The 54,049-nt window shown below is 57.4% G+C and overlaps 2 protein-coding genes across 6 annotated transcripts; both read left to right on the forward strand.

Annotated features, from left to right (window-relative positions):
- The first annotated feature begins 1,523 nt into the window (after positions 1-1,523).
- Positions 1,524-31,448, forward strand: NRBP2 (nuclear receptor binding protein 2). 2 transcript variants are annotated; one of them, XM_061479150.1, is made up of 18 exons: positions 1,524-1,734; positions 14,988-15,110; positions 15,358-15,459; positions 15,623-15,712; positions 16,492-16,532; positions 16,615-16,709; positions 16,958-16,981; positions 17,717-17,800; positions 18,411-18,466; positions 19,492-19,587; positions 22,446-22,578; positions 22,660-22,762; positions 22,905-22,955; positions 23,302-23,437; positions 27,697-27,750; positions 28,180-28,243; positions 29,076-29,131; positions 31,062-31,448. In XM_061479150.1, exons 1-18 carry the CDS (start codon positions 1,618-1,620, stop codon positions 31,128-31,130), a joined length of 1,494 nt encoding a protein of 497 aa, XP_061335134.1. In that variant the 5' UTR covers positions 1,524-1,617; the 3' UTR covers positions 31,131-31,448. The 2 variants fall into 2 exon arrangements, with proteins under 2 accessions (XP_061335134.1, XP_061335135.1); XM_061479151.1 differs by lacking the exons at positions 28,180-28,243; positions 29,076-29,131.
- Positions 31,449-34,373: 2,925 nt separating this feature from the next.
- Positions 34,374-53,687, forward strand: PUF60 (poly(U) binding splicing factor 60). Of its 4 annotated transcripts, XM_061479145.1 has the most exons (11): positions 34,374-34,507; positions 37,884-37,979; positions 40,071-40,160; positions 41,107-41,157; positions 44,838-44,999; positions 45,402-45,494; positions 46,915-47,128; positions 47,888-48,078; positions 51,161-51,296; positions 51,717-51,952; positions 53,259-53,687. In XM_061479145.1, the coding sequence occupies exons 1-11, from the start codon at positions 34,481-34,483 to the stop codon at positions 53,556-53,558; spliced, it is 1,596 nt and encodes a 531-aa protein (XP_061335129.1). In that variant the 5' UTR covers positions 34,374-34,480; the 3' UTR covers positions 53,559-53,687. The 4 variants fall into 4 exon arrangements, with proteins under 4 accessions (XP_061335129.1, XP_061335130.1, XP_061335132.1 ...); XM_061479146.1 differs by lacking the exon at positions 41,107-41,157; XM_061479148.1 differs by lacking the exons at positions 40,071-40,160; positions 41,107-41,157.
- The last annotated feature ends 362 nt before the right edge of the window (positions 53,688-54,049 follow it).

Here is a 54,049-nt window from a genome sequence, read left to right on the forward strand (position 1 = left end):
TGTGTCACCTCATCTTGAGGCAATTTCCCTGCCTGTCATCTCGCAAGGGAGGGCTTCCTGCAGAGCAAATGTCACAGCAGAGAATGAGCTGTGGGGTTTTTGTGTGTCTCACAGAATCCAAGACCGGTTCATGTTGGAAGGGACCTTAAAGGTCCTCCAGCAACCTGCTGTAGTGGAAGATGTCCCTGTCCATGGCAGGGGGTTGGAACTGAATGAGCTTTAAGGTCTCTTCCAACCCAAACCATTCCATGTTTCCTTGATTCCCAGCCAAACCTTTGCCTTTCACTTTGATAAGAACCAGTACTTTCCTACAGGTCCTGTCTGGCAGGCCCAGCACAAGGTCACTGTGGGGTACCTGGCTTATGGGCTGGCAGCAGGGGGGTACAGTGGGGGGTGCTGGAGGTGGCTGTTGCCTCCAGGGAGTACCCAGTGGTGGCACACATGAGGAAATGGCTCCTGACCTTTATTCTGTGTTTTAGGGAGCAGGACACAGTGTGTGATCCCTCCATCGGTGCCTCCTCATCCAGCAGCCACCGCACCATGGTCCATCCTGGTTAACCACAGGCTAAAAGCAGTAACAGGCTTGGAGGGAAAGAACATGTCCCAGAACAGCCGTCAGGCACCGGCGCGTCACGGAGGCGCTGGAACAAGTAACGAACGTGCTAAAAGCAGCCGGAGCTGGCCAGGGAGAGGAGGAAAAACATCAGATGAGCCAGAGAGCTGCGGGAGGAACACAAATATCGGCGAGGCTCCTTGCTGGGAGCTGCTGGGGCTGTTTCGGGGTGCACTGGCTGGGCAGGGGAGCTCTGTGAGTTGCTCCTGCCTGGGGGGCAGCACCAGCACCAACACCAGCAGAGCACCAACACCAACACCAGCACCAACACCAGCACCAGCACCAACACCAACACCAGCACCAACACCAGCACCAACACCAGCACCAACACCAACACCAGCACCAACACCAGCACCAGCACCAACACCAACACCAGCACCAACACCAGCACCAGCACCAACACCAACACCAGCACCAACACCAACACCAGCACCAGCACCAACACCAACACCAGCACCAGCACCAGCACCAACACCAACACCAGCACCAACACCAGCACCAGCACCAACACCAACACCAGCACCAACACCAGCACCAACACCAACACCAGCACCAACACCAGCACCAACACCAACACCAGCACCAACACCAGCACCAGCACCAACACCAGCACCAACACCAACACCAACACCAACACCAGCACCAGCACCAGCACCAACACCAGCACCAGCACCAGCACCAACACCAACACCAGCAGCAGCAGCAGCAGCAGCACCAGCACCGACACTAGGGCTTCAGCGCTGCAGGACAAGCCCCATTTCCCTCCACCGCTGGCCAGACCCGTGCGGGGGAGCGTCCCTATCGCTGCCCCTCCACCTTTCCCCGTCCCCTGCCCCTGTCCCGGCCCCGGGGCTCCTCCCGGCGGGTCGGGGCGGGGTGTCCCGGTACCGGGGCGGGGCGTGCGCGGCCGCACGTCCGGAGCGGGGCGGGACGGGGCCAGGAGCGGGAGCGGCGCTGTCAGACCGTGGCTCGGAGCGGTGCGGAGCGGCTCGGTTCGGCTCGGGATGGCGGTGGCGGATCCGGAGGCGCGTCTGTCGCAGGAGAAGGAGGAGGAGAGCGAGGAGGAGAGCGAGGTGCTGGAGGAGAGTCCCTGCGGCCGCTGGCACAAGCGCCGCGAGCAGGTTCGACCCGACGTGCCGCTGCTGCCGGGGCCTGCGGGGCACCGAGCGCTGCCCCTCGCCGGGGACGGAGCCGGGGTTGGGGCTGGGACCGGGGCCGGGGCAATGGCCGCGGCCGGAGGCCGGTGCGGAGCTGCTGCTGCTGCTGGAAGGGGTGGGGAGAGCCTCCGGGGGCGGTGTGACCGGTGCGGGAGCCTCGGTGCGGGGAACCGGGACTGATCATGCTCCGGTGAGGGAAGCCTGGTGCGGGGAGCCCGGTGCGGGAGCCTCGGTGCGGGGAACCGGGACTGAGCGTGCTCCGGTGAGGGAAGCCTGGTGCGGGGAACCGGGACTGATCGTGCCCCGGTGCAGGGAGAGCCGGTCCGGTCCCCGAGGAGTGGGACAGTCCCGGGCGTGCAGAGGCCCCGGTACCCGCGGGACCAGCCGGTGCGCTGCCGGAGCCAGCGTGGAGCTGAATCCTGGAAGCTCCCGCGGGCCCGGCCCTGGTGCTGTGCAGGGCTCCGGGGCTGCAGAACTCGGTTCCTCTGCTCCAGACACGGCGTTTGGACCCTTTCAGTTTATCTTCCCAGTCCAGGGGCTCCAGCAGCCTGTCCAGAAGGGTTTTGCAGCATCCCACTATTGTCACCCCCTGACCTCCCTCCTCCAGACACGTACCCTGTATCAGTGCAATGTCCCTCACCCCCAAAAACGGGACCAGTCTTCCCATCCCCGCCAGGGCACCCAGGAACAGGTATCAGTCAGCGGGTGAATCCTGACTGCAGACGGGTGGGACAGTGCTGACAGGCGCTGTCATCACGCAGACATCACAGGCGCTGTCAGCTCCTGAGAGGCAAAGGGGTCCATCCAAGGGCCCTTTATCTCCCACTGTCCCCTGTTAATGACCAGAGTTCTCAGGTCTGGCTGGAGGCTGCCCATGATTGAGGCTGTTTGTGCAGTCTGGCCTTTGCTGAGATCCCAATAACCTGTTTCAGAATTACAGAAGCTGCTCTCAGCTCTCCCCTTCAGGAGCCTTCTGTTCTCCAGGCTGCCCCAGCCCAGCTCTCCCAGCCTGGCTCCAGAGCAGAGCTGCTCCAGCCCTTGCAGCAGCTCCGTGGCCTCCTCTGGACTTGCTGCAGCAGCGCCGCGTCCCTCTTGTGCTCTTGCCCCAGAGCTGGACGCAGGAGAGGGGTTCTCCAGGGTGCAGCAGAGGGGCAGGATCCCCTCCGTGTGCTGCAGCTCACGCTCTGGAGGTGCAGCCCAGCACAGGGCGGGGAGTTCTGAGCTCAAGCACTCACTAAAGGTGGGTCACGGGGAGCTTCTTCTCACCCAACACCCCAAGTCCTGCTCCTCAGGCTCCAGACCCTCTCCCCCAGCCTGGGTTTGTCCTGGGGTTGCCCCGACCCAGGGGCAGGACCTTGCCCTTGGCCTGGTTGAACTCCAGGAGGTTCACACCTCTCCAGCCTGTGTGGGTCCCTTTCATGGCTCAGGATCTGTAATGCTGCTGTGATAAAATGCACGTGAGCTTGAACAAGGAAGTGGCAGTGCTGCCTGAGTTGCAAAGTGAGGGAAGTTTTGTGTAAGAGGTTTATTTGTTACAAATTCATCGATGCTTATGTACCAGGAAGGAAAACACCATTTGCTGTCTGTGAGCTGTCGATAGGGACCTTGTCACACAGGGACTGAGTCTTTGTTTTCACATGACCCCACTGTGCATTACTACAGGTACAGACCCAGCAGCTAAATGGCGCTGTGATCTTAATGCTGGGCTGTGTCTGGTGGTGCCCAGCAGAGAAGAAAACATCTCCCTCCACAGACTCCTTTGCCTGTTTATGATGCCCAAATTCATTGTGGATAATGGAGTTATCCATGCCATGAGCAGTTCAGGAAATCACTGAATCCCAGACTGCTTTGGGTTGGAGGGACCTTAAAGCTCCTCCAGCTCCAACCCCTGCCAGGGGCAGGGACCCCTTCCACTGGAGCAGGGTGCTCCAAGCCCCTGTGTCCAACCTGGCCTTGAGCACTGCCAGGGATGGGGCAGCCACAGCTTCTCTGGGCACCCTGTGCCAGCACCTCAGCACCCTTACAGGGAAGAGCTTCTGCCTAAGAGCTCAGCTCAGTCTTCCCTCTGGCAGGTTAAAGCCATTCCCCTTGGCCTGTCCCTACAGACCCTTGTCCCAAGCCCCTCTCCAGGTTTCCTGGAGCCCCTTTAGGCACTGGGGCTGCTCCAGCGGCTCCGCTTAAGGAGCCTTCTCTTCTGCAGGCTGAAGCAGCCCTGCTCTCTCAGCCTGGCTCCAGCCTTCAGAGCATAAAGCACTTACAGCATCTCCACAGCACATGTGGAGAAACAGCCACGTGAATCCTTTAGAGACCTTGTGTTTGGTGTCAGCACATACCCTCTTCTGCCTCTTCCATTCCTGTCCCTGCCATTAGTGTGGAAGTGGAGCAAAGGAATGCTGCTGCTGTCAACTTTTCCATGTAGGAAGATATGTGTTTTACAGCGTGGGTTTGATGACTTCATTTATTTTTTCTACCCACCCTGTGGAGTACGAGTAGTAAGGAAGGAGAAACCTGGTTTACTGCTTGTGTTCAAGGTTTTACAACTTTCCTTATGGAATACAGGCTCCTGAATGAACCCCAGCCCCTCGCTACTGAGGTCAGACTGGTTCTATCCACGCTGCTTTGCTTTAGCAAACCCTTTATTAGGTAAAGGGACTGTTATTACTGGTAGATACTTGATCCAGACTGCCTTTGGCATTCCCCAGGGGCATTTCCTGTAGGATCAGAGCCTGTACTTGCCCTGGCTCTCAGGATTGAAGTTTACAGTTGGTTTTCACTGGTATTAGTTCACTGCTCCCCTTTTGGTCACCTGCTTTGGTGAAAGGGTGAATGCCTGAGTGTGTACTGATGCAGAGCCCTTGAACAGAGCTTCAGCTTCTAAACCCAGCAGGATGAAAGAAGGTGAAAAGAGAAACTGTAACAGAAATACTGAAGAAGAATGTAATTAAAGATCTTAATTAAAGAACCTGCAAGGGGGGGAGGGGGCCGGATTTGGAAGTGCTGCTACAGGTTCCCACTGGTCAGAACAAGACACCAAGAATCTGAGCATCTGGCTGTGGGAGGTGCAGGGTCCCTGGATTAGGTGCTGGCTGTGTTCAGGCTGCGTTCAGTGCACGGTGGGGCTGGGCAGCTCGGGCTGGAGTCTCTGGAAAGCGGCCCGCTGTTTCATATTTGCACCAGGGTTATTTTTAAAGGCTGCTTTGTTACCAGCCCTCCCGGGAGAGCGGCTCCGGGCGCTGTGCTGAGGAGCTGTGCTGAGGAGCCTTCCCAGCGCACACAGGATCCGTGGAAGGGCTCGGCTCTTTCCCTTCGCTGAATCTGCTTTCCTCTGCCCCTTCCTGGTTTCTGTCTTGGGTTTGCTGCTGTTTCAGTGCCCGGGATGCTGCTGTTTATCAACCTGCTGAGCAGACAGGTTCCTATGGAGAGGTTTCACTCCATGCTCCAAAGGGGCTGTGAGGCCTCTCACATGGTTCTAATGGAGGTTTTAGTTGCGAGAGCAGGATGAAATGCTCTCAAGTAAAGGGGCAAAACTCCCCAAGGAGAAACGTTGCTGGAGGCAGGTAGCCAAGACCTTCTCAGGGTGTATGCTGTGGGTCTGGCACCAAATAGGGCTTTGCATGTTGGGTTTAGTGTCCTCCCCATTAACCTTCCTGTTCATGTGGGCTATGAGCAGGGTTCGCTTTCTCTGTGTTGTGTTCTCTGTTTCAAGGATCCTTTAATCCTTTATGATCTTAACGGGTCACAACAATCCTCTGCCTTGTTCTGGCTGCTGGGGAGGGAGGAGCTGCGAGCCCAGAGGAAAGGTTAGTGCAGAAATGTGCCCTTTTTCAGGCACTGACACGCTCTTTTATTCCATTCATATTCTTCACAAGAATGCCTTGCTGTTCCCAGCTTCTGTGCTTCTTAGTGAGCTCCTAAGGTGCTGTAAGAAGCTCCAGCTTCTCCACGTGTCCCAAATCCATGCAGCTCAGCAGCTCCCAGGCTGCTCCTTCTGTGCTCCTTCCAAAATAGACTTGACAGAGAAGCATTGCAGTTGCCAGTATTTTCCATGATTTCTTCCCTTTCCTGTTTTTAACCATGATTTTGTTGCCCTTTCACTGGTTTTCCCATGCAGGCATTTTGGTTCACAGTGGCCAGATCTTGTCTGTGAGTCTTGCAGGTTTTTGCACCTTTTGCGTCCCATCTCATAGAATCCCAGATTGGTTTGTGTTGGAAGGGACCTTAAAGCTCCTTAAAAGCTCTCAGCTCTCCCCTTCCTGCAGCAGAGGGGGCAGGATCCCCTCCCTGAGCTGCTGCTCACTCTCTGGGGTGCACCCAGCACATGGGGGGGTTCTGGGCTCAAGCACTCACTGAAGCTGGGTCCTGGGGAGCTTCTCCTCCCCCAGCACCCCAAGTCCTGCTCCTCAGGCTGCTTCCAGCTCTTCTCCCCAGCCAGGGTTTGTGCCTCAGCAATGCTCCAGTGCATCTCCGAGGTGCGTCATGCTGGGGCTGGCCTGTGCTCAGCTCTTGGGCTCATGTGTCCTCCTTGGGCTGGGCAGTGCCTGGGGGTAAAGCAAACACCTCCCTGGGTCCGGCATGTTGCCAGCCCAGGTGTGTGTGATGTACCCAGGACACACCACCCCTTGCATTGCCTGCGGGACACACCACCCCTTGCATTGCCTGCGGGACCCACCACCCCTTGCATTGCCTGCTTGACCCACCACCCCTTGCATTGCCTGCGGGACACACCACCCCTTGCATTGCCTGCGGGACACACCACCCCTTGCATTGCCTGCGGGACCCACCACCCCTTGCATTGCCTGCTTGACCCACCACCCCTTGCATTGCCTGCGGGACCCACCACCCCTTGCATTGCCTGCGGGACACACCACCCCTTGCATTGCCTGCGGGACACACCACCCCTTGCATTGCCTGCGGGACACACCACCCCTTGCATTGCCTGCGGGACCCACCACCCCTTGCATTGCCTGCGGGACACACCACCCCTTGCATTGCCCGCGGGACACACCACCCCTTGCATTGCCCGCGGGACATACCACCCCTTGCATTGCCTGCGGGACACACCACCCCTTGCATTGCCTGCGGGACACACCACCCCTTGCATTGCCTGCGGCGCACAGGGTCGCTCCTGGCTCTTATCTGGGCAGTGGAAAAATACTGTGGTGTCCCTTGTTCTCAGCAGGGGTAGGAGAACAGGGACCGCAGTGTTTGCTCTGGCAGCTGCCAGGAGAAAGGGAAGGGCAGCCCTGGGTATGGAATGGAAGGGGAGGATTCCAGCCCTGCCTCTCCTGGGCAGAGGGGACATGCTGGCTGGTGGATGTGCATCCGAGGAGGCCTGTCCAGGTCCTGTCCTGTCTCCAGGTATTAGTGACCTCCCTGTTGCTGCTGACAGGCAGGATCTGCTGAGGACGGATAGAGGGAGTTCATGGAAGGGGGCTGGATGAAGTGGGTGCTGGGCTGGGAGATCTCCTGCGATGCAAACGCATCACCTCAACCTGCCTCACTCAATGTCAGAGTGCAGCAGAGCCCGTGCCATCCCCTCCTGCCTCCACACCACTGCCTGGAGCTGTCCCGCTCTGGACGAGCGATGAGAAGCTGGTTTTGTGCAGCGGGGTCAAACGCTTCACTGGAATCAAAACATTTTCTGTCTCACGCGTTGCCTTCACCTGCCCGTTGTGTAACAGCACCCCGTGGAGGGAGCACGTCTATCTGGCACCACGGATGCCTCCGCCACGCTCACAGGTGCTGTAGGGTCGAGCTGGTGCTGTGGGCTATGGACAGCAGGATGGGGGGGCTCCCCTAGCTGCTGCCAGAGCCCTGCTGTACCTGCCGTGAGCTGCAGCCCGGCCAGGCGCAGGCGCAGGTTGCTCAGGAACCCTCAGGGCTGCTGCTGGCCGGGGACAAGGGGGCTCTGCCTGGGCTGTCCCTGTCCCTTGGCAGGCCGAAGGAGGCACTTTGCTCTTTCCTTCTACATGTCGTGAAAAGTTGTTTCTGTGTTGCAGCAGCCACCCCTGTCCTGGCAGGAGAGAGCTGGGGTGGTTCAGCTGGTGAGGAGAGATGTTAGCGCAGCTCCAGTGCCTAAAGGGGCTGCAGGGAACCTGGAGAGGGGCTTGGGACAAGGGCCTGTAGGGACAGGCCAAGGGGAATGGCTTGAACCTGCCAGAGGGGAGACTGAGATGAGCTCTTAGGCAGAAGTTCTTCCCTATGAGGGTGCTGAGGCGCAGGCACAGGGTGCCCAGAGAAGCTGTGGCTGCCCCATCCCTGGCAGTGCTCAAGGCCAGGATGGACACAGGGGCTTGGAGCACCCTGCTCCAATGGAAGGGGTCCCTGCCCGTGGCAGGGGTTGGAGCTGGAGAAGCTTTGAGGTCCTTCCAGCCCAAACCCCTCCATGGTTCTGTGTTAGCACAGGGTGGTGTCGAGAGGAGGACAGCCTCCTTCAGGGCAGGGACACGTGGTTTGGAGCAGGCAAAGGGGATCCTGGCTTCGGGCAGTGCGTGGAAGTGGAGTCCCTGCAGAGACACCGTGCTCTGTCTCTGCTGCCTGCACACGATGCTCTGAGAGGACAGTCTCTGCTGCTCAAGGCACGTCCTGTGCAGCACCTCGGGGCAGTCTGTAACCTGAACGCAAGCCCTGGAGAAGCCCAGACACAGCCTTTACTGTCACCCAACTCATGAGACACCGGAGCAGAGTCGGGATTTACTCTGTGAAATGCTCTCCCAGGCACAACGTGTTCCCTGCTCAGGCTTGTGACCCCACAAATCCTGCCAGTGCCCAGTGCCAAAGGGATAATGTCCCGGTGTCATGAGGAGTCAGGTGAACCGCGCACAGTGAGCATCGCTGTGTGGCACATTCACAGTGTGCCAAACACCCCTGTGTGCTGGGCTGCGTCCCCCCAGCGTGAGCTGCAGCTCAGGGAGGGGATTCTCCCCCTCTGCTCTGGTGAGGCTCCCCTGCGCTCCTTGCTGGGCTCCCCGTCAGGTGTCTCTGGCTTTGCCGCATGTCCTGAAGCAGCGCCGGTTCTTCTGTCCTGATCCTGTGTCCCCAGGGCTGTGCACAGCACCCGGTGCGGTGACCAGGGATGAATGCACAGCCTGAGCAGGCTGCGGGCGCTAAGGGCTTTCTGCAGCCTGTGGTGTGAAGGGAAGGGTGCGCTGCATGGGCTGCGTGTCCCCTGTGCCCCCCTGCGCTGGTGGAAGCTGGGCAGTGGCTCAGGAACCGAACCCCCCTGTGCTCCCTTGTGGACAGGACACGTGCACAGTGCTGACAGCTCCTTTGCTCCTGTGCCCGGTCATGTGCCTATGGTTCTCAAAACTTCATCTTTCCCTTGGTCCCTGCCTCAGCACCAGTCCAGAAGATCCCTGATGAGGTTTGGATCTCTTCCTTCCAGCCTCTGGATGCGTGGAGCTCTGGGTGAGCTCGTGTGTACTCCACCCTGGTCAGGAGTCTCCTGGTGGCCCTTCTGTGGTTTGGCAATACAGTCTTTTAGGCATGGTTATTATGGAGTCAGCTCATAGAGGGCAGAAGAAGTTGGATGTGGCCACTGTCCAGACCAAGAGATCATGGAACCATGGAGGGGTTTGGGTGGGAGGGGACCTTAAAGCTTCTCCAGCTCGAGCCCCTGCCACAGGCAGGGACCCCTTCCACTGGAGCAGGGTGCTCTGAGCCCCTGTGTCCAACCTGGCCTTGAGCACTGCCAGGGATGGGGCAGCCACAGCTTCTCTGGGCACCCTGTGCCAGCGCCTCAGCACCCTCACAGGGAAGAGCTTCTGCCTAAGAGCTCATCTCAGTCTCCCCTCTGGCAGGTTCAAGCCATTCCCCTTGGCCTGTCCCTACAGGCCCTTGTCCCAAGCCCCTGGGCTCAGGGTGTGAGAAGGAAACTCACCGTTTCCCCCTCTTTGCATCTCACAGCCCTGTGTAGGCAAAGAGGCCCTGCAGGAATGGGGTCTGAGGGTCGGTGTCCCCCTGCTCAGCTCCTGCCTGCCCTTTGCGCTGCCCTCCAGCCCCTGCCAAGAGGCAGAGGAGCTTTCTCGGTGCCTTTCCCTCCTTTTTGGGTGACCTCCAGCTCCGCCATGCTCTGTGCACCACGGGGCCCGACCCGAACCCGGGGCTCCAGGCAGGGTCTGTGTTTGCTCAGTGGGGTCCCAGGGAGCCAGGGCTGGGGCCGTGGCCCTGCGGCTGCTCAGCGTTGCCGGGGAAGGGCTGAGGCTCTGCCTGCTGGGCTGCCCTGGGGAGCACGCGGTGAACTTCAGCCAAGCCTTAGGAGCCGTTTGGGTCAAGAACCTGCAGGCAGGAACCGGCCTCCTCACAGGGGCTGGAGCCGCACTGCTGCTTCTCCTCTGAGAGGAGAGAACGCATCCCTGCTGGGGATGAGGATGTGAGGTGGCTGCTTGGGCATGGGAGGGTGCATGGCTGCGGTGCTTGGTCCCATGGGTGGCTGGGGGTCCGGATGGATTGGAGAGTGCTATGGAACAGGCAGGAGGGCAGCGGGATGGGAGATGGTGCCAGACGTGCTTGTCCTGGGTCCAGGGAGAAGAGAGGACCGAGGCACCGTGGCCTTGCCTCCTTCCAGACTCCCAGAGTGACCGGAGGAGGGTGACAACCACCTTGTCCTTATTTTCTCCTCCAGATCGGGAATAAATGCTGGCGGCAGCACAAATGCCTGCCCAGTGCTGTCCATCCCATGCCTGCCTTGTCTGACAGCAGCTCTCCCCAGGCCCCAGAACAACACCATTAAGCCTTTTTCTGTGGAGTGTTTCAGTCCTGGTCGATGGGAGCGGTTCAAAAGGGAGCAATTGATTGTAAGCTGCAATCTGATCTTCTGTAAACCTTCTCCTCGTGTCCCCAGCGATCCCTCCAGGCTGCCTCCGCGCCTGCCAAGGGCTTTCTGGAAGCGAGGAGCTCTGGAGCTTTGCCTGTTCCACGTGGGGCCACCATTAGCAGCACACGGAGCTGCCGGGAACCCCTGAAAGGCCTGAGAGGACCAAGATGACCTGTGGCCAGTTCCTTTTGTCCCCAGTCACCTCTGGGATTTTAATGCAGCATTTATTTATGCAGCCGCAGAGGTCGGTGTCACTTTTCTGGTCAGTGCAGCACAAGTCCGAGCACGTTCGTGTCTGCATGAGCAGGGAACGTTTCCTCCCCTGCAGCCTGCCTGATGCTCCTCAACACACGGCAGAGCCTCCCGGATCCCAGCAGATCACTGTCTGCAGCTGTAAGCACCAGGGTGCGGCTTCAGGGTCAGAGAGGAGATGGTTCAGAAGTAGGAGGCTGTGGCAGGACAGCCTTGGCCTGTGCTGTGGGTCACGGGTAGGGGGATGGTCCCTCTCGACGTGGCTGTTGGTGCAGTGAGCACCCAGGAGTGGGGATGGGAGCACAGGGTGCAGCGGTCCCGCAGGCTGGGTCCTGCTGCGGGTCGTGCGCAGGAGCACTGCAGCCCCGCGAGGAGGCAGGGGAGGAGCTGGCACCGGAGGTGTTGAGGCCAACTATGCCTGCACCAGGCACCAGTGACCTCTGTGCTGAGCTCCGGCTCCAGGGTGGCCTTGTGGCAACCCAGAGGTTCTTTGGGTCTGAGCTCTGCATTTGACTCCTTGGAACAGGGTGCCCAGAGAAGCTGTGGCTGCCCCATCCCTGGCAGTGCTCAAGGCCAGGCTGGACATGAGCACCCTGCTCCAGTGGAAGGGGTCCCTGCCCGTGGCAGGGGTTGGAACTGGGTCAGCTTTAAGGTCCCTTCCAACACAAACCCGTCTGCAGTTCTGTGGTTCTCAACCCTGGGGCCAACCACTGCTTTCAGGACCGGGTGTTTCTCCCGGCCATGAGCTGATTTTCCAAGGGTGTTCTGGGGAGAAGGGGGACAGCAGCTCCACAGAGAGCTCTGGGACCAGCAGAGCCCCTTAGGGCAGCAGCGCTTGCTCCTCCTGCACAGCCTGCACCAGGACAATGCCTCAACCCGGCCCAGCTGCCGAGAGCTCCTGCTGCCCCTGGCCCAGAGTCAGAGCCAGAGAGCCAGGGAATCACAGAATCAGGGAGGTTGTTAACCTCATCCAGTCCAACTGTTCCCACCCCTGCCAAGGCCACCACTGCCCCATGGCACTGAGGCCTCGTCTCCACAGTGTATGAACACTTGCAGGGATGGTGCCTGCAGCCCTGCCCCGGGCAGCCTGTTCCAATGCCTGAGCACCCTCTGGGGCAGGAATTGCTCCTCAGCTCCATCTAAACCTGCCCTGGTGCAGCTTGAGGCTGGTTCCTCTCGTCCCATCCCTTGTTCCTTGGGAGCAGAGCCCAGCCCCTCCTGGCTCCATCCTCCTGGCAGGCACTTGGAGGGAGCCATCAGGTCCCCCCTGAGCCTTCCCTTCCCCATCTGAACCCCCCAGGTCCCTCAGCCCTTCCCCATCACCCCTGTGCTCCAGGCCCTGCTCCAGCTCCATTCCCTTCTCCGGCCCCACTCCAGCCCCTCAAGGTCTCTCTTGCAGTGAGGGGCCCGGAGCTGAACACAGGATTCGAGGTGCGGCCTCCCCGGTGCCCAGTGCAGGGGCTCAATCCCTGCCCTGGCCCTGCTGCCGCACTGGTGCTGGTCCAGCCCGGATGTGGTGGCTTCTTGCCTGCCAGGGCACAGGCTGGGTCATGTCCATCAGTCAGCACCCCCAGCTCCCTTTCCATGGGGCACTTTCCAGCCCCCCCTGCCACAGCCCCCCCCACCTCCACCAGCAGCACCAGCGCCTCGGGCATGCCCATGGGTTTCACTGCGGCCGAGCAGGGGCCGGATGCTCCTGTGCTGTCCGCACTTGCGCTGGGTGCTGGCGCATCGCTGCCGGCCGTGCCGGGCTCCATGCACTGCACGTGGACCTGTGAGCGCAGAGCGCAAGTGACAGAGGAGCTCTCTGTCCTGCAGCAGGGCCTGGCCGGCCTCGTCCCACAGGTGCTGGGGACCTGCCCCAGCACGGGCAGAACCATCCCAGCTGGGGAAAGGGGCTGGAAACGTCTGCCCAGGCTGCCACTGGGGGGACAGCCTCAGCCTGTCCCCGTCCCTGCGCCTGGAGGAGCAGGGGGGTTGCAGTCACAGAACCCTGGAACCGCCAGGGCTGGGAGCAGCCTCTCAAGCTCCTCCATCCCCCCCCCGCCCAGGCAGGGCTACCCAGAGCAGGGCACATCGAAGCGAGTCCAGTGTGGCTCTGGGATGGCGTCAGACCCCACCTCCAACCTCTGGGCAGGCTGTCCCAGGGCTCAGCCACCATCAACCTCAACCAGTTCTTGCTCATAGAATCATGGAATGGTTTGGGTTGGAAAGGACCTGAAGATCATCCAGTTCCAACCCCCCTGCCATGAGCAGGGACACCTCACCCTAAACCATGTCACACAAGGCTCTGTCCAACCTGGCCTTGAACACTGCCAGGGATGGAGCATTCACAGCTTCCTTGAGCAAACCATTCCAGTGCTTCAGCACCCTTACAGTACAGAACTTCTTCCTTATATCCAGTCTAAACTTCCCCTGTTTCAGTTTTAACCCATTACCCCTTTAACCCCAGTCCTGTCACTGCAGTCCCTAATGAAGAGTCCCTCCCCAGCATCCCTATAGACCCCTTCAGATACTGGAAGCTGCTATGAGGTGTCCACGCAGCCTTCTCTTCTCCAGGCTGAACAGCCCCAACTTCCTCAGCCTGTCTTCATACAGGAGGTGCTCCAGTCCCCTGGTCATCCTCGTGGCCTCCTCTTGACTTGTTCCAACAGCTCCATGTCCTTTTTATGTTGAGGACACCAGAACTGCACACAATACTCCAAGTGAGGTCTCACGAGAGCAGAGTAGAGGGGCGGGATCACCTCCTTGGACCTGCTGGTCACGCTCCTTCTGATGCAGCCCAGGATACGGTTGCTTTCTGGGCTGCAAGCGCACACTGAAGCTGGCTCATGTTCATTTTCTCATCAACCAGCACCCCCAAGTCCTTCTCCGCAGGGCTGCTCTGAATCTCTTCTCTGCCCAACCTGTAGCTGTGCCTGGGATTGCTCCTACCCAGGTGTAGGACCTTGCACTTGGCATGGTTAAACTTCATGAGGTTGGCATCAGCCCACCTCACAAGCGTGTCAGGGTCCCTCTGGATGGCATTCCTTCCCTCCAGGGTATCAACCGAACCACACAGCTTGGTGTCATCGGCAAACTTGCTGAGGGCGCACTCAATCCCACTGTCCATGTCAGCGACGAAGACGTTGAACAAGACCGGTCCCAACACCGATCCCTGAGGGACACCACTCGTTACTGGTCTCCAGCCGGACATTGAGCCATTGACCACAACACTTTGTGTGTGGCCATCCAGCCAGTTCTTTATCCACTGAGTGGTCCATCCATCAAATCGATGTCTCTCAGATTTAGAGACAAGGATGTCGTGTGGGACAGTGTCGAATGCTTTACACAAGTCCAGGTAGATGACATCAACTGCTCTACCCCTGTCATGTTGAGGTGAAGTTTCTCATGGGTCAGTTTCTGGCCATTGGTCCTCATCCTGTTGCTGGCACTACTGAGAAGAGTCTGGATGCAGCAGGCACCACTCCTGGAGTGCAGGACCCCTGGTCCTGGAGTGTCTCTGTGGTGCTGAGCTCCTGTCAGAAGCCTTTATAAAAGGTTTGACCTAGGCTGGAGCTGGGACTGAGTGGTCCTGGATGGACCCAGCATAGGAACAGGGCAGCTGCTGCTGCTGTGTTTGTGCTGGATGTGGCCTGTGGAGGTGATGGCCATGGAGCTGCTCTCCTCAGGATCCTGGGACAGACAGAGCCCAGGGCACGGGCACTGCTCCCTGTCTCCTCAGGATGTTTAAAGAGATGATGTTATGGCTTTGGATCATCTGGAGCTTCTACTTTGCTCCGTCCAACATGAGTGTGAGCACCAGCCATGGGTGTGGGTTGCCCCATCACGGCTGCTGGGAAGTGGGGTCCATGTGGGGTCCCCAGGAGTGGGGCCAGCAGGTCACTGCCACCGCTGGCTTCTCCCTGGGCTACACGAGTGGAGAGGGCTGGAATGGGAGGTGCTCCACAATGCTGGCTGTCTCCAGTGCCCTGGAGACAGGGGGTCTGAGCTCCCCAAGGCAGGTTCCCAGGGCAGGGAAGGAGGCAGCTCCTCCCCATCTCCTGGCCAGGTCCTGCCATGGGCTCAAGTCCTCACCCGTGCCCATGCAGCACATTCCCCGGGGGGGCCGGGAGCTGCGGGCAGTCTCCCACCTCCCTGTGCCCCGCAGGTGAACCAGGGAAACATGCCTGGCATCCAGAGCACCTTCCTGGCCATGGACACGGAGGAGGGCGTGGAGGTGGTGTGGAACGAGCTGCTCTTCACTGACAAGAAGGCCTTCAAAGCACACGAGGTGAGACATCCACCCCCAGCAGGGCCTGCGCTCACCTCCCCACTCCCAGCGCTCGGAACCTGCCTGGGGGCAGTGCCAGGCACCGTGCTCCTGCCTTCCCTGGGCTTCCCTCACAGAGCAGCTCCATGTGTCCTCTGTACCCCAAAGCCATGGCACAGCCTCCTCTCCAGCCCAGGCTCCCTTGCTCTTGGAGGTGTCCTGCATATCCCAGGACCTGCCACCTCCCTTGTCCCCTCCCTGTCCGCAGGAGAAGATCAAGACCATGTTTGAGCAGCTGGTGCTCGTGGATCACCCCAACATTGTGAAGCTTCACAAGTACTGGCTGGATGTGAAAGACTCGAAGGCTCGGGTAGGGAGGTCTGGGGGGGGTTCCCCAGGCTGGAGGGGGGATGTCAGCAGGTGGGGATGGGGATCCCGGCTCTGCTCCTCACCCCACTCCACAGGACTCCCATCCTCTGGGACGCTGCTGCTGGGCAGCAGGCTGGGAAGCTGATGCCGCTCTTCCCTGCCAGGTCATCTTCATCACAGAATACGTGTCCTCAGGGAGCCTGAAGCAGTTCCTGAAGAAAACCAAGAAGAACCACAAGGCCATGAATGCCAGGGTGAGTTCCTGGGAGCACACACGGGGTGTCCCAGGGGAGTGGGCAGCTCTGTAGCTGCAGGCAGAGGTTCTGTCATGTCTTGTAAGGCAGAACAAGTGTAAATGGTGCTTCCTGAGTTACTCAGGCACTCTGCTGGAGCGAGGTGGCTTCTTGGTGAGAGCTGGAGCAAGAGCAGAACTTCCCCAGGGCAGCCCAGAAGTGGATCCTGCTGCTGCAGTGATGCTTATGCTCCTGGGGCTGCATCATTCTTTGGGGGACCAGCATCTCCAGCACCCTCAGTGAAGGACAGTGGGTGTGTGGCTGGGTTACTGCTTGGGTTGAAGGGACCGGTTTCACCAGCAAACCCGCCCAGTGTGAGTCTGACAGTGGGTTCAAGCAGGTCTCAGCTCAGGAGCTGCATGACTGTTTGGGGGGCCCTTGCAAGCCCTGCCATGAAGTTTGGGCTCGGTGTCACGCCAGGGCAGTCAGGCACCACCGCCACTGCGTGCATGGACCTCACAACCACAACGGGCTTTGCCTCCTGTGTCAGTGCTCCCGCTGGAGTCTGGCAGTTCAGGGGAGCTCTGTGCTGGGGATGGGCTCTCAGCTTTGACGGTGCTCTTTGAGCAGGGGTTGGGAAGGAGACTGTTGTCATGTGCCTCATCTTTGGTACCAGTCTCCTCAGGGCTGGTGTGGGGCACATCTCCCCAGCCTCTAGTAGGCAGGTGGGAATGTCCTGCTCTGGCTCCTGCACTCTGATGAGCATCTGGTCTGATGGAGGGCTCTGATCTCTGCTCTAGGCCTGGAAGCGCTGGTGCACCCAGATCCTGTCTGCTCTCAGGTAAGCTTTGGCATTGCCGTTGTCCTGCTTCCCATGGGGCTGGGCACCGGCCATGTCCTGAGGGCAGCTCTGTGCTTCTCAGCTTCCTGCACTCCTGTGAGCCACCCATCATCCACGGCAACCTCACCAGCGATACCATCTTCATCCAGCACAACGGCCTCATAAAGATCGGCTCAGGTGAGACATTCCCGCGGCTCCAGGTGCTGAGGAGGGGTAGAGTCAGCAGGAGGAAGCTGTGAGATGCGGGAGGTGGGATTCAGGGAGACATGTGGGAATGTGCTGGGGGGGTTCTGGGAGGGCAGAGGAGGTGAGCGCTGCAGGGCTTCTTGGAGCATCACGAAGCTTGGAGTTATCTTCTCTTCTCTTTGTGTGCTCTGCTCTGTGCCTCATCCACTCATCTGCTTCGGAATCGGCACGGACCCCAGTCTGGCACAGGGTGTTTGCCAATGGTGAGTGTCCCTCTGTCACCTCCCCGGCACATTGGTCCCATCCCTGGGTCCATCTTCCTGCCGTGGGCTCTGCAGGTGTGGGGGGGGAATGTTTGTTCCTTGGGGAATTGTCCTGGGAGCAGAGGGGTCTCCTGGGGGAGCGAGTGTCCCAGCGTGGTCTGCATGGGCAGCAGCAGTGGCCACTTCTGGGCTCCTCAGCACAAGAAAGACAAGAAACTGCTGGCTACTGTCCAGTGCAGGGCCACAAGGATGCTCAGGGCTCTGGAGAATCTCTTTGGTGAGAAGAGCCTGTGGGAGCTGGGCCTGTTGAGCCTGGAGCAGAGCAGCCTGGGAGGGATCCATCAGCGCAGAGCAGGGTCTCCAAGGCGGGTGGGATGGGGCCAGGGACAGGATGAGGAGCAATGGGCAGAAACTGACCCCGAGGGGCTTCACCTCCACACGAGCAAGAGCTGGGTGAGGTCCAGGGTGGCCGAGCCCTGGGGGAAGGGGCGGGGGGGGGGGGGGCTGGAGTCATCCCAGAGCCACCATGGACCCGCTCCTGTGTGCCCTGCTCTGGGTGGCCCTGCCGGGGTGGGGGGATGGAGGAGCTCCAGAGGCCCCTTCCAGCCCTGATGATTCGGGAATTCCGGGAGCACAACCGGACTCTATCCCTGGTGCCCCGAGCACCCCCGCGCCCGCAGCCCTGCGGAGCCCCCGCAGCACGGGGCTTGCTCAGGGTTTCTCCTCCCTGAGCAGCTCTCCCGGATGACCTGCGGAGCCCCATCAGGATCGAGAGGGAGGAGCTGCGCAACCTCCACTTCTTCCCACCCGAATACGGCCGTGAGTGCGGCTCTGGGTGTGGGTGCAGGGGCTGGGTACAGGGCTGGGTGCGGGCTCTGGGTGCAGGCTCTGGTGCGGGCTCTGGGTTCAGGCTCTGGTGAGGGCTCTGGGTGCAGGTCTGGGTCTGGGTGCGGGTTGTGGTGCAGGGTCTGGGTGCGGGTGCGGGTCTGGGTGCGGGTTGTGGTGCAGGGTCTGGGTGCGGGTTTGGGTCTGGGTGCGGGTTGTGGTGCAGGGTCTGGGTGCAGGTGCGGGTCTGGGTGCAGGTGCGGGTCTGGGTGCGGGTGCGGGTCTGGGTGCGGGTTGTGGTGCAGGATCTGGGTGCGGGTGCGGGTCTGGGTGAGGGTTGTGGTGCAGGGTCTGGGTGCGGGTTTGGGTCTGGGTGCGGGTTGTGGTGCAGGGTCTGGGTGCGGGTGCGGGTCTGGGTGCGGGTTGTGGTGCAGGGTCTGGGTGCGGGTTTGGGTCTGGGTGAGGGTTGTGGTGCAGGGTCTGGGTGCGGGTTTGGGTCTGGGTGCATGTTGTGGTGCAGGGTCTGGGTGCGGGTGCGGGTCTGGGTGCAGGGTCTGGGTGTCCCAAAGATGTGGCCTGATGTGGTTCTGCCTTGGTTCTGCAGAAAAGACAGACGGGACGGCCGTGGACATCTTCTCCTTTGGGATGTGCGCACTGGAGGTACGGAGCAGGAACTGCTCTGCCTAGTTTATAGGGTAGGACTGAGGGGGCCTGCATCTTCCCAAGGACTCTCAAACCTCCGTGTGAGCTGGGGACTCATGGCAGCTGTGGAGACATCACTGCTGGGGTCAGCAGAACATGTTCTGTGGCTGTGGCCCCCCCTGCCCCGGGTGCAGCATGGGCTGAGCTCTGCTGGGCTCAGCTGGTCCCTCCTCTTCCTCCTCAGGCTGTGACAGCCCTGGGAAGGGGCAGGGGCAGGCTGTGCAGCTCCATAGAACCATGGAATGGTTTGGGTTGGAAGGGACTTAAAGCTTCTCCAGCTCCAACTCCGGCCAGGGCAGGGACTCCTTCCACTGGAGCAGGGTGCTCCAAGCCCCCTGTGTCCAACCTGGCCTTGAGCACTGCCAGGGATGGGGCAGCCACCCTGTGCCAGCGCCTCAGCACCCTCACAGGGAAGAGCTTCTGCCTAAGAGCTCAGCTCAGTCTCCCCTCGGGCAGGTTCAAGCCATTCCCCTTGGCCTGTCCCTACAGGCCCTTGTCCCAAGCCCCTCTCCAGGTTCCCTGCAGCCCCTTCAGGCACTGGAGCTGCTCTCAGCTCTCCCCTTCAGGAGCCTTCTCTTCCCCAGGCTGCCCCAGCCCAGTTCTCCCAGCCTGGCTCCAGAGCAGAGCTGCTCCAGCCCTCGCAGCAGCTCCGTGGCCTCCTCTGGGCTCGCTCCAGCAGCTCCGTGTCCTTCTGGTGCTGGGATCCCCGGGGCTGCCTGCAGGACATCACCAGGGCAGGCTGTGGGCTGTTGGTGCCATCTGCATTGTCCCCACTCTGCCCTGTGCCAGGGAGGAACGTGTGAGCAGGGACGCAGTGTCCGGGGTGCGCTGGGGAGCCCAGCAGGTCCAGAGCCCGACCGGGCTGTGTCCTGTGAGGAGCTCCAGAGACGGCACCAGCTGGGGGATGTCCCTTTGGGAAGCTGTTCAGGGCCGTCCCAGGGCTTGGCCAGGGGCAGACGCAGCTGCACTTGCTCCCTCCCCAGATGGCCGTGCTGGAGATCCAGACCAACGGGGACACACGGGTCTCGGAGGAGGCCATCATGCGGGCCCGGCATTCCTTGGATGATCCCAACATGCGGGTGAGTGCAGAGGCTGAGCCTCAGGGACCTGCCCGGGGATCAGGGATCCCTCCTGCAGGTGAATGGCCCCTCGGCTGGTATCTGCAACGTTGGGCACTGAATGTGTGTGTGTCAGGCTGTGTGCGGGAGTCAGGCTGTGTGCATGTGTGTGTCAGGCTGTGTGCATGTGTGTCAGGCTGTGTGTGGGAGTCAGGCTGTGTGCATGTGTGTGTCAGGCTGTGTGCATGTGTGTCAGGCTGTGTGTGGGAGTCAGGCTGTGTGCATGTGTGTGTCAGGCTGTGTGCGTGTGTGTGTCAGGCTGTGTGCATGTGTGTGTCAGGCTGTGTGCGTGTGTGTGTCAGGCTGTGTGTGTGTGTGTGTCAGGCTGTGTGCATGTGTGTGTGTCAGGCTGTGTGCGTGTGTGTGTCAGGCTGTGTGCATGTGTGTCAGGCTGTGTGTGGGAGTCAGGCTGTGTGCATGTGTGTGTCAGGCTGTGTGAGTGTGTGTGTCAGGCTGTGTGCGTGTGTGTGTCAGGCTGTGTGCATGTGTGTCAGGCTGTGTGTGGGAGTCAGGCTGTGTGCATGTGTGTGTCAGGCTGTGTGCATGTGTGTGTCAGGCTGTGTGCGTGTGTGTGTCAGGCTGTGTGCATGTGTGTGTCAGGCTGTGTGCGGGAGTCAGGCTGTGTGCATGTGTGTGTCAGGCTGTGTGCATGTGTGTGTCAGGCTGTGTGCGGGAGTCAGGCTGTGTGCATGTGTGTGTCAGGCTGTGTGCATGTGTGTCAGGCTGTGTGTGTGTGTGTGTCAGGCTGTGTGCGTGTGTGTGTCAGGCTGTGTGCATGTGTGTGTCAGGCTGTGTGCGTGTGTGTGTCAGGCTGTGTGTGTGTGTGTCAGGCTGTGTGCGTGTGTGTGTCAGGCTGTGTGCATGTGTGTGTGTCTGGCTGTGTGCGTGTGTGTGTCAGGCTGTGTGCATGTGTGTCAGGCTGTGTGTGGGAGTCAGGCTATGTGCATGTGTGTGTCAGGCTGTGTGCGTGTGTGTGTCAGGCTGTGTGCATGTGTGTGTCAGGCTGTGTGCGGGAGTCAGGCTGTGTGCATGTGTGTGTCAGGCTGTGTGCATGTGTGTGTCAGGCTGTGTGCGTGTGTGTGTCAGGCTGTGTGAGTGTGTGTGTCAGGCTGTGTGCGTGTGTGTGTCAGGCTGTGTGTGTGTGTGTGTCAGGCTGTGTGCGGGAGTCAGGCTGTGTGCATGTGTGTGTCAGGCTGTGTGCATGTGTGTGTCAGGCTGTGTGCGGGAGTCAGGCTGTGTGCATGTGTGTGTCAGGCTGTGTGCATGTGTGTGTCAGGCTGTGTGCGTGTGTGTGTCAGGCTGTGTGCATGTGTGTGTCAGGCTGTGTGCGTGTGTGTGTCAGGCTGTGTGTGTGTGTGTGTCAGGCTGTGTGCGGGAGTCAGGCTGTGTGCATGTGTGTGTCAGGCTGTGTGCATGTGTGTGTCAGGCTGTGTGCGGGAGTCAGGCTGTGTGCATGTGTGTGTCAGGCTGTGTGCATGTGTGTGTCAGGCTGTGTGCATGTGTGTCAGGCCGTGTGCGTGTGTGTCAGGCTGTGTGCATGTGTGTGTCAGGCTGTGTGCGGGAGTCAGGCTGTGTGCATGTGTGTGTCAGGCTGTGTGCATGTGTGTGTCAGGCTGTGTGTGCATGTGTGTGTCAGGCTGTGTGTGGGAGTCAGGCTGTGTGCGTGTGTGTGTCAGGCTGTGTGCATGTGTGTGTCAGGCTGTGTGTGCATGTGTGTGTCAGGCTGTGTGCATGTGTGTGTCAGGCTGTGTGCGTGTGTGTGTCAGGCTGTGTGCATGTGTGTGTCAGGCTGTGTGCATGTGTGTGTCAGGCTGTGTTCGTGTGTGTGTCAGGGTGTGTGTGTGTGTGTCAGGGTGTGTGTGGGGGTCAGGCTTTGTGTGTGTGTGTCAGGCTTTGTGAGAGTGTGTGGGTCAGGCTCTGTGTGTGTGGTCAGGATGTATGTGTGGGTCAGGCTTTGTGTGTGTGTGGTCAGTATGTATGTGTGGTCAGGCTTTGTGTGTGGGTCAGTCTGTGTGTGTGTGTGTCAGTCTGTGTGTGTGTGTGGTCAGGCTGTATGTGTGTGTGTGGTCAGGCTGTATGTGTGTGTGTGGTCAGGCTGTATGTGTGGGTCAGGCTGTGTGTGTGTGGTCAGGCTGTATGTGTGTGTGGTCAGGCTGTATGTGTGTGTGTGGTCAGGCTGTATGTGTGTGTGTGGTCAGGCTGTATGTGTGTGTGTGTGTCAGGCTGTGTGTGTGGTCAGGCTGTATGTGTGTGTGGTCAGGCTGTATGTGTGTGTGTGGTCAGGCTGTATGTGTGGGTCAGGCTGTGTGTGTGTGGTCAGGCTGTATGTGTGTGTGGTCAGGCTGTATGTGTGTGTGTGGTCAGGCTGTATGTGTGTGTGTGGTCAGGCTGTATGTGTGTGTGTGGTCAGGCTGTATGTGTGTGTGGTCAGGCTGTATGTGTGTGTGTGGTCAGGCTGTATGTGTGTGTGTGGTCAGGCTGTATGTGTGTGTCAGGCTGTGTGTGTGTGGTCAGGCTGTATGTGTGGGTCAGGCTGTGTGTGTGGGGGGGTCAGGCTGTATGTGTGGGTCAGGATTTGGGGGGAGGGGGTGTCAGGTTATGTTTGTTCCCATCCTGTCATCCTTCTTCTGGCCTTTCCTTGCTCTCCGTCTCTCCTGAGTAGCCGTGGCCAGCTGAGGGGCCCCAGCCTGGAGCTCGCAGGAGGGGCAGGATTTGCTCCATTCTGCTTCCCAGGGAACCTGAGCGTGAGCTGGCGCTGGCGCTGCCAGCAGGGGGAATGTCCTGATTGCCTCAGTTTATGCCTTTGCTGTGACCTGCAGGAGTTCATCCTGTCATGCTTGACTCTCAACCCAGACAAGCGACCAACCGCAAATAACCTGCTCTTCCACCGGGTGCTCTTTGAGGTCCATTCCCTCAAGCTGCTGGCAGCTCATTGCTTCATCAACAACCAGTGTGAGTGAGCAGGGGCCCTCCCTGCCCCACAGAGCAGGCCTGGGACCCCCATCTGACAGCCCCTCGCTGCCTTTGCCCTAGACCTGATGCCAGAGAATGTGGTGGAGGAGAAGATAAAGGACCTGGACCTGAATATGGTGATGGCAGAGATCCGGAGAGAGGGTCGGCCCGGAGCACAGTGGAGGTGAGGAAGGGGAAGTCAGAGCAGCCGTGGCGTGAGCCCAGGACTGATGGTGCTGGTGGTGGTGGTGTGATGGCACAGGAACCCTTCCCACTGCTCTTTTCTCCTGCCTCCCCCATCACCTCCCGTCCTCTTTCCCTCCCAGGTACTCCGAGGTTTCCTTCCTTGAACTCGACAAGTTCCTAGAGGATGTCAGGTGGGTTGAAGGTGCTGCTGGGCCCCCGGGCCTGTGTCTGCCCACCTCTGATCCCCAGCAGCTCCCTGCCCGCAGCTCCCTGCCCACAGCTCCCTGGGCAGCACAGAGCCAGGGTCCAGGTCTGTGCCATCGGCCCAGCAGTGCTTGGTCATGGTGATCCCCTCCGCACTTCCCCTGGGACTGAGCAGACTTGGGCTGCAGTGCAGGGTGAGGGGAGCTCTGTGCCCTGCTCCCTGCCAGCTCTGCCACTCCGTGGGTGCAGATCCCTGCTCTGGGCCGTGGCATTCCACAGCTCAGCTCACCTTTGAGAGGGCTCAGCTCTGTCCTCCCTCTGTGTCTGCACCAGGAATGGGATTTACCCCCTGATGAACTTCGCTGTTTCCAGACCCCATGCCCTCCCGCGTGCCCTCTCCCAGCCCCAGGAGGACCCTCAGAAAGCCAAGACTCCCACCCCAGAGCCCTTTGATGTGGAGACCAGGAAGGTAAGGCCAGATCCAGCTGGGGCTGGATTCTCCACTGGGACGATGTGGACCAGCTCCACTCCTGAGCTTAGGGCAGGAATATCTCCCTTTAGCCACACACTGAACTCCAGTTGGGTGGGAGCTGTTCTTGTGCTGGCTGCCCAGGACTGTGACATCCCTTTGGCTGGAGCCAGCGAAGTCCATTTTACCTAAGCCCTTCTGGAGCAGCCCCATTGCCTCCAGTTCTTTGCTCTGCCTTTCCTCCTCCCCAGGAGCCCCATGGCACAGGGTACTATGTGCTTTGGTCACTGCAAGTGGGGTTTTGCCCCCCGAGGGGAGCAGGGGGGAGCGTGGCAGGGAAGGACCAGCACAACATGTCCTGGTTTAAGCAAGGCGGTGGCTGGGCCCAGGCAGCTGCTCCCTCACCCCACACTGGAACTGGGGAAGAGAACTGGAAAAGTGGGACTGGGATCAGGACTGTTCAATGGGCAGAGCAGGAGCTGCTGCTCGAGCAAAGGGAAACAAGGAATTCATTCAGCCCTTCCCATTGCAGCAGTTCAGCCACCCGAGGGCAGCTGGGCTCCACCACGCGTCACAGCGACACAAACACCATCACCCCAAACACCCCCTTCCTTCTCCCAGGCTTCCATGCTGAGCATGATGTCCCATGGTCTGGGATATCCCTGAGGTCAGTTTGGGTCAGCTGTATCCCCTCCAGCTCCTTGTGCACCCCCAGCCTGCTCACTGGGGGTTGAGAGGCAGAAAAGGCCTTGGCTCTGTGCAAGCTCTGCTCAGCAATAAGGAAAACATCTCTGTGTCCAGCACAGTTCCAAAACACAGCCCCATCCTAGCTATTATGAAGAGAATGAGCTCCATCCCAGCCCAAACCTGTGAGGGTGCCGAGCAGGAGCGAGGCCATCCATCACCACGGTGTAAGCCAGCACTGAGCAGTTCAGCGCTGCAGTGTAACCCCTCGTGGGTATGAGCACGCTGCTGGTTCGCCCCCCAACACCTTCCCTTTCACAGGCAGAACAAGCCCAGTGCCTTCAGCCTGCTCTCAGAAGGCAGCAGTCCAGGCCAGGATCATTGTGTTGGCCCTCCCCTGAACATGAGCTTATTGTCAATGTGCTGCTTGTTCTGGAGGCCCAGAATCGGATGCAGTCCTTGATGGAATTTAGCAAGTGCTGAGGAGGGGAATGATTATTTCCCTCAGCATCCTGGCTGTTCCCCAGAATGCTGGTGGCCGTTCTGCAGAATGGTGCAGGGTGGCTGTCCCCCAGAATGCTGGTGGCTGTCCTGCAGAATGGTGCAGGGTGGCTGTTCCCCAGAATGCTGGTGGCCGTCCTGCAGAATGGTGCAGGGTGGCTGTTCCCCAGAATGCTGGTAGCCGTCCTGCAGAATGGTGCAGGGTGGCTGTCCCCCAGAATGCTGGTGGCCGTCCTGCAGAATGGTGCAGGGTGGCTGTCCCCCAGAATGCTGGTAGCCGTCCTGCAGAATGGTGCAGGGTGGCTGTTCCCCAGAATGCTGGTGGCCGTCCTGCAGAATGGTGCAGGGTGGCTGTCCCCCAGAATGCTGGTGGCCGTCCTGCAGAATGGTGCAGGGTGGCTGTCCCCCAGAATGCTGGTGGCTGTCCTGCAGAATGGTGCAGGGTGGCTGTCCCCCAGAATGCTGGTAGCCGTCCTGCAGAATGGTGCAGGGTGGCTGTCCCCCAGAATGCTGGTGGCCGTCCTGCAGAATGGTGCAGGGTGGCTGTTCCCCAGAATGCTGGTAGCCGTCCTGCAGAATGGTGCAGGGTGGCTGTTCCCCAGAATGCTGGTGGCCGTCCTGCAGAATGGTGCAGGGTTGCTGTCCCCCAGAATGCTGGTGGCCGTTCTGCAGAATGGTGCAGGGTGGCTGTCCCCCAGAATGCTGGTGGCCGTCCTGCAGAATGGTGCAGGGTGGCTGTCCCCCAGAATGCTGGTGGCCGTTCTGCAGAATGGTGCAGGGTTGCTGTCCCCCAGAATGCTGGTGGCCGTTCTGCAGAATGGTGCAGGGTGGCTGTTCCCCAGAATGCTGGTGGCCATCCTGCAGAATGGTGCAGGGTGGCTGTTCCCCAGAATGCTGGTGGCCGTTCTGCAGAATGGTGCAGGGTGGCTGTTCCCCAGAATGCTGGTGGCCGTTCTGCAGAATGGTGCAGGGTGGCTGTCCCCCAGAATGCTGGTGGCCGTTCTGCAGAATGGTGCAGGGTGGCTGTTCCCCAGAATGCTGGTGGCCGTCCTGCAGAATGGTGCAGGGTGGCTGTTCCCCAGAATGCTGGTGGCCGTCCTTGCTGCTGGGGCACGCTGCAGCTCACATCCTGCCCACCATGACCCCAAAGCCTTTCCTGCAGCCAGGCCATCCCAGCCTGTGGCCTCGCCAGCGGCAGGACTTGGCACTTGCCCTTTGCTGAGGTGTGTATGGGGGACACGGTGGTTGGCACCATCCTCAGAGCAGAGCTCAGGCACTTCTGACAGTGGCTTCTGTCTCCTGAACTGTGCTGAGGGCTGAGGAGCTCCTTGATCTGGGTGCTCCTCTCTTACAAACCCATCTGGTATGTGGTGTTCCCCATATGTGTATTTCCCTGTAGAATTCCAGTCATTCCTCATTGATCACCCATGGAACTGCCTTTGTGTTACCACGAGTGAGATGGATGAGATTTGATACTCACATTGGATTCACGTTAAAAATACTCTGGGGGGTTAAACCTGATTCGTGTTCCTGCATGATCCCGTGCAATCCGTCCCTCTAGGAGGCACATCAGTGCTGGGTTCTTCATCCCCACCCGCGAATCAGCGATCACAGCACTCAGCTTGTGCTTCACTCACTCTGCTCAGGGCTTATTTTTAGTGAGCGCTGGAGGGATGAGTCAGACACGTGAGGGAAATGGAAACATGAAGCTGCTGCACTGCCTTTTCCCCTCCCTGTGCTTGTTCCAAGCTGCTTTTCCCCCTCCTGCCCCAAGGAAGGTTCTTGAGTCTATGGTCAGACCAAATGGTCACCTTGGTTTCACCTGCTTTGAGCTGGGACTGGTGACCCCAGGAGCACTGTAGCTGCAATGCAGATTCTGTCTGTCCTAAGAGGCACTGAAATATGGATGCTGGAGGGATCCAAGGGATTCCTTCTCAGTGGACCAGGGGCTTGGAGAGGTTATGGGATCTTCTTGGAGGTTTTCAAGCCCCAGCCAGGCAGAGCTCTAAAGCACCTGGTCTGAATTCAGTTTGTCTTGTTTTGAGCAGAAGCTGGGACTAGAGATGTCCCTTCCCACCTAAATGATGCCTTGATCACAGGCATCAGTAGAGAGGTGAGGAGCAGGTGGCAGTGATGCACCCAACGTCCCCAGCTTTCTCTTTGGTGTCTGCAAGGTGCTGCACACTCTGGTGTAGTTCAGTAGGTGAAGGAGCCTGTAGCCAGACAGGCTGGTGTCACCTGGTGTAGGGACAGGGCACCCACCTTGGGCACAGGCTCTTCCTGGACACTGGATAGCCTGGAGATGGTCAGAAGACAGCGAGATTCCTGGCCGGGAGCTAATGCCCAGAGCTGTTTGTCACAGGGAGGAGCTGCAGCAGGGGGGCACTGGGCCAGAGGAAGGAGTAAGCATGTAACTGCTGGGGGATTCTGCATGAAACCCTGTTAAACTCTGTGCAAAACAGGGCTGTTGATTCCTGGCTTTTGGGGCTCACCAATTCCATGCTCTCTCTGGCTTTCCTTTGCCAGACAACACAACTTCTGGTATGAGCCACTTGTGTGGGAACTTGAAGCTGCTCCAGCTTGAAGCTGGCCTTGTTCCTTCTTAGGAGCCAGAAGCTGATATAAATAAGATGCAGCGTGGGGCTCCCCAGAGAAAACCCCAATTCATTTTAACAATATTCAGTGTTTTGGGTTTGCTTTTTTTTTGTCTGGTTTGAAGGTTGGGCATCTCCATAAGGCCACGAGCGAGGGCAATGTCAAACCCTAACCAAGAGTGGGCAGAGCTTTGGGGGGAAGCAGAAGAATTCCTCCTGGTGGTAAAGTCTCCCCGGAGCTCACACAGGCTCTCACCCGCCTCCGTCAGCTGAGGCCACGGCTCATGGCTGATCCTGAGCTACCTCAACCCTCAGCTGCTCCCCCTGTATAGAGGAGCAGCAGCAGGAGGTCAGGCTGGAGGCTGGAATCGAAGGGTTACAGGACGAATGTGCAAATCGTGCTGGGAGAGCAGAAGTGAAGCAGGTAGGGGCAGGTTGAGGGACCGTGTCCTAGCTGATGTTGATTTTGGCCTCTCCTAGGTGGTGCAAATGCAATGTAACATGGAGCTGAATGAAGACAAGACCCAGTGGCATGTAAGCATTCATTTCTTATTCCACATGAGGCCCTGGGGCAAGACCTGCTGGTCTCTGCACCCACCTGGCATCCGAGAGGGGAAGGTTTGCTCTCAGCCACTTGGCTGCAGCACCCACACCTTATTCCTGTCCCTTTATGATAAAAGCAGCCTGGAGAAGGCTGCAGCCACCAGCTCCCTCTGGCTGCAGGACGGGGAGACGGTGACATCTGTGCCTGGACACAACTCTGCTACTCTCTAGTTCTGCCCCCGCAGATGGGCTCTAACTGAGGAGAGAGCGTTCCTCTAAGACACGCACCCAACCTTTCCAAAGCCATGCCAGCGTGTTGGCAGTTCCAGCACCGCCTGCCCAGAGCCGCAGCAGCCTCAGCTGCTGAGGAGTCAGCCCCTTTCTCTGGTGTTAGTAAAGAGCTGTCTCTTCTTCCTGCAGCTCACTCTCCTGCTCATCCTGGAGGACAGACTGCATCGGCAGCTGAGCTACGACCTGCTGCCCAGTACGTTTGCTTGCACGTGTGGATGCAGAAGCATTGCCTGGTGGCCGTGGTCAGGTTGTGGCAGACACAGTGTGTTTGCAGCCAGCTTGTCTTTCCCTGTGCTGGGAGAGCAGACTAAAGCCTCGTGTCTGCCCGGTACCAGTTCTTGTCCGTTCACACCCTGAGCTTACAGCCTCTGGATCATGTAATAACCTGCACTCTACAGTGAAGGACTGACTGGGAGCCCAAGAAGGGAGCCTGCGCTTTACCCTGGGATGTGGGGTGCGATTACTGGGGCAGCTCTGGTGAATCCTTCCCTCATTCCTACCACTGGTGCCGGCCACACCACATCTCCCAAAGGGGAAAGTGAACTCTCCTCTGGGGAAAGGTGCTTCTCCTCAGAGTAGGTCCATCACAGCAGGCTCCAGCCTGAAAGATGCAGGTGCCTTCTGGAAGCATGTGGCTGGAGTGGCTCCTTTGCCTTACAGCGAAACTAAAGCATAAAGCTTGGAAATGAATGCTTGGGAGTTGCTGCTTCACTAGCCCCTTGTGTTTCACTGCCTGCAGGTAGTGGCTTCTTCATACTGAACCAAAACAACCCAAAACCCCTCCAAAGTGACACATTGCCAAGGCTGGTGTGCTCTGTGTGAGCTGGGGCTGGATATCAATCCTGCCCACAGCCTCTTGTTCAGAAGAGTGCACTGCCCCAGGGTTACTTAGCAGTTACTCACCCACCCACAAGTGGACGGCGTGTGCCCTGAAGGTGTCTGTGGGTTGGGATTGGGGCACTTTACTGGTAGAGGAGGAACTAAGAGATGCATGTTCATGTTCTCACCATTCCTTGTCTCTGCAGCTGATAACTCCAAGGACTTGGCCACGGAGCTGGTGCATTACGGATTTATCCACGAGGTGAGCACCTGTGTCATTCCTCATCTGTGGGGTATGCACCGTGCTACTTCAGTCCCCAGACCAGGGGACGCGTCATGCCTGTGAGGAGGAACTGCTCCCCCATTGCTCCTCCAGGCATTCCCCATGGAGCATTCCTTGCAGTGAGCTGACACTCCCCCCCTCCCCGCCATGCTTCGCTCATGCCCAACTCCAGGTTGCTGTTCTGAGGGGCCATGGGGTGCAGGGCTATTTACACCACCCTGGCAGTGATTGTGAAGGTGAGAACCAGAGGAGAGACAAGGAAGGGAAGCTGAGGCCACCTCCCACCTCCCGGGGGAATTATCCTGGTGTTCTTAGCTCAGTTTGGGGCTTTCTGTCTCCCTGAGGGAGTTCAGGGCAGTCCAGGCATTGGGACCATCCAGAGCATGGAGAGAATGTCATTTTTGTACAAGTTAGTGCCTCACTAGGCCAAGTTCTGGAGAATTCCTCATGCTGGATGCTGCCATTGGACACGGAAGGGTCAGCTTCCCCGAGTGAGGTGTGTGAGCACACCTGCACTGACACACCACGGGGCTTTCTCTGTGGGGCTCCCTGGTACTGCAGAATGTAGCTCACACAGGTCCACGTTCCACCCACCTTCCACCCATTACCTTCTGCTCGCTTTCTCCTAGGAGGTAACCCCCTTTAACACCCCTTCCCCTCTCTGACCTGCTCCACAGGCACCAAGTACCTTTTCCTTTGGATGGTTTTAACTGATTTATACCTTGTCAATTACCTTGGAATTGTGCTTCTTGTGCCTGGCCTGAAGCACTTGGCTCTGGTTTCCCTGCATCCATGGTTGCTGTAACAGCAGCCACCAGCAGCCTCCTAAATCTTGCTTTCAAAGTCCAATCCTTCCCTAAAGGAACAGTAGGGATTTGGCAGCAGTGATGCCAAAAGGTGCTTCTGAGCAGCAAGTAAACGACTGCTTCTGCATTTGTCACTTGAGTGAGGTTGTTGGGTTTGCTCCTGGTGATTCCAAGCCTCCCTGTGACACGAGGGGAGCATTGGGGGTTTCGCATCCTTTACACATCACTGTGTATCTGATGAATTCCTTCTCAAGGAATGAACATTCTGATACATCAGAAGCCACCTGAGGAAGACAGGGAAGAGATTTCTAGGCAAAGTAGTTGCCAGCCCAACAACAAGTGACATGAGTTTGTGTGTCTGTTGGCAATGAGGATATTACAAACCAGATGATCATAGAAAATAACCTTAGATACAGCGTTCAGTTAAACTGAACTAAGCAAAAGAAGCTGGAGCTGTTCTGTTCCTTCTGAAGCTCCAGAGAACTCTGCTTCTCTGCCTTTCTCTTGCACCCCACAGAGAAAGGCTCCATTCTTGGTTGGCCATTTGGTATTATCTAGTAAACAGGATAATCACAGAATGGTTTGGGTCGGAAAGGACCTTAAGACCATTCAGTTCCAACCCCCTGCCATGGGCAGGGATGCTTCACACTAGACCGTGTGACCCAAGGCTCTGTCCAGCCTGGCCTTGAACACTGTCAGGGATGAAGCATTTACCACTTCTCTGGGCACCCTGTGCCAGCGCCTCAGCACCCTCACAGGAAAGAACTTCTTCCTTACCTCCAGCCTGAACTTCCCGTGTCAGTTTGAACCCATCATGCCTTGTCCTATCAGTGCAGTCCCTGATGAAGAGTCCCTCTGTGGCATCCCTGTAGCCCCCCTCAGATACTGGAAGCTGCTCTGAGGTCTCCACACAGCTTTTCTTCTCCAGGCTAGTAATAATCTTAGCAGTATGTTCCAGATGTGCTTCCAAGCTGTTCTCTTCCCATAACAAGACTCGGATTTGAAGCTGGCAGCTCGGGATGGAATCACTTCAGGAAGATGTCCAGGGTAGCCAGTACACATGGATCCGCTGACGTCCATGTCCTTTATTTCCTTTCCTTTAGGATGACTGTGAGAAGCTGGCAAACTTCCTGGAAAACGCCTTCCACAAGTACCGCTCTCCTCTGCTGTGAGGGGCCCTGGAGCAGGGCGGCGGGGCAGCGCGGGGCCCCCGGCCATCGGATGGACACGGGGGCTGCGGCAGTCCCCGGGGTGTGCGCCTGAGCTGCCTGTGATCACAGCCAGCAGAGGAGTCACCAGCACACACCAAGTCACCCGTGCATCAGGAGAGCTCGGGACCAAGCAGGAATCATGGCCTGGTCCCCACTCCTGAAGCAGCGAAGCCAAAGGGAGTTGTAAGGTGGGGGAGTCCCTTCCCATTGCAAAACTGCTGCTAGAATCTCCCAAAGTAATCCATTGTCCTCTGGGAATGATAAGCTTTTGTTACTGCAGGTCTCAAAGCTATCTTCTTCCTCTTTGCTGGCTGGGAGCACTTGGAGAAGGGAGGAGAGGGACAGGCTTGGAAAGCTCAGGCGCAGTTTCCCATCTGCTACATTCCATTCTTTATACCCAGCTTCTCCCAGTTTATTCAGGCTTTCCCAGCACTGTAATGCCTGGTCAGAAGAATTGCAGACCTTGGTGTAAGCCAGAGGACTTTGTGAGCTGGACTTGAGCTGGCAGGCGAAGAAGGTCCAGAAATCCAAACCCATCAGTTGGATCAGCAGAAGCCTCACTGGTGCTGAACATAACCTTTGTCATTCCCCAGTTTGTCTTACGGCCTTCCAAAGTCTCATGGCACCTTAAGGGGAAAACCCCTGATGGCTCTTCCTTCCCTGTCTCTCCTGTGGTGGTTGGAACTTCAGTCATTAGCCTGGAGAAAGGGGTGACCACCTCAGGTGCTGCACACAGTGGGTTCAGTTGGTGATTTGTGTTGCAAAAGCCATGCAGTGCTGCTCCATTGCTTTATGCTGCTCACGCTGTGCCATGTGAAACCAGCTCTATCTTCTTGTGGGTGTTGTGCCTGTGCTGGTGCTGTGCCCGTGCCAGTGCTATGCCTGGGCTGGTGTTGTGTCTGTGCTGGTGTTGCGCCCATGCGGGTGTTGTGCTCGTGCTGGTGCTGTGCCTTTGCCAGTGTTGTGCAGATGCTGGTGCTGTGCCCACGTGGGTGTTGTGCCCGTGCAGGTGCTGTGCTGGTGCTGTGCCCATGCTGGTACTGTGCCTGTGCCAGTGCTGTGCCCATGCTGGTGCTGTGCCCATGCTGGTGTTGTGCCCCTGCAGGTGCTGTGCCCATGCTGGTGCTGTGCCTGTGCTGGGTCTGCCCTGCGCTACGCTGCCTGCACATTGTGGTGTGGCACCAGCTCTGTGGGCTGGCTCTGCTGTGCTAGGACATGATGCTGAGCTGCTGACCCTTGCTGCGCTGTGCCACCATCACAAGCTGACAAATCAATAAAGCCTCAAAGCAGCTCATCAGAGCTCTCCAGCAGCCAATGGCTCTGTCATTCCTTGGTCACCCTCAGCAGTACGGTGGGAAGTGGTACCCTGAGCTCAGCAGACTTGTCCCCACAGGCAGGCAGGTTGGGAGAGGATGGATTCAGTGGAGAGACATCATGGAGCTGTGTGATTCAGAAATCCTCCTCCAGAGCAAGTTTGTACTTGCCTCAGAAACGGAGACGTTCCTTCACATACCAACTGCTTCATCTCCCCGATGAGCCAGTTAGCTCTTCATCAGCACCATCATGGAAGCATGGAATGGTTTGGGTTGGAAAAGACCTTACGATCATCCAGTTCCAACCCCCTGCCATGGGCAGGGATGCCTCATGCTAGACCTTGTGACCCAAGGCTCTGTCTAGCCTGGCCTTGAACACTGCCAGAGATGGGGCAGCCACAGCTTCTCAGGGCACCCTGTGCCAGAGCCTCAGCACCTTCACGGAGAAGAGCTTCTTCCCAATATCTCATCCAATTCTTCCCTCTTCCAGTTGGAAGCTGTTACTCCTCATCCCATCCCTACAGGCTCCTGTCCAAAGCCCTTCTCCAGCTTTCCTGTAGGCCCCCTTTAGGCACTGGAAGGATTGCTGGAATCCCTTCAGCATCTGGTGGCCCTTCACTGGACTCTCTCCAAGCCCACATCTGTCTTGTCTGGGGGAGCCCAGCACTGGGTCCAACACTCCAGATGTGCCTCCCTGGTGCCAAGCAGAGGAAGGCTCAGTCCCCTTGAGCCTCTGGCAGGGTTTCCCCTGGTGCAGCCCCGATGCCACCAGCCTTTGCCACACGGCACGGCGCTGGCTCGCATGTCGTTTGGTGTCCAGCAAACCTGGCACCAGGATGGGGGAATCCTGCCCACACAGCTGCCAGGCAGACACCATTCCTGTCGGACAGGAAAGGAGCCGTGTCCTCAAACACGTGGAGCTCAGGCTGAGCACTTCATGAGGATTGTAACTGCTGCCCAGAGAGGAGAGTTGTGCTGTGCACGCATCTGAGGGTCCAGTCTTAACTGGAAGATTCCACAATGCAGGAATCCCCTGTGTCTCCAGAACAAGGTTTCCCAGGGGGTGACTGCTGTCACTTAAATTTGGGCTTGAAATAAGGGATGATTTTGTGTTCCACTCCACGTATTGTACCTTTATCTCCCAGATGAAGGGAACTTTTGGAGTGTAACTTTCTCACCGTAAGGGTAACTCGATGCTAAGTCATGTTTTAACTGCCTTTGGTGAGCTTTATTGGCCTGACCTTTTGAATCCTTTATAGAGAAGCAGTCAGGCTCTGTAGATTTCTTTGGTCACAGCACTCTCCTGCCACTTTAACCAGTTAAGTGTAAGGCAAAAGGGCACGAATATCCATCCCCCCAAGGGCTTTTTGCCTTTGAAGCAGGACTGACACCTTAAGATGGGATGTCTTCCGGGGGCTCGTTTCAAAGGAGCAATAGCACCCAGTGACAGACCACCCGTGCCCGGCTGTTCCACCAGCCCTTACACCGGGAAACACAGAACCACCCAGGCTGGAAAAGAGCCGCAGGATCACGCAGTCCAACCGTGCCCCAGCACTGCCAAGGCCACCACTAACCCATGGCACTGAGGGCCAAGGGGGGCCGGCGTCTGAGCACCAGCGGGCCGGTGCCTGCAGCCCTGTCCTGGGCAGCCTGTTCCAATGCCCGAGCACCCTCTGGGGCGGGAACTGCTCTTCCCTGTGAGGGCGCTGGCACAGGGTGCCCAGAGGAGCTGTGGCTGCCCCATCCCAGCCCGAGCTCAAGGCCAGGTTGGACGCAGAGGGGCTCGGAGCCCTCCCCGGCCCCCCCGGGCTCCGCCACCACAGCCCACGCCCGCCCCGCGCTACCCGCCGACACCGCCCCGGCCCGCCCCTGCCCACGTGACCCTCGTCTCTCTCGCGAGATGTCCCCCTGCTCCCCTCCCACGAGATTTTCCGTTCCGCGCGCGCCTTAGGGGGCTCTCGCGAGAGTCTCGCGCCGAGCGCCGGCGGGGCGGATAAGATGGCGGCGACGAGCACCATGTCTCTGGTGAGCGGCGGCGGGCCCGGGCTGAGCCGGAGGTGGGGTGGGGGGAGCGGCGAGCCGCGAGCCGCGAGCCGCGGCCCCAAGGCCGCGCGTGTGAGCGGCCCCGGCCCAGACTCCGCTTCGCTCCGCTGGGCCTTTGTGAGTGCCGCGGCCTCCTCCCTGACTTCCCGCCCACCTTAGCGGGGCTTCCCCCGCCGGAAAGCGGCCCATTCCCCCTGCTGGGCCGGGCCTTCCCAGGCCAGCCGGGGCTCTCCCGGTGCGGGGCTCCTGGGGCTGTGCCCGGTGCGGGCCCGGCTGTGCGGGGCTCCTGGGGCTGTGCCCGGTGCGGGCCCGGCTGTGCGGGGCTCCTGGGGCTGTGCCCGGTGCGGGCCCGGCTGTGCGGGGCTCCTGGGGCTGTGCCCGGTGCGGGCCCGGCTGTGCGGGGCTCCTGGGGCTGTGCCCGGTGCGGGCCCGGCTGTGCGGGGCTCCTGGGGCTGTGCCCGGTGCGGGCCCGGCTGTGCGGGGCGCTGAGCTGCTCTGTGCAGCGCTGCTGAGAGGGAATGTCTCTTCTCGGCCCGGGAAACGCTCCCGCCGCTTCCGTTGGGCTGGGTTGCGGGTTTCCCGAATTCACTGTTCCCGAATCTCCCGCTCGGCGCCGGGGCCCGGTCCCGGGTGTTCCCGGGAGAAGCCGCTCGTGGCCCTTCCTGGTAAAACCCTTTCGGTGCCCGTGGCTGATTTTGTATCTCCTCTCCCTGCTCTTGTGCACTGGGAAGGATCGCAACGGGATCGGGGTTTTTGGAGTTGTTTGTGTTTTCAGGAGTGCTCATTCCTTACTGGGTGCTGACGTGTGGGAGCAGCGGGACGCTCCTGTTGAAGGCTGTTTGTTTTCTTTGTGATTAGTCTTCAGTAGCAGAAATGAATTCTTGCGCTGCTCAGCCTTCCCTGGAGTCCGTGATTTACTGTTGTTATCTATGGAAGTGTGTAAAGGGGAGATGTGAAACCTCCTGGGTGTCAGGGCTGCAGGGAAGGAAGCCTCTGATGGACTTAATCATAGAATCATGAAGGGATTTGGGTGGGAGGGACATTAAAGCCGCTCCAGTTCCAGCCCCTTGCATTAGAGCAGCTTGCTGCAAGCCCCTGTATCCAGCCTGGCCTTGAACACTGCCAGGGATGGGGCAGCCACCGGTACTCTGGGCACCCACCGGTACTCTGGGCACCCTGTGCCAGAGTCTCACCAGGTGGCAAATACCGGGAGTGAAGAAACCTCAAAGGATTAGTGTTGGATCATGTTGGAACATGAGCCTTGAGGTGCAGGATATGCTGCCTTTAGTTTGGTGTTCCCAGCCTGGGTGGTATCTGTGTTTCAACGGCAAAGTGTAAGCGACCGTTCCAGGAAGCAGCATTCCAGCTTGACTGAGTGCTCCATGCTTTTAGCCACTATGGGCTTGTGTAGCATTTGTTCTGGAAGGTCCATCCTACACCTGAGTCTTGTTACACCTCTTCAGGGAAGTCGTCAGTCCTGCCAGTGTCACACAGGGTTAAAACACCTTCTCCAGTAGGATCTGTCATGAGCTGGGTGCCTTCTGTGTGGGTTGAGCTCCCATCTGCTGTTGCTGAGCTGAGCCTGTCTGTCCCATAGCACTGTGTCGGGATGTGTTTTACTTCACTGAGCTTCAGCAGCTGCCCCATGGCCTTGGTGTGGTCCTTGCAATGAGACCCAGCTCCGTGTCCCCACAAGCTCCCTGGATCCCTTCTTCTCAAGATGCCCCTGTCTGTTTAAACCTCCTTTCCCTGCTGGAAAGGACATTGGCTGTTCCTGCTGTGACTGTGGCATCAGCCTGAAGAGAGTCCAGTGTGGTCTGACCAGGGCAGCTGCAGCCTTCACTTTGTCCTGTGAGCATGGGAGTGGGGAATGCTGCCTGGAAAAGCTTCAGAGTTAAGGACAAGGTAACCCTGAGTAGCAGGAACTGAGCTCTGGGTTTAGGAGGCTCAGGCTTTGCTTTCAGCTGACTTCCTGAAAGGAGGTTTGCAGCACAGGCTCTGCTCCTGTTGTGGAGACACACAAATAGGGAAGGAATTGAAGCAGAAAGCAGAGGGGTTTCTCAAGGGCAGTGATGTAAGGACATGGAGTTGGGTCTTGGGAGTTATTACTCAAAGTCCCCAGAGCTTTGATGCTTTTCAGGTGTCCCCATAAGCTGTCAAGAACCCACCATATGCTGAGCCCAGCAGCACATCTGCTGAGGGCATGTGAGAGCCATGCAGCTGCACTGGAATCAGGGTGGGATTTGTCACTTCTGTATTGAGCCTGTTCTTTCTCGAGTGCTCCTGCTGCTGGGAAAAGCATCCTTGCTGCTAGCTTGGAATTGAGATGGGATTAGACTTGCTACTGAAGTAGTTTCACAGCTCTAATGCGACCTGGTGTTGAGTGCTGCTGATAACAGTAACAGGTCTCTGCTGCTGTGGTTTGTTACCCAGAACACTAGTGGTGTGACTTGGGCAGTGGTTGTGCCCCTGTACTGGGCACTGGTGAGGCCGCACCTTGAATCCTGTGTTCAGCTCTGGGTCCCTCACTGCAAGAGAAACTTGAGGTGCTGGAGCGGGGCCTGGAGCACAGGGGTGATGGGGAGCGGCTGAGGGACCTGGGGGGGGTCAGTCTGGAGAAGAGAAGGCTCAGGGGGGACCTGATGGCTCCCTCCATGTGCCTGCCAGGAGGATGGAGCCAGGAGGGGCTGGGCTCTGCTCCCAAGGAACAAGGGATGGGATGAGAGGAACCAGCCTCCAGCTGCACCAGGGCAGGTTTAGGTGGAGCTGAGGAGCAATTCCTGCCCCAGAGGGTGCTCAGGCATTGGAACAGGCTGCCCAGGGCAGGGCTGCAGGCACCATCCCTGCAGGTGTTCACACACCATTTAGATGAGGCCCTCAGTGCTATGGGTTATTGGTGGCCTTGGCAGTGCTGGTGAACGGTTGGACTGGATGATCCTGGCCTTGGGTGGTTCCAGAGCCAGGTGAAATGGGGCTTGGAGCAGCCTGGGGTAGTGGAAGGTGTCCCTGCCCGTGGCGGGGGGGTGGAGCTGGTTTTAGTTTTAAGGTCCTTTTCAATCCAAAACCATTCCATGTTCCTGTCCTGAATTACTTCATCCAAAGGCAAGTTGATACCTTGGAACAACCTGCCAATACTTGATGTGCCAGGAATAACTAACCATAAGTTCTACAGGACAGACCTCAGTTGATGGGATAGCTTTCCCATAGGGAGTGCTGGAATACCAACAGCTTTTCATGGATTTGGGAGGACATTTAGCCATTTGTGCCAGTCCGACATGAAGTGCTCTGGAGTCTGGGAAGGAAGGAATGGTCACCCCTGCGGAAACAGGTTTTCTGTGAGCGTTTCCTGTTTCCCCAGGGCACAGAGTCCATTAAGATGGAGAATGGCCAGAGCACAGCATCGAAGCTGGGACTTCCGCCCCTCACACCAGAGCAGCAGGAAGCTCTGCAGAAGGTGAGTAACCGTCATGTGGGCTTGGTTCTTGGTTGGGGGGTTTGGTTTGGTGGGTTTTATGAGCAGCTTCTCCTGATGCTACAAAAGGGAGCCTACCTCCCAAGAACGGGCCTGGGGTCTGGCCATGCTGCGTGTGGATTCACACTTCCAGTTGCCCAAGAATGACTTGGTTTGGCTTAGAGCTTGGAGATGCTTTTGGGGAGCATGATGTGGAGTTTGCTGTTGGGGTGGGGAGAGTGTTTTTAATTAAAATCCTAAGTAAATGACATCTTCAGCTGACATTGCAATGCTGAAACAACATGCAACGGCAGCGTGTGCTCCACAGGGAACAAGTTTCTGCTGTGTTCCAGCTGTTCTTTGAGTCCATCCACACAAGAGCCCATCACAAAATGTCTATTTTCTTTTATGCTCCTTCCCATGTTCATAGAACCATGGAATGGTTTGGGTGGGAAGAGACATTAAAGCTCATCGAGTTCCAGCCCCCTGCCACGGCCAGGGACCCCTTCCACTAGGGCAGGGTGCTCCATGCCCGTGTGTCCAGCCCGGCCTTGAACACTGCCAGGGATGGGGCAGCCACAGCTTCTCTGGGCACCCTGTGCTAGCACCTCAGCACCCTCCCAGGGAAGAACTTCTGCCTAAGAGCTCATCTCAGTCTCCCCTCTGGCAGGTTAAAGCCATTCCCCTTGGCCTGTCCCTACAGGCCCTTGTTCCAAGGCCCTCTCCAGGTTTCCTGCAGCCCCTTTAGGCACTGGAGCTGCTCTCAGGTCTCCCCTTAAGGAGCCTTCTCCAGGCTGAACCAGCCCAGCTCTCTCAGCCTGGCTCCAGAGCAGAGCTGCCACAGCCCTTGCTGTATTTTCTTGCAGTGGCCTCCTCTGCATTCATTCCAACAGCCCCACATCCTACCTGTGCTGTGGCCCAAGAGCTGGATCAGGACTGCGGGGCTTGGGGGGGTGTCTCCCCAGAGCGCAGTGAGGGGGACAGTCCCCTCCCTGACCTGCTGCGCACACTGACGTTGTGAGGAGCCCCATTGCAAGTGTTTTCCACCCATGCGAGCCAGTCTGGTCTAATCCAGATGACATTTGAGCCCAGCTCTTGATCTGGGGTGGCTGGCCCTGTCTCACGCGGCGGGTGGGAGGTTTAGCGGCCCTGCCACTGAGGGCGTGATTCTCAACTCGCTGAGAGAGGCGGAGCTGGGACTGGAGGGGCAGAACCAGCGCTGGCTGTGCTGCGCCGCAGCGGTGCTCTCCAGGCAGGAGCTGGGTGTGTGTGTGGCTCCCGGCGCGGAGCGGCCTCTCCTGGCTCACAGCTGTAAATGCCATTGTCCGTTTCTAGGTTTCCGAAGCACACGTCTCACATCCATCGTTTAGAGCCTCCCAAACCCCTGCAGCCATGGAAAGCAGGTGCCCGAGGGGTGGCTGAGTGCTGGGACCTCCCCTGGGAATAGGGTTTCAGGGGCTTCTTGACAGGGAGCCTCCTTGTCAGCACCTTTGGGGTGCAGCTTGGGCCCTGTCAAACGTGTAGGGCACTGAAAGGATCAGAGCAGTGAACCTGTGTCTGAGCCAGGAGATAAAGAGCAGGAGCCTTGTGTGAGCAGAGTGGGTGCCCCAGCCTCAGGCAGGCCAGGGAGGGGAGAGCCCAGGCCAGAGACTGGACCTGGTGTTTGAGGGCCCTTCCCTTCTGTAGAAACTCTTTGTCCAGATGTTCTCTGAGTGGAGAGGACTTGAAGGAGGCTCTGTCCTGCCCTCATTCCAGCAGGTAAGGTGCTGTGGTGGGATCTAAGGGGCAGAGGGAGGAAGAGGGGAGATGCCACATGTCTGGTGCATGCTGCTTCCTTGATGTGGTGCCTGCTGCAGGTCGAGTCCCATCTGCTCAATCCCTGTGCTGTATTCCAGGGTGTATTCCAGAACTCCTAGGTGCAGAGCAGAATGTTGGTGAGCTGCTGGCTTATGTATGGTGCCGTGATGCATAGGGCTGGAGCGCTGGAATGTTCTCTGCAGCCAGTGTGTGGATCTGGGCAGCTCTGTTGTGGAGTTAATGCTGTTCCCTGCTCTAGGGTGTTGTCCTGTGACTACAGAGTCTGTTTCTTCCCAGGCAAAGAAGTATGCGATGGAGCAGAGCATCAAGAGTGTGCTGGTGAAGCAAACCATCGCCCACCAGCAGCAGCAGCTCACCAACCTTCAGGTGAGAGACCCTCTGAGATGCTCCTTCTGTGTTGTTTCTCCCCCTCAGGGTGGAGTTTTGTGCACTCAGAAGCAGAGCACAGCCCTGAGGCTGGGTGCACTCTGCTGTTTCCACAGTGAAATAGCAATGCTCTGAATCCAGCTCACTAAAAATACCCCAACCCTTTGCCCACCTGCCCAAATTGCCCCAAAGCTCATCCAAAGAGTGAGTTTTTAAGCGTTTCTCTCCTGTTGGCTGCCCAAGTGCTTCTTGAAATGCCAGAAGCCAAATAACTTGCTGTGGGTTTCACTTTGAACCGGTGTTTAAGGTGTTGTCTGGGGTTATTTGGAGCAGAATCCTCTTACCATCAATTCTGCTTGAGGGGAGGGTCACTCTCTCCCCTCTCTGAGCCCCCATTTCCCTTTCCCTCACAATGTGGGAGACGTTCCTTGGCTGTTCCTGCTACTGCTGGAATGAATGCCAGTATGCTGGTCTGTACACCTCCCTCCCTTCAGACGTGTCGCAGGTGCATCTCACTCCATGTGAGGAAGCCCGGAGCAGTGGCTGAGGTCTGCTGGATGGGTTCAGTGGAGGAGCACTGCTCACCCATAGGCAGTGTGGCCTCTCAGGGCTGTGCGTGTTTCTGAGTGTCTGACCCTAGGGCTCCTTTTTAAATGCTGGGGGTGAATCAACGACAGTGGTTGCAGAGGTTACTATTGCCTTGAGTCCCCCCTGGGAGAAGACCCTGCTTCCTGAGGCAGTGGCAGCAGCACAACTCACCCTGGCCTGGTGGGACTGGACTCTGCGGGGTCCCAGCGCTGGACAGTCCTTGGGCCCAGGCAGTGAGGGGCAAGGAAGGAGAGGCCTCTCCGCAGGTTCCCCGTGCCGCCGCTCTGCTTGAGATGTGACAAACAGCCATAGTATGCTCAGCTCCAACAGACTGAACTCTGTCTTTACTGTCTTTCAGATGGCAGCAGTGACAATGGGCTTTGGAGATCCTCTCTCACCTTTACAATCGGTCAATAGACATATTCACTTCTTCTTGGGCACTTTGTCTTAGTCAGGGCCTAGAGTGGGGAAGGACGTAGTGGTAACGCAATGCTCTTAACTGAACCCAGCACAACCCTCCACATACGCGTTGTGGACAAGCACAGCAAGCAAAGGCAAAGTGTAAACTCCCCAGAGGAAGACCCTAGGCCGGGTGCAGTCTGCTGTGACACTGGCACTGGGACATGGGCCACTGGCAGTCGGGGTCCTGGAGTCAGGTGGCAAAGCGAGCGTTAGATTTCGGCCAGTTCCGAACCCAGCCTGTGAAAGTGTGGGAGCTGCGTTTCTAGAGACGCTGCAGTTCTGAGGTGCTGACCCCAAACTGGCTGCCAAGGTAACTCACACATGGGTGATCTCCTGAGAACCACACTGAGAGCACTGGAGCCCTGCAGCCGCGGTGCTGGGAGCTCTGGGGCACAGCAGGTCTCAGCAGGGCTGCTCTGCACTCTGCAGTCCCCACACTGGGTGAATACGGCTCGGAGTAAAGGCAGGAGGGAAGGAACCACACTTCAGGGTGTACACAGAACCCACACGTCCCTTCAGTGCAAAGAGCTTAATTCTCTGGGACTATCCATCCCCTTCTTTTCCCTGGACATGTTGGACAATGGCTACTGTGTGTCCTCTAAGCTCCACTCCACATGCAAAGGTTCAGTTGTCACCATTTCTGCTGGAACACAATATTTCTGCTTGGTGTCAAAGGCAACTGGAGGCTTGTACCCCAAAATGAAAGAGGCAACCAAAATCACCACCTTTCGCTCCTTTAACAGCAGGGTGTGTCAGCAGGGGAGCCAAAGGAGGTTGTATGATGGAATGTAAAGCTGGAATGGGTTGGGAGCACACATCTCCTTGTGAATTGGGCACCCAAGAACCTCCTCTCAGTTCATGTGGATGTTCCTCAAGAGCAGAACCTCAGCACATGTGCTTTATAAAATGGTTTTGGCTCCTTTTTCACAGCTGGGCAATGAAAAGCCTGTGCTGGAAATGGTGCATTTCCTGTTAGCATCAAGGGCAGAATCTGGTGCTTCCTTTTCCTCAGCCATTCCTGTAGGGATGCTGCTGAACAGGACCCAGAGGCAGGAATCTGTGCTGAAGCCTTCAGCTCTGGTGCTGTTCAGTGCTGTTAAGATGCCCCAGTCCCAGCAAGTACTTTATCCCAGAGCCCATCAGGAATGCCGAACAAAGAGCTTTGTTTGCCCAGTGCTTGCTGACAAGACTGATCAGTTCCTCCATGAGGATCATTGTGCCTGGGATGGAAGCTTCCTGGCTCCTTACCCCTCTGAGCATTGCAGAACAGCATCTCCCTGTCACAGCAAGATGAGCACCGTTTCCTGGTGCTGCTGGATTAGAACAAGCCAGTGGTGGTGATTTTGTATAAAGGATCAAGATGATGCTTTGGCTTGTCTTTAAACCTTCATAAGCACTTGACAGCAACATGACAACTATTAACTGCTGCCTTTATGAAACATAGAATCGACCAGGTTGGAAAAGAGCCTTAAGATGATCAAGTCCAACCGTTCCCCAGCACTAACCTGCGCGTCCATGAGGGCAAGTGGAGGCTGCAGGTACTTCAAACTCCATTTTAGAGGAGGAGGAGGGCCAGTTACCAGTAAAATCTACTTGGTGCAGCCAGTGAGGTTTCTAGAGATGAGTGTCTGACACTGTCATGTGCTTAGTTCACAGGTCCACTGCATCACCATGACTTGATGCTTCCTGTTCCTGTTAGTGATCCACATGTAGCCACAATGGTCCACCCCAGTCATGTCCGTTTCAGGTCCAGATCCCAGCGTTGCTGATGTAAAGGTCCTAAAGCCATCCCTCCTATTGCCCCTCTGCAGCAGGGTAAGATATGGATTTCCTCCTGCAGAGGAGAGGACAGATGCCACTGCATTTCCTCCTGTAGCATGGATAAGGGGAGGAGAACATGATCTCTTCATGTCTCTGTATTTCAGAGGGTGAAGAGTCCCTGTGCAAGGCTGCACGAGCAGGGACTTGACCAGAAGTGCTCCTTAGTGAGACACTAGAGGTTTCTCAGTCTGGGTGAGGTGGTTGGTGGTGGCTGTGACCCCCTCTATGGACATACTGCATACTGAGGGGCTGCTGATCACTGGCTTTCCTGCATCCAAGCTGGGAATCTTAACCTGGGAGACCCCACCTCAGCTGTCCTGCACATGCTGTAGTACTCCCTGTCACAGCACATTAACTTGAACAAGAGCTTGTTGTTAACAGTGGGAAGTGTAAAACCAGGCAAGAGGACCCTAAGGTCCAGGACCACCCCTGAGCTTAATGTCACATGACGAGCAGCAGCGTGGGGTGAGAATGCTCTTTATAGTATCCTCCTGACTTCCAGAACAGGAGTTGAACCTCTCCAGCCTGTCCTCCTGTGGCAGATGCAATCCCATACTGGGTGCTGTGAGGGAGAAGGCTTCTCCAGGCACAGGCTGTGACCCCTTGTCCCTCTGTCCTGCTGGTTGAGGCGCAGCAGCCCTGAACACATGGTGCTTACACTGGTTCTGGCATTCCTCAGACAGCATCCCACAGGGATCCGTCCTGAGCAGGGTGGTCAGAGGAGGTGGTGGTGCAGAGCTCCCAGTACTGTGCTGTGGTGAGGGGCCTCCAACCTAATGCTGCCTTTGCCTCCCCTGCAGCAGCCCTTGGCTTGCCGCTAGCTCCACCAGTGCCGCCAGAGCAGGAGCCCTCTGCTTGTCTCCAGCCACTGCAGTTCAGTCTTAGGGAGCTGCCTCCACACAGCCTGATTCCTGCTTGGTGCCAGGACGCTGCTGGGCCTGGCCTAGCCCCTTGCCAGAGTTAGCAGCTCTAGAGCCACACTGGGGGTCCCAAGGAATTGAGGGATTTGCTGCTTGTTGTGTATTTCCTGCTGGAAGGAATGGCGGGATTTGTTTTGCAAACAGGTTTTCAGGCATATTTAGGAGAAAATAGCCCAGAGACCCTTTCTCTGCACCCGAGGGCGGAGGCTTTGGGGCTGTACCACTCTGGGCCAGTGGCAGCAGCAGTAGCAGCAGTACTGACACCACACACTGAGCTGGGAGGTCCCATTAACCCTTTGGTTTCTCTTTGCTTCAAGCAGTGAATGTGGTGCCTAGTCCTGGAGCTCATCCTGCCGGGGGAGGGGGGTGAGGTGCTCGAGGGGGTGGGGAGGAGGTTCCCAAATCCAGCTCCTTTGCTGCCTGGGTGGGTGGATGGTGGGGGGTGGAAATCTGTGGTGGTGCCCAGTGTTGGATCTCTGTTGTCCCGCGTGGGAGGGAAGGGGAGGGCTGGTGAATAGTGGCTAGGATGGAGTCCTTTGCTGCCTGGAGGGGGAATTGTCCCAGAATGAAGTTATTTCCGCCTCCTGCAAGCGTTGCTGGAGCTGTGATGAGGCTGGGGAGGGTCAGACCTCCCGGTGGGGTTGGAGCTGAGGCTCGGAGGTGGCAGAGCCCATCGCACTGCCCCGGGAGGGGGCCGTTCCTCGGCCACTCCCGCCATGTGTGCTCCGAGCAGGAGAAGCCTTCCCCATTGGCACGGGTGCTGCAGCCTGACGACGAGCTGCCTGCTGCTGGGCCATAGCTCCAGGGAGGGAAGGAGGAAGGGAAGGAGGTGTTGAGGTCCAGGGCCACGGCTGAGCTAACCAACCAGTTCTTCTTTCCAATACAGATGGCAGCTCAGAGGCAGCGTGCTCTGGCCATCATGTGTCGTGTGTACGTGGGCTCCATATACTACGAGCTGGGAGAGGACACCATTCGCCAGGCCTTTGCCCCCTTTGGACCCATAAAAAGCATTGATATGTCTTGGGACTCGGTGACCATGAAGCACAAGGTGGGATCACAGCCCTCGAGTGATGCTTTGTCTTCTCTCCAAGGCCTTCCTGAATGTATCTGGGAGAGGACAGAGTCTTTATCCTTGTAGAGTTAAGCACTGAGCTAAAGATTGTTGCTGCTTGTTCTGCTGAGCTTGGCAGGGCCAGATGTGCCTGGGGGTGGTGCGCATGGAGCACCATACAGCTTGTGTTCAGTGGTCTGTTGCTCTTGGGCCTCTGAGCATGAGAGGCTCTGGAGGAGGCCTGTAGCCTCCTCTCTACTTCCATGTTCAGTTTTCTTCTTTGATAAAAAGCTTCTTTAACAAACACCTTCTCAGGCCACAGCAGGGGTCTGGAACATGGGAAGTCTTGGCCACAAGGCAGAGCTGGTGGGATTTAACAAGTGTCTCCTGCTGTCCTAGGGTTTTGCTTTTGTAGAATACGAGGTTCCTGAAGCTGCTCAGCTGGCCTTGGAGCAGATGAATTCTGTCATGCTGGGGGGAAGAAACATCAAGGTGAGCAGCAGGAATGCTCTGAAAGCTCTTGGTTCTCTCTCCTGTGGGTAATGCGTTCCTGCCTTGGAATGCACCCCACATGCGGAAAATAACTTGAGGTCTGTTCTGTGCTAAACCTTGATATTCCATCTGTTGGGTACGTGGTGGCTCTGGGTCTGTGCTCCTGCACACTGCCAAAGCCCAGCAGCCAGTTCTGTTCAGCTGGCTCAGGCTTTTCCATCTCAAAGAATGGAAGCCTCTTGAGCTCAAACCAAAAGTGGTTCTTCATATTTTAGTGCTGGCTTGTCTTGGACCGGTGGATGGTGGATGAGCAGCATCAAACTTGGGTTGTGCCTGTGGATGGTGTGAGGGAGAAGCAGCAGGGAAATGGGGAGCATTCAGCAAGAGCAGTGAGGGATTGTAGCTGTGTGTTCTTAGGCAGCAAGATGGGATCTTGCAAAGGGGAAACTTTGGGGGTTGAAATTGGGGGAAACTGGCACTTTCTGTTTAATGTTTCATATCCTGCATTGATCCCTGACGCACTCTCCAGTGTTTGATGGCTGAGGGGATTTAGAATCAGAGATGCATGGAATGGTTTGGGTTAGAAGGAGCCCTAAAGCTCATCCAGTTCCAACCCGTGCCATGGGCAGGGACACCTTCCACTAGAGCAGTTTGCTCCAAGCCCCTGTGTCCAGCCTAGCCTTGAACACTTCCAGGAGTGGGGCAGCCACAGCTTTTCTGGGCACCCTGTGCCAGTGCCTCAGCACCCGGATGGAAAGAACTTTCTTATATCTAATCTGAACTTCCCCTGTTTCAGTTTAAAGCCATCACCCCTTGTCCTGTAACTATAGCATCCTTGTAGGCACGATTCAGACACTGGAAGCTGCTCTCAGGTCTTCACGCAGTTTCTCTTTCCTTTGGCATATCAGGGAACACAAATGGGGTGGAGGAGGAAGCAGGGTCCAGGCTCTCAGTGCTGTGGAATCTCCTGTGGTGCAAGATGTAGGCCAGAGCTGAGTCAGCTTTGCTGATCGTGGCCTTATGAGTGGGGTTGGGTTCGGATGAGTGTTCAGGACACTGCTCTGCAGGATGGCCCATGAGCTCTTGGCTGGGTGAGGATGGAGCCAGGAGGTGCCTGGTCCCTGCTCCCAAGGAACAAGGGATGGGACAAGAGGAACCGGGCTCAAGCTGCACCAGGGCAGGATTAGATGGAGCTGAGGAACAATTCCTTCCCCAGGAAGGGTGCTCAGGCATTGCAACAGGCTGCCCAGGGCAGGGCTGCAGGCACCATCCCTGCAAGTGTTCAAACACCGTGGAGACGAGGCCTCAGTGCCATGGGTTAGTGGTGGCCTTGGCAGTACTGGGGAGTGGTTGGTCTTTTCCGACCCAGACTCTGTGGGTTCATGATTCCATGACTCCCTGATTCTATGGCTCCCTGCAGGTTGGGAGGCCCAGTAACATCGGGCAGGCTCAGCCCATCATAGACCAGCTGGCGGAGGAGGCTCGAGCCTTCAACCGCATCTACGTGGCGTCGGTACACCAGGACCTGTCTGATGATGACATCAAGAGTGTGTTCGAGGCCTTCGGGAAGATCAAATCCTGCACATTGGCGCGAGACCCCACCACTGGGAAGCACAAAGGCTACGGATTCATTGGTACTGGGCTCGAGGGAGGCCAGTCCCTTTCCTCTCCTTGCATGTCCCCTGCCTCTCTCTGCATGTCCCCTGCCTTTCCCTGCATGTCCCCTGCCTTGTCCCTCTTTTTCCTCTGTAACTAGTGGCAGGGTGGCATTAGGATGGGCTGCAAGTCAGTTTGGACAGTGTGCCTGAACAGAGGTACAATTACAGCTGAGACTTCTGCTCTCAGCAGTGCAGGTTGGAGTGTCCCTGTGCAGGTTGGGGTGTCTGTGCTGTTCTCACAGTGCAGGTTGGAGTGTCTCTGTGCAGGTTGGGGTGTCTGCTGTTCTCACAGTGCAGGTTGGGGTGTCCCAGTGCAGGTTGAGGTGAGCTGTGAGGCAGTAGCTGCAGGTTGGGGTGTCCTGGTGCAGGTTGGGGTGTCTCTCTGCAGGTTGAGGTGTCTCTGTGCAGGATGGGGTGTCTGCAGGTTGGGGTATCTCTGCAGGATGGGGTGTCTCTGTGCAGGGTTGACATGTCTCTGTGCAGGGTTGGGGTATCTCTGCAGGGTGGGGTGTCTGCAGGGTTGACATGTCTCTGTGCAAGGTTGGGGTATCTCTGCAGGATGGGGTGTCTCTGTGCAGGGTTGAGGTGTCTCTGTGTAGGGTTGGGGTGGCTCTGTCCAGGGTTGGGGTGTCTCTGTGCAGGATGGGGTGTCCCAGTGCAGGTTGGGGTGAGCTGTGAGGTGGCAGCTGCCAGTTGGGTGCCGCAGCCTCACGTGGAGCCCCCGTATTCCTGCAGAGTACGAGAAGGCTCAGTCCTCTCAGGATGCCGTGTCCTCTATGAACCTCTTCGACCTGGGCGGGCAGTATCTGCGCGTGGGCAAGGCCGTGACGCCCCCGATGCCTCTGCTGACCCCTGCCACACCGGGAGGGCTCCCCCCGGCCGCCGCCGTAGCCGCTGCTGCCGCCACAGCCAAGATCACAGCCCAGGTAGGCCCTGCCGCGGCTGCCCCTGCACGGGAGCACAGGGTGACACTGCTGGAGACAAGTGGGTGCTCCAGCGCTCCGGGCACTGCCGGAGGAACAGCCCTTGTCCTGGGTAATACCCTGTTCCCAGCGCTTCCCACATAGGTGCTTAGCCATGAGGCGTGTGAGGATCTGCTATTCCAGCACTGCGGAATGGGGTCTGGCACAGCTGGCCAGGGCTTTGACAAAGGGAATGGAAGATGGGAAGGGGTTCCTTGTCTGGAAAGGCAGACCTGTGGCTGGGGAGCTGGTTGTGGTAGAGGCTTAAGGAACATGGGAAGGTACATGAAAGGGGGCAGGCAGTGAGGACTGTAACAGTCCCAGGAGCTGTTGAAAAGACTGCCCATGGAGTAAAGTGGAAGGTGACTGATGGCTTTAGGCTCTTCAGAAACAAGGTGTTGGAACTAGATGAGCTTTAAGGTCCCTTCCAACCCAAACCCCTCCATGATTCCAGGTGGTGATGGAGCAGAACTGGATGTTGATGTAGGAGTTGTGGGGTTCTCAGTTCGCTTGTGGTAGCAGAAGCTCCTGGCTGTGACAGGAGGTGCTTGGAGGAGGGTTGTCTTTCAGGGCAAACCCCAAATCTGTGTCCATCATCCTTACCTTCAGCAGCAGGATCTCCCCTGTACCACCACAGCCCGTGGCAGAGACAAGCTCCACCACTGCTGAGTTCTTGGGTTCCCAGGCAGAATGATTGAAGTGAGCAGCCTGTGTGTGCTGCTGCAGCTGGTGCCTTTGTGCTTGTGAGCAGCTCCTTCTGAGTGAACATGGCTCTGAATGACGAGGTAAAGGCAGAGGTGGGAGGAGCTGCCTCCAATGTGGAGCTTTCCCGTGGTTCCTGTGTCCCCAGGTCTCCAGGTCTGGAATCTCTGCAGTCAGCTGAGGAAGGGAGTTGAGGCATCACTGGAAGGACTGTTGGCATCCAAATCAAAACTGTTGACTCCTTTCTGGAGTGAGGCAGTGGAGATCTGTCACTGCCAGGATAAATGTTCCTGTTTCTTTCCCAAAATGCTGCAGGATTTGTTACTTACTGTGAGGGAACTTAGGAATTCCATACATAGAAAACAGGCTCTGGAAGACCTCAGACACACTTAGCAGTCCTGATGCCATGGTACTGATGTGGATAACCTGCCTGGTTTGCCACATGAGATGTGGCTGAGTAGTGAAGGAGTAAGGATAGTTCCAGAAGGCATGATCTGTGCTCCTGCACAGTTGTGATAGGGAATGAGAGCACACACAGTGCTGGTCTGCAGGGTTTAAACCCAAAGCAACCAGCAACCTCATTGCAGCTGAGGGAATCATGGGCATGGGAGAGAAGCTGAAGACAGAGATAGAACTTTGGGTCTGGGGTCAGAACTGCAACTTCAGCCTGGTATTCTGTGCCAGCCAGCGAAGATGGAGTGTGTCCAGGGTTACGGGAAACTGGAGGGAGGTGTTGAGCAGCAGAGGGAGCTCATGTCTTGGCAGTGATGGTGGAGTCGTCTTGCAGAAGAAATAAAGAAATACAGCTATTGGAAAGAGTTTAAGTATAAAGAGGGGGCAGCTCATGGGCCCTGGGATGGTCTTGCTGCAGCACCCAGTACTTGGGGTGTTTCTCCTCCAGTAGGAGCACGAGGCAGGTCCAAAGCTGCCACAGACAACTTAGAGATGTGCAGGCAGATGAGGAGAGGTGGGCAAGAGGTGCTGGGGGAGGTTCCCACAGGTCCATGCACTCTGGTCACAATAGCAGTTGCTGTTGTAGGCACTGGGAGGACATGTGGAGCTGGCTGCAGCACAGACATGGATGTTCTGGTCATGGAGTATCACAGCAGGATGGAGTAAGATCCACGCAGCAGTTACTGTAGAGTAAAGGTGCTGCACTGAAGGGACAAAACTGGAAGTTTTTGCTCCCCAGTGGGGCATCTTACAGGAGCCCATGAAGACTTGGGAGAGAAGGACGTGGGCAGCTGATGCGTGAATGAAAGAGCGTGGAGAGCAATGAAAGCAAACTGTGATCCTGGCCTGTGTTTTCCACCCAGTATTCTCAGTAGTTCTATGGAAGTGGTTTATCATTTCACTCCATGTTCATCTTGAACGTTTGACTCCATCATCCAGAGTCAGGATGTGTGTTTGGGTTATAGAAGGTGGGAGGATTGGAAAACCTGATGTGCAGGAAGAACCTGGGAGAGTTTGACTTGTAGGGAAGTGCTGAAGGTGCACCAGGTTTCTGCTCAGGTGCTCTGTGTGGAGGGAGGCGGGTGAGGGGATGGGGGAAGAGGCACCAGAAGTGTTTTAAGGCTGGAAGCGGAAGTAAGTTTCCAGTTGTGGACAGTGGTGAAAGACAGTGAGGTCTCACCAGTGAAAGGTGCATGATTGTCTCATGGGCACTGATCTCTGCTGTAGGTGGTGGGACACTAAGGCCAGTTCTGGTGCTGGGTTACTGCCTGCACCTGCAGGATGAGGACCAGAGGCAGGGTTTCTGGTGAGGCTCCTTTGGAAGGTGCAGTTGCGGGCAGCAGAGCTATGCTCTCTCTTGCCCTGTGCTCGCGGAGTGCCTTTGACCACAGTGTTCCCTCAGACAAGGACTGACCTTTGGGCACATCCCTTAGGAAGTACTGAATCTGTTCCCCAAGAGCCCTGGTGCTGTCACCAGAGGGGTGGGATGGCGGCTCCCATCCATCTCTTTAAATGGATCACATTCCTTGGCATCAGTAAGCAGCTTTATTTGTGCAGAAGGTGGAATCAAATAGAGATTCCTGTTGCTCTGGAATGTCTGCACCTTTCAAGCCATGTATTGAGTCTCCTGGTGCCATCAGTAAGCAGCAGCTTGAGAAGGTTGATGGCATCTGAATTGCAGAACATTTTCCTTTCAGGGCTTAGTGTCTTCATGACTCTGGGTGGCAAACTGTCCTCTCACAGTAGCAGTGGGAGCTGCCAGCTCTCGGTCACACAGCTGCTGGTTTAGGTGTGGAACGAGCTGAGCCGCAGCTGAACGCACCCAGGGATGACCTCTTGGGCAGCAGGAACAAGACCATGGGCTGATGTGTTGGGTCTCTCTGTCTTGCAGGAAGCAGTGGCAGGAGCAGCGGTTCTGGGCACTTTGGCCACACCGGGGCTGGTGTCTCCAGCCCTGACCCTGGCCCAGCCCTTGGGGGCTTTGCCGCAGGCTGTGATGGCAGCACAAGCACCCGGAGTCATTACAGGTTGGTCACTCAGGTACCTGCTCCAAAGCGTGTTCCCTGGAGCTGTAGCACAGCCAGGTTGAACCTGATGCTGGATCCCTCCTTCCTTCCTGCCCTTGGCAAGAGCATTTAGTTTTCCAGTTGTATAGTGTATCAAGAATTTATTTTGGTGTGTAATACATAGGACAGAACATGGGCTTCCAGCAGGAGTGCCTGGCACTGAGGGAAAATAGGGATCATTGTCACTGCATGCAAAGTCCTGCACCCTGCCTCCCTTCTGGGCCAGTGTAGGGTGCCTGTGTCCTGCTTTTGTCTCCCTGGTGGTATTGGTGCAAAGCAAATAAACCCATCTGCGTTCTGTGATGCTCTTACACTGCTTGGTGTGTACCCAGGGCTTGCAGAGCATCAGCTCTTTATGCGACAGAGTTTGTGCTCTTGCAGGTGTCACCCCTGCCCGGCCTCCCATTCCCGTCACCATTCCACAAGTGGGAGTTGTGAATCCTATCCTGGCAAGTCCCCCGGCGCTGGGTCTCATGGAAGTCAAAAAGGAGAAGGAGGAAGAGGAGGTGTTCCAGGAGTCGGAGCGGCCGGAGATGCTGAGTGAGCAGGAGCACATGAGCATCTCGGGCAGCAGCGCCCGCCACATGGTGATGCAGAAGCTGCTCCGGAAGCAGGAGGTGGGTGCAGCGGGTTCCTGGCAGCATTCCTGGCTTTAGGACAGCCCTAACGAGGTGTAGTCTGTGGTTTCCTGCAGCACACGTTGTAGGTACCTCACAGGGCTGATGCGGGGCTGTGAAGTCAGCCAGCTTGTGTGCTGCTTGTGATGGATCTTACACTGACTGGGATCTCCTCAGAGCTTCTCTGAGGATTCAGAGTAGTCACGTGGTGAGAAGACTGGGCTGGGAGTTGTCTGTGCTGGTCACCAGGTCAGAGGGGGATTCTCCCCCTCTGCTGTGCTCTGGGGAGACCCCCCCCTGCAGTCCTGGTCCAGCTCTGGGGCAACAGCACAAGAGGGACATGGAGCTGCTGGAGCGAGTCCAGAGGAGGTCATGGAGATGCTGCAAGGGAGGAAGCAGCTTTGCTCTGGAGCCAAGCTGAGAGAGCTGGGCTGGTTCAGCCTCAAGAAGGCAAGGCTCCTGAAGGGGAGACCTGAGAGCAGCGCCAGTGCCTAAAGGGGGTACAGGAAACCTGCAGACGGGCTTTGGACAAGGCCCTGTAGGGACGGGACAAGGGGGAATGGCTTTAACCTGCCGGAAGGGAGATTGAGGTGGGATCTTAGAAGAAGTTCTTCCCTGTGAAGGTGCTGAGGTGCTGGCACAGGGTGCCCAGAGAAGCTGTGGCTGCCCCATCCCTGGCAGTGTTCAAGGCCAGGTTGGACACAGGCTTGGAGCAAGCTGCTCCAGTGGAAGGGGTCCCTGCCGGTGGCAGGGGTGGAGCTGGATGAGCTTTAAGGTCCCTTCCAACACAAACTGTTCCATGATACATGAGAGCTCTGTTGCACATACTCTGACTGTTATCCCCTATAATGGGATGTACCTGGTGAGTCCTCAGTTGTCAGAGGTATGACAGACCTGGTTGATCCTGGTACTTGGTTTAGAGATGAAGGGAAGTGTAAAACACACGCTTGTAGTGTTGAAGAAGACAAAGCAAATAGAACTGGATAGGAACAGCACAAGGAAAATTATGGCAATCTCCAGGTGAGCTGAGCTTCAGGGATGGGTCTAGGAGAAGCCCAGGAATGGCCCAGGGCTTCCCTGCCTGAGGCCAGCCGCACCATGGGGGAGGTTTGCTTGTGCTTTGGATGCCTAGGAAGAAAATATACTGATTTATCCCTGGGACGTTGCTGATTCTCTCGAATATGCTTGTAATGCCGTAACACTGGAACATCTGGTGATGCTCAGGCATGTGCAGGGTCTGGTGGGGCTTCTCAGATTTGATCTTAGTGTCTCTGGTGTATTAACTCACTTGTCCCTTTCTCTGCAGTCCACTGTGATGGTGCTTCGCAACATGGTGGATCCAAAGGACATCGATGATGACCTGGAAGGAGAAGTGACCGAAGAATGTGGCAAATTTGGAGCTGTGAACCGGGTCATCATCTACCAGGAGAAACAAGGAGAGGAGGAGGACGCCGAGATCATTGTCAAGATCTTTGTGGAGTTCTCCATGGCCTCAGAGACTCACAAAGCTATCCAGGCACTGAACGGGCGCTGGTTTGCAGGGAGGAAGGTGGTGGCAGAGGTGTACGACCAAGAGAGGTTCGATAACAGCGACCTCTCAGCATGAACTCTACTGAAGGACTTTTCCCCCAGCCCCTACTCTCACCCCAGGGGGGGTTTAGCCTCATGTGAAGAGGGCTCTGGGGTGGGCCCTGATCCCTGGGATGTAGTTTGGATAAACACACAGAGAAAGCCACTGTGCATCAAGTGTGTTCATGGAGTGAGGCTCCTCAGCACAGGCCTGGTGTGTCCCCAGAACAGGCAGAGCCTGAAGAGCGCTGGTGCTTCTGCTCCTGCCTTTGTGCTCTGGTCATTCAGAACCACTCAGGTCATGATCCCACTGCAGCTGTGAAGGAGCTGGAATAGCAGGCTCTCCAGAAATGGGCCGTAAATGTTAGAGTGGATTTGGGAGTCTCTTCATGAGGTATTTCAGCAGCAGTCTGGACAAGGGGGAATGGCTTTAACCTGCCAGAGGGGAGGCTGAGATGAGCTCTTAGGCAGAAATTCTTCCCTGTGAGGGTGCTGAGGCGCTGGCACAGGATGCCCAGAGAAGCTGTG

Source organism: Pezoporus flaviventris, unplaced genomic scaffold (genome assembly GCF_033815535.1).
Source record: "Pezoporus flaviventris isolate CSIRO_AGI_PZ_B2104156 unplaced genomic scaffold, CSIRO_AGI_Pfla_v1 ptg000142l, whole genome shotgun sequence".
NCBI classification, from domain to species: domain Eukaryota; kingdom Metazoa; phylum Chordata; class Aves; order Psittaciformes; family Psittacidae; genus Pezoporus; species Pezoporus flaviventris.

What these genes read in the sequence shown, in the direction of transcription:
- NRBP2 (XM_061479150.1), top strand. Translation starts at nt 1,618, where the DNA reads ATGGCGGTGGCGGATCCGGAGGCGCGTCTGTCGCAGGAGAAGGAGGAG. An exon ending in GCACAGGGTGTTTGCCAATG is followed by an intron (nt 16,982 to 17,716) that starts GTGAGTGTCCCT and finishes CTCCCTGAGCAG; the next exon opens with CTCTCCCGGATGACCTGCGG. An exon ending in TTGATGTGGAGACCAGGAAG is followed by an intron (nt 23,438 to 27,696) that starts GTAAGGCCAGAT and finishes GGCCTCTCCTAG; the next exon opens with GTGGTGCAAATGCAATGTAA.
- PUF60 (XM_061479145.1), top strand. Translation starts at nt 34,481, where the DNA reads ATGGCGGCGACGAGCACCATGTCTCTG. An exon ending in CGACGAGCACCATGTCTCTG is followed by an intron (nt 34,508 to 37,883) that starts GTGAGCGGCGGC and finishes CTGTTTCCCCAG; the next exon opens with GGCACAGAGTCCATTAAGAT. An exon ending in AGCTGCTCCGGAAGCAGGAG is followed by an intron (nt 51,953 to 53,258) that starts GTGGGTGCAGCG and finishes CTTTCTCTGCAG; the next exon opens with TCCACTGTGATGGTGCTTCG.